Source organism: Heptranchias perlo, chromosome 34 (genome assembly GCF_035084215.1).
Source record: "Heptranchias perlo isolate sHepPer1 chromosome 34, sHepPer1.hap1, whole genome shotgun sequence".
In the NCBI taxonomy this organism is placed as follows: domain Eukaryota; kingdom Metazoa; phylum Chordata; class Chondrichthyes; order Hexanchiformes; family Hexanchidae; genus Heptranchias; species Heptranchias perlo.
The window spans coordinates 20,290,792-20,362,880 of record NC_090358.1 but is presented as its reverse complement, the minus strand read 5'-3'; the positions used below and the strand labels follow the sequence as shown (position 1 = coordinate 20,362,880).

The following is a 72,089-nucleotide window of genomic DNA, read 5'->3' as shown; positions in this document are numbered from 1 at the left end:
CAGAAAATGGTTAGAACGTGGAACTCGCTACCACAAGGAATAGTTGAGGCGAATAGTATAGATGCATTTAAGGGGAAGCTAGATAAGCTCATGAGGGAGAAAGGAATAGAAAGATATGCTGATAGATTTTGATGAAATAGGGTGGGCGGACGCTCGTGTGGAGCATAAACGCTGGTATAGACCAGTTGGGCCAAATGGCCTGTTTCTGTGTGTATACTCTGTAATTGTAATTATTAAGATTTCACTATATGAATTATTTTTGGTGTTGTTAGAATTTTTGAATGGTCTATAACATTGAAAATATTACCTTTCAGTGAATTCTGATCCAACTAATTGCCATTTTTGAACTCGCTGTCTTAGGTTCAAAATTGCTAACATTTTCACTTTGATCTTCCTGTTTTCATACTTGAGAAAAGTTTCATTCAAGCCTTTATAAGAAATACAAATAGTTTAAGTGTGAAACTGTTGTCCAATTCTTTGTACATATAAGCGCAACTTTCAGTTTGATGAAATCACCGAAACTTATTGAAATGAATGAAAACACAAAATTGATTCTTTGTAATTATAACTTCAAATTATATTTTATAGTGACATTTTAGTTATTTTTCTCTGTGGACTATATGATGTTTCTGCACTTTGTGCATTCAATGGCGTTCACTGCCACATTGTGTCATTGAGAACTGTTTCTGCAGTCTTAAGAGCAGATTTACCTGCTCCCCCACTTGACATGCTCTGCTCCTGTCTAGGCACAAGAGTGTAGGTATTTCCTATCTTGGACCATAGGGCACTCCCAGCACAGGCTTGCCTCCAGGCAGGGCCTAGCACTGGCAGAGAGGCAGGATGTTAATGTGCAACTGCAGGCCTTCAAGATTGGGAGAAGGCCATAGAACCATGTTTCACTGGATGCCCCATGAAGTGCCCAGTGAGTGATCCCCCAGGAAAATGAGGTGAAAGGCCAGGAGTTCTTCTTCTCATCTCATTAGCATACCTGCAATAGACCTGCATCTACTGCAGTACAAGCCCAGTTCTGCCCTTCTTCTCCAACAAGAGAAGCTCTGGAAATCATGGGGCAATGTAAAAGGGGCAGAGAGCTGTCAAAACAGGTGTCCAATCCTTTTTCCTGACCTTTGCAACTGGGAGAATGGGTGTTTTCAAGGGGCAAGGGTGATGAAAAGGAAGGGAATGTATCTTTGAAGAACAAGAACAAAAGCTGCCAATCAAGAACGTATAAAAGCTACCAGTCAGGAATCAACAGTAAGAAAGCAGCTATCAATAGAACAAATAGCAAGGAAAACAGAACCCAATTAAAATAGTTTCAGTTGCTGTCTTGTTTTATCAGTAACCTGTGGAAAACAGTACTAAAAGTAAGGTATAAAATTTAATAAAATGGGCAAGCTGCCGGTGGAGTTGTGACATGCACCGGCAGCTCACCCAAATAATATTAATGATGGTTGAGGCCCAATTTCGGGCCAGCCTTGGGCCTCCCAGATGCGGCGCGCGCTCCATGCGAGATGCTCATTTCAGGCTGGAAAACGGGCCTAAAGGAATTTCCACCACTCAAACTGTCAGAATGCCCCAATGTCACACTGTGCAAGCACTGTATGGACAAAACTCCAAGAATGTATTAAAGGCTACCTCCCTTCTGAATCTAACAAACAATGCAATATCTTGGAGTTCGGGGTGTGTAAAAACATAAAATATTTTTGTATGATGGACAGCAAGATCAGCAATTCACATGATGTGCCTGGACTTGCTGCTTGCAAACAAAGCTCCTCCACTGTCCGCAGAAATGGAAATGCATGAGAACTTACAGCACCCAGAGAATTATTAGGTACAAGTGAATCGCTTGTGAAGGTAACTGTGATTTCTTTTGTATTAAAACATCAAAACAAAGCAAAGCATGAAATTTTGAACTCTATCTGAGATAACTTTGATAACAAAAACAATGTAATTAACTATATACAAGGGCTTGCTATTGGCTATAGCACATCACCTGCACCTTATTTAAATAACTTTAGTATGCTCTCGTTTTTATCCCTGATTAGTATATTAAATAAACTATCAGACCTATATATGATTAATTCAAATATACTTAATATTTTAATTTTTAGTTTATTTGCCAAATAGTTATTTACTTCAAACAAAATGTTTAATCAGTACACTGAGAAATGCTTGCAATACTTCTGCTCATAAACAATATTAACAAAACATACATTCCTTTGAAGGTAACTTTGAAAGGGCTCTTCCACATTCAGAACCAAAGGTTTATGACATTTATAGAAAACCCTGCAGATCCCAGCCCAGTTTCTGTCTCTGTCTTCTTGCTTATGTTATCCTTATCTACATTTCCTGAGGCTCATTTGGTGGTCTTGCTTACTGACAAATGTGGCCTTATGATACATTTTTCTGAAGATATGTGTTCCTAAATCTTGAATGAACTTTGCCTTTAAGGTAGGTTTTAATGTCTTCCTTTGGCAATCAGTAGATAAGAAACTCAATGCTTGGGATACTTCTAACCACTTAAATTAATCTGCAGTGGTAGTTGCTGGTCTCGTGGCAGGGGGGTCATTCAAGACTAAGTTTTGGAAGCTCCCATCTGTTCTTATTAGAAAGTCATGTTTTCCGAAGCTGATGCTTGTGGAACAGATGTAACTATTACAAGGAAACATGGCTGAACAAATGGTGAGGGCACATATCCGCTTTACTGGTTTAATCTCAAAATCACCTTTAAGTGTCATGTAACAAATACATACCTTTTGCCTTTTGCCCTTTCCATTGTCATAAATAATATTCTGTCAATGACACCTGTGAAAATAGTATGAGTATTGTAGTGGTTACCAACATTGCTGTGCTATTGTTCACAGATGTCATCAGTGGTAACTCTATACACATGAAAGGTAAACTATCCCACTACATCTTTGGTTCAACTGTCCTATTCATAAGATGTGTGATTTACAGTTTTGTGTGTGTGTATATATATATATATATATAAACTCAATTGTATTCAAAAGGCAATTGCACTATTATGTTATTAAACCCTGCAGAACGATTTTACCCAAAGAAGATTTCTATATCCTTCATGCAATGTTTCTGTACCGCTTTAATTAAGAGATACCATGCCCTTGCCCTAACATACCCTTGCTGACCTTGTTTGTTTTTAACAGCCTATGTTATCTACCAAATACAGTACCTTGATTCATAATGTGCAAATGCAAACACAAAAGCAGCCAGAACCTCTTTAAAACCGTTCATACCTTTCTTACGGTGAATAAAGTGCTGATTAGACTTGTTGTCCTTTCTCTTTATCTCCTAATTATTATCAAAAATATTAATAGCTAATGTTATCATTGTATCTATCAACACTTTTTGACCTATTTGACTGTGTCAGATCTATACCTGGTCCTTTGTTCACCTTGGTACGACTTTGCACCCTGTCTACACTGAGTCATGCGTCAATATTATATATGCCATGACGCCCTCTCTGAGCTTTGTGTACTTATGCTGATAGATACGTTTTCTCGGTGAACTGATGGACCTCCTGGAGCCTTTCAAACATTTTTGTCATTAAAAACATCGAAAGGCAAACATCAGATCTGTGTGTGAATTGCTGTACCTAGATGGCTGCTCACAGCGTTATCAGCCAAAGGACGTGTCATAGTGAGTACTAAGAATGCAAGAGGTGCATTGGCTTCTGATAACAACTCACCTTTCGGATAAGTTTGCGAGAGAAAAATATCCATCTGTAAAATGCAGCACATTGATTATTGCTGTCTTGAATTAATTGACTATTACTGAATCAAGAAGTATCCAGCATTTTCACATTTTGGTTTGGGGGGGGGGCGTGGGGGAGAGAGTTCAAAATGCCACCCACGTTGATCAAGTGACTCTTATAGAAGTGCGAGGTAACTGAGCATCAATGGACACTGCTGATCTTATTTCGCTTTTATGAAAGTAAGATGAGGTCGCACTGTGCTGTTAACGTGCCTTAGCTCTGTAGTTCATCTATCAGTTCTGCAGCAATGAAAGTGATTCATTGAAAATGTATTATCACAGTAATCACTTGATTGAGGCAGCGCTCTCTCTCCCTCTATATATATATATATTTATACTTAGAAAATTGGCCGTGATCGTGCAACTTATCTGAGAACAATATTTCATTGACGTGGGAATACATTTGTTATCCTCTGCAGTTTCGCCCCCTGACTTTTCGCAACCAAGGTTGGACAGAATCAGTTCCATACGGATTCAAAACTAAGTTGCGTCGAATGGGCAACGAAATTAATTGTAATCATGGAGAGAGTGTTAAATTGTTTACCGATTGTTTACAACATAGTCCGCCGTGTAACAATCCATTCTGCCTTTCGCTATGTAAAGTTTAACAGACTATAATTATCATGAGTTTTAGAAGTAATCACATCCACAGTAGTTACAGTTTGTATTAACCGGAAATCTGAATGGAATATAATTTAACTGTACTTAAGTCCTGTCATTAATATAAAACCATAAAATGGTATGTGGTGCTTAGCCCTGTCTTTACTCAATGAAGTCATGACATCAGTTTGATTTATGCTTCCATTCCAGATCTAAATCAGCAATGACACTGGTTATATTGTTTTAACCTTAGGAGTTTGTCTTATTTCTTTATTAATATTTAATTCATGGTCTATGCGTTTTACTGTTACGGTTAAATATATGAATGAAATATTTTGCTACGAAATCAATAGATATACATTAAAATTCTATCCTTGTGATGAATATATTAATTACACAAGGGTAAGAGTGTTTTGGCACGGATCAGTGCACATTACTTGCCTGGGCTCAGAATGATTCTCTATCCGGTACCCCAAATGCATTAGCATTTTTATATGTTTGCTGTTGAGATAAAAAAAAGTATTTTAATTATGCAAAAATAAAGGAAGAAATCTAGAACTGTACAAAAGATGTGGAATAATAGCTTTATCCCACCATTGCAACCTTTTCATCAGACCTACCCCAGCCTTAATGGAGCACTGGACGGGATGGCTATTTCATTATTCTACAGATGGATCATTTTGGACACTATGCTGGTGAGGCAACCTGTGAATGTTTTGCTGTGTGAGGTCTGTGCAATGACGGAATCAGGGCTGACGATCGCCTGTTGTAGGTATAGGTAAACCCAATCAACAGTCCTGCATTATTCCCTCGAGCAAAGTTGTTGATGGGCTATTGTGCCACATTTACATTTGAAATGTAGTTAATAATAGTTCAATCAGCGAGTCTATGAAACAGACAATCATATCTGTATCCGTCTTTAAACCCGTGATTATGCGGAAATGCTCTATTTTGTTAGTCCACATTTATCTCGATAAGAAGTGGCGCCCTGTAAAATATAATTATGGCAGCCTCAATGCATTATGCAAACTAACTGCAAAAAGCAATTCGAGTATACACTGTTGAGAAGGATTTCCATTTGGTTCCTTTTGCCCTATTGCCATCTAAGCAGTGCACAATCTATTCGTTTGGTTTAACGAACATTTGTGAAATCTTCATTTTTCCCGACACTGTTCGAAAAAGGAGCTTATCTGTGTACATTTAGCATTAAGACATCTACGAGAGAAATGGGCGCTGACAGGGATACATTAAAATATATTTCCCCATTCCGAAATGAAAATAGATGGAATCTGGCTTTGAATGTCACAGATTGTACCATTTTTTTATTGCCATCATGTTTCTTGTCTGTAAAAAAATACATTTTGTTGCGTTGCTCCATTTATTGGCACTCTAGGTTTGAAATTCTAGACTACTGCTGGGTTAATTTTGAATTGATAACATTGACCTTAAATTGACAGGTATGTAGTTAAGAAAAATAAACCTAACGATTGTTCTCTTTCAAGTTATTGCTGGGTTCCATGCTGTTATGAACAACTTTAACAGTAGGAAGCTCCGGTTAATATGACCTGGGATTAGCTTCCAAAAACCCTTGCTGCGATAAATTATGGGACAAACTCTCATGGTGGATTCAATCGATGTGCATTCCTGGGGACGGCTGTATTGTGTCTGACTTCGGTAGCCGCTATCCCTGACCATAGTCACCCAGCAGATTAAATAAATATGATAGCAGAGTGAAGGAAGGGGACAGGCAAACAGCTTTGGCTCCATGATCTGTGTTTGGGAGACTTCTGATGAAGTCTACCTGTAAACGAGACCCTAAAGGACACTCGAGGGGGCTATTGAGTCTATGTAATGGTGGGACCAAGGCTGGTGGAGGGGTGGGTCTTGTTTGGCCAGGCACGGGGACATTTGTCATGGCTGACCCATGAACTTTATTTCCTGAACTAAACTGTACTGAAGTACTTGGGATCATGTAATGAAGTGGGAAAGACAAGAGCACGGACCATCCTGCCCCAGGGCCTCCACATGTTCAGTATGTATTACTGTCAGCTGTTACATGCGCTGCTATCAGAAACCGAGTCATTTCAAATCCCATTAATATTTACAGCATCTATTGAATTTCCCATTAAAGCCCTTACCGAACATACACAGTGGTTGCTTAAATATTCATCTTATTATACACGTTATGAAAATTGGTTGCTATTTGGAAATCTCGCCACAATTTCAGTTGCAATTTCAAGGTAATTTAACTGCTGGTTTCGTATAGTATTGTAAAATAAAATGGGGCAATTCCGATTTTAGTCTCCACGAACTTTGCAATATTGGAAACATAATGGTTCCTTTTTATCCCTACATAACTTCTACAGTACAATTTTCACTTGCTATTTATCCAACTCTAGTACTTGTTTTAACTTTTACAATCACGACGGAGCAAATTAGTTTCCTTGCAGGATTTACTGCGTTTCACGCGGTCAGAGATAAATAACTTCGTTTATGCTAAAGCGTTAGCACACGAAGCCCATATGCGTTTTTCACAGCAATGCAAACATTTTATTTAAAATCTATATGTAGGGAAAAAATGAAGTGGGAATGTGCTGGATATGTTGAAGTAGTTTTCTTTCCAGTTTTCAATATATGATTGGTAGAAAATAACATTCACTAGCAAACTTGTCGGCACTTCTAAAGTTGATTAATGTAAAATAGAATAAAAGAAAATCACCCATTGCACATTTTAAAATTAATAACATTCCCTTTAATCAAAAATATTTCATAATGGTTATTATTACTAAGCAGAAAGCGATACCGCAGACATTGATGGCTGCAGGAAGATTCGCTCAAGTTTTCAATTATTTATACAATTATATAGGTTTTTTTGAACATTTATTCCAATTATTAGTGCACGTGCATTCTCCAGTGATGTCTTACGTTCGTGCTATGATGTTGAGTGCGCTAAACAACTTTAGTTGTTAACGGGTTTAATCTAGTATAACAACAGAGCACCTGCCTACAGTAATGCAATCTTTAAAGGTTTCATTTTATTACAGTTTGTTCATTGTGTGAACACACATTTCTTGGGGGAAAGAAACACTAATTCATTTCCTTTGAAAGCGCGTCTATTGGGAGAAGGTAATGCGCGCTAAATTGGAAAAATGAGGTTTAAGGAAATTAATTTGATTAACTTGATAACATTTTCTTTACGAACATGTTTATTGGACGTGACATGAAGTAAGTCTTCAAGTAGTTTCCTTCCCTTCATTATTTCTTTTGACTATCTAGATACCATTGAAATTTGATTAAATACTAATACAACACACTGACCATTCATTACAAACCTTCCAAGATGCAAGTTTTGTGCACTTAAAATGAAATGTTAAACTTTTAAAAAACAATTAAAATTATTTATTTCTATTTCTCTCTCTATATATGACTCTTTCCGCTACTTCTACCATGTGTACGAAAAAATAGTTTCAATACTTGATCTTTATGGAATCGTATGCATTACATTTTAATTAATAAAATAAGTGGGTAAATTATCTAACGGGCACAGAGCTATTCTGATATTGTAGACCATATAAAGTTTTTTTTTCTTGGCCTGTGTGTATAATTTGGAATTAAATTTAAGATGTTGCTTTCTTCACAGTATTAAACGATGCATAACCTTTTTTAAAAAACAATAACTAAAAAAACGATCTATGCCGTCACTAACAGCGACATTTGCTCCTTTATAAAAAAATCAGTTGTTACTGTATTATTTCTTGGGAGAATCAAATAGCCAATGATAGGTGTTATTTATATTAATGAAAAGACAATCAAAACCCGTTCATTTATTACTAATTTTTACTTAATCTCAGGCTATCATGAGCCACATCCTTAAATAAATGACATATTTTTGAACTTAATTTGCTTGTAATTTCAAATGTATTAATACTCCACCTCAGAATGGGTTCTAACCTCCTTAAATTGTATATTTCTACGTCATTTATGTTACTGAGGTTACTTTGATTTTTTTTTCCTTTCCGTCCCGATAATTTCAGGAGCACGTTGGAGTGATATGATCTAACCATTCTTCAGATTCCTTTCCCCTTGCCTTAGTGTGCATTGCTGGTAGATTGCTTAGTTACATTAATGTGCCTTAATAGTCCTTTTAGAGATGTAAAGAGAAGCACTTTAGTGTTTTGGACCAATCTTCTGTGAGGCTGAAGGGGGGAAAAATGACAGCTCCAGAGGCTGGATTGATGACATTTTGGATGGTGAGCTTTTTCTCTCTCCTCTCTCTCCTCTCCACGGCGCTGAATGTGTCATGCTTTGTCACATCTTGTGTGTTTTTACTGAACATTTGAATAAAAGCCTCTGCCAGGTATTCCTGACATAGTGGGTGGAATTCGCTGCCATCCACAAAGAGTTTGCAGTTCTATTTGCATAAGGTCGGAGCCGAGCTTCTGATGGAAGTTCAGCGGCATCCCTGTCTCTTAGCAACAATATGCACTTTTGGTCCTTGCATTAAATTGACGGGTCCCTTTTTATTTCTTTCACATGGTGCTCAACAATGAAATGTCACCCTCAAACCTGTGTCTGTCACTAGTAGGTCAACTTTTTTCTTCCTTTAAGTCCAATTAGAAGATGAGGCTATTCACTGAGCCCAAAATGGTTCGTTTTATTTGTTAATTAATATTAATAACATTTCCAGTATTAATGGATGGTGCTGCATAAACATTTTCGAGATAAGGACCAAAGTACCGGCACCTGCACAACAATGCATTTTGGAGACGGTAATAGGCTGCTCAGATTGGAGAGCAGTTTTGGGTCATATTCTCCACCCATTTATTTGAGATAGGATTGAGCGCTGCATCGAGGACTGAATGTGCTGAGAAAATTAGTGACAACCTCTGTATGTCGATGGGAATTTCTGACATAATACAGCTGCTGAGAACTGGTGTTAATGGAGGGTCAAATTAGGACAATAGTATCCATCACTTGCCTCATAGCTCCCCTGTCATCGCGGCCACTTTTGACTGCTCTATCACCCAGATTTTGGTTTATTCAATTACTCGGGATTTTCCCCTCTGTTGAGCGCCTAGTCGCTAATTTTGTCTTTTCGCATCAATAGCACAGCTAAACTGTCCCTTTTTTTATTGTTATTAATATTACGCACGAATTTATCTCACTCGCGTACTCGGGATAAATAAGAACATACTGATAGCATAGCGCAAGCACGTCCAGAATGCAAAGATCCCGATGACTGATGCACCTGTCCAACAAGTAGCTGGTGTGTTTTTTTTTTGCAGACAACAGTATTTAAATCAAATTGTTGAGTAACAAGTACTCTTAGTAGTGAATTTAAATGGAAATATTACAATACTCATAAATAGGATTTGGCAAAAGGTTAGGATGCTTATTTTGTGAATATACCTGTTTAGGTACTCACATAGAGTGAAAGATGGATAGATAGATAGATAATTTTAGTGGTGGACATTAAGCAATAAAATTGTATTGCTCTGTATAATAGAGCAAACTTATCTTTAAATTAGGCAGATTCTCTCTATTTATATTTTGGTAATACAAAATATAATATAGCAACTGAGGTGGAATTCATTTTTATCCCTTTAGTCAGCACTTACACATTTTGTTTTTCAATCCAAAGAAAGGAAATTCACCACGTGCCGATATATAAAGAACTAAAGCAATTTTTGCTTATTATTTTAAAGCGACAATATGGTATGTTCCAATTATTTTTATGCTTACTCTGGACATTTATTAGTTTCGGTTAGATGCTATAATTTCACGAAGAATGCTATACTGATCATTTTAAACCTAAAGTTAGACATGATACCATTATAAAACAGAATAAGAAATATTTATCAGTACAACTATATGTCATTAGTAAGGAAAGTTCTGAACTTATTTTGTGTAATACTCAGAGCTGAAATCATATTACATGCCATAACACCTGTTAGACGGTACAAATATCCTCAATGTTCTTGCAGTTAACAGGGCCATTCCGTACTGAAAGAGTTAGTTGCCTATTGCCGATTTTACTCAGCCATACCCAGCTCGCTATCTGCTGTCCCTCGCATCCATTTGCGGCCTTTTTTTATCTATCATTCTATCTAATTTATTGACGTGTTTCTGTGACAAATGACCCGTTTCTCATGCAGACCTTCGCTCGAGCCCTGGCACTTCGCTGTGCCTCTGAATTTTTCAACTCAATAGCCCGCAGCCCCTTGTAATGTGTATCAAGATAAATATACCGGAAATTTAGCTTCCTGAAAACAGCAGGGTTAAAAGTCAAATGGGCTCTGTTTAATAATTCACATGTCATATTTCTTCTATTTTGTCAAGTTTGCTAAAGAAGATGAAACGATCTGATGGAGATACAGTGGAGTTGGTCAGGTGGTCAGTGCCTTATGCCTGTTTAGACACAACATTCTAATGTACTATTTTAAATCAGTTCATATTTCTTTGACCTATGTGTTGGACCAAAAGATAGACTGTTTCATTGATTCTTTGCGCTCTGGTATTTGTGATTTGCGTTAGCAATTCCTATTCAAAGACGTTTTATATAACTGTATAGCAGTGAATAATCAAAGCTGTTAATGTTTCCAGATATATGTCTCTTTACTATCACATAAGATAAATAGAAAGCATAACTCGTACTTTAGCACAGTGTAAAAACCTTGTCAAATACTTGAAAAGAGTTGCAATTCTTGTTGGATTTCCTCTTGTAAATGCTGTTAAAGATGCAATTTCTGATGCACAGTCTTCTTTCTGATTTTACTAACTTATTGAGTGTAGATCAGAGATAACAATAGATCTCAGACTGCAAATGCTCTTATTATCCTCGTGGCTTTGTGTCGGAAACATCCATTTATTACATGTGACTTTTATTATTAGTCATTACAAGAACTGGCGTGAGCTAAATGTTTTAGTTCTTCATTAGAGTATATTTTGAAATGACCTTCGAATGATGTAGAAAGGACTGGACTCTGCGCGGTTTTAGGCAAAAGGCACGGATCTACAATTCAACTTTGTCCTCTAGAACTTCCTCTGAGGCTTCCTACTAAATGTTACCTTTCGGCTCCATGCTAACAAGTCGCCGCAATAAATCTCGGCCAGAATAAACATTGTCATCAATCACCTTGAACTACTTCTATTTGTACTGGAAAGTGTTGTCTACTAACTCGTGAATTAGAGGAAAAAGTATCTTTCGATTCTGCAATAAACCATGTTTGATAAACCTTAAAAATTAAGGAAAATGTTTGAAATTGTTAGAATATAAAAACATGCACTGAATTGGGCAGTCCTAAGAGTCGATGAGACTGTAATCTGCAGTATATAATTTCACAGTTAGACCATTGGAAGGGGATTTAATACTCATCTCTCTTGCATTTAAAAGACGAAGGTTATCGTCTCCCAGTAGGAAACCAAAATAAGGCAATTCTATTCCGAAAGTTATCACCTATCCACTTATTCGGGGAAATAGTTATCATGGTTGACTACATTCCCACACAGGTAATATAGAAGGCGCTGATTTTTTTTCTTAGTATATAAACCTTATACAATCTACTGGTTTATGTTATATTTTATACTATCATTGAGTGTTCAATTGAACATAAGAGAAGGGAATTAAAATAAAATAACAAGCATTGGAACCATTTTTTCTGTAAATACAAGAAAAGAAGTGGGAAAAACAGCCAGGAGCTCTAATCATATTTATTCTAGTCTTATGTGAAATTTCAATTGCCACGCATTACGATCAGATCTAAATAAATATAACTGAATATATTTTCTTAAAGTGGGATTCATGTTATAGATTAACCGATAACGACTGCCAATTATCTGGGAATACTGTGTGAATGGTGAATACAAAGCACGAAAAAAGTTGCGTCTTTTCTCAGAATCTGACGAGATACATTCAACACGGGCAACAACTCCTGACCTAGTTAGTTAGTGAAAACAGCTCTGATTTTATTGGAGGGGAGGAAGCAAACCCGGAGAGAAGCAAAGCTTTCTGGGGGAAAAATAACTACCCGGGATCATTGAACGAGGAGGCCGCACATGAGCCACACGCAAATTGTGTACTTCTGGAATAATTTATCTTGTCCTACTGTAGTTTAAACACAAGACTGCAGCTGCGTGGAACTTTTGATTTAACTCATTTTTTTATTATTGCAATTTGTTTTAATCGCTCAGCAGGAACACCCAGTACCTCTGACCCAAAGATCTCAAAGTCTAATGGAAAAGGAGCGCACCAAACTTTCTGTTACCCAAAGGGCTTGTCACCTTCGTGTTGACTGAGCAAACCCCTTAACTTTTGCTCTGTTCAATGCACAGAAATAGAGTGTTAGGTTTCTCAGATCATACATTAGAATGCAGAAGAGTGTGTTCAGCCAACCATTCCCATGTTGTCCACCCTTCAGTCAAGCACATTTTAGTTCCAAATTCTCAGCAGGGAATATTCATAAGGATAAAGTGAGAAAGTTGTTGCTAATGTATATTATGAAGCGATTACCTAACGGCAATGCCCAGTGTACCCATGTTTTTGACCGTTTAATGTGAGGCACTGCTTTTATTTATATTTTTAAAAAACATATTGCTCGTGATGAATCATCGCTCAAACAGCAAAAATGAAAGCCACTTTCTGTGGATTCCGCTATTGATTCGGTGGCAGGTTAAGGAAAAGGAATAAAATAAGTCTCAATGTGTTCTACTTAACAAGCCTCAGAAATTCCCTTTGTTGTAAAGTTTTTTGTAACATCTGCAGAAGTGGAGTAGTGCTTTACTCCTGATGATTGTGAATTATTTGCAATTACTTCTCTTTTTCTACAGCACAACCATAGGATGACACTTTAAACACCCTTAGCGATTTGGTGATTTTTGACGAATGCAATTTACAGAAATGACAATGGCCAGTCTGCAGTTAACTCTCTGATTCTGAAATATTAAGGAGTGTGCATTTTAACATCCTATATAACTTATTTTACACGCTCTGAATACATTTTGCAGCTATAATATTAAATAATAGGCAAGACATGATGTTGTACTACAAAAGTATATATTTTATTCAGGTATCAATTTTACCACAGAAAGACTGTTGGTAGATTACACTGGGCGACATAAATAAAGTTATTTTATTGCATTGAATTTGCAACCTTTGAAGTATCTGTCTCTCCATCTTAGTAATACATATAATGCAGCACATTACAATCTCGGTGTACCAGTATTCCATTTGGAAAGGAAGCATTTCATCATTTTGACGAATGCGTATAGGGGAAAAGGCATTAGCCCAACTCATGTATTCCACTGTCATACGTTGTACATGGTAATATCCGTATTAATTTCAGGATTGATTGGAAGTGAACAGCTTGTCTAATAATGAGGGGGGGGGGTAAGGCATTGTATGTCTTGTATGTCCCTTCGCCGCTGCAAATGTTTATATTTGATTCTCACCTTCGTAAAGCTAGTTTGAACTAGGGTGGACACACTGAAAATGTGTTTTACTGGCAAGGAGGTTGCTCTGATTTTGTAATGATGCCAGTTTGTGGTGTGGTGTTATCCCTTGGACTGTTCCATGATGGAGTGTTTTAACTGAACAGCTGCGGGATTCACCATACACATGTGAAGTTTGCTAATGTGAAATATACCGGACAGGTACACTGTGTTGCAGGAAGCCCTGCGTTTGGGTACAAGCCTCAGCAGCGTGCAAGATCACATCTAATTTGTATTTTTTTTAAAATCAGCTGCCATGAAGACGTACAGTTGAGAGAGGCAGAAAGGGATGAAAGTGTATTAGTCCCCTTAAAGCAGCATAATGAAATAAGGTATGCTTTAGGTCGGAGTAATGATGGATAAAGGAAAGAGAAAGGTAGATGGGGACTGCAAACTGGGATAGAAAGAGACCAGCTGGAGAGAAAAAAATGAAGAAACGAGGAGGGGAAAGAGGATTAAAGAGGAAGGATGCGAGGTGTAGGCTGGTGAAGGGGGAAAAAGATAAAGAAAATAGATGAAATGTGAAGAGAAGGGAGGAAGAGACTGACGGGGAAAGATGAACGACGCAGGGGGTGAACGTAAAGCGGGAGAGCTAACCTACTCTCCCGTAATCAGTCCTCATTAATTTGTTTTGAGGATATCGTATTAGTCATGGAGCGTGCTTAGAGTGTGTGAGCTGATTAGAGCAGGGTAGTATTTAGAGTTTGTTTAGGGATGGGAGAGACTGCGTGATTGAGTGGAGAAAAGCTGATTACATCAAGGAATTCTATTTACCTATAATTTTAGAGCATCGGTAAGCTTTGGTCTAATCTCTGGCCGTTCAAAGCATGAAATTCCACTTGCTGTTTTCTTTGAGTTCTTCCTGACTCTCTATAACCTGTCATAAACCGTAATAGAATGCTCCTTGACAGGAGTTAAACTCTATCGACCATCAGATTCATTTCCAACTAATAGAGACGTGAGATAAAATATACATACTGTATCCATGTATATCCTTTATATGCCTGAGGCGTTTTAAATGTGATAAACTAATGACGTACATTTAAAAAAAACAGCATTCTCAGAGCAATGGGGACAGAGATTCAAATTGTGTATATTGATCACTTTTTAATGTTGGTTGCAAAAAGCTGCAACTTCACGTTTGTTTTGTGCCATTCTCGATGGTTTTTGTTATTTCTTATTGGTAGACGAGGCATCTCACTCGTATATTTTCTTCATGCAGATATCAAAGGTCTTCTGGTCAAGCCGATGGGAGGTCATTCTAATAATACCCAAGGTCACTTCTGGGAGCCAGTGAGTCTCACAGTCATTTTTCATTTGCTTGCAGCATTAAATGACAGTTGCAGGGGACTGGATGTTGCCGGCAATGGACATCACGTGATGTCATCAGCACATGCTACAGGATTATAGGACAAGCAGAAGCACGGGTCTGTGGATTAAAAGGGAGAAACAATCAAAAAAAGAGACATATGATGGCAGCAAACGCATATCTTGCAGATCGTATTCAGTGAGTACAAGCTAGAAGACACGATGGTGTTTACTTTGGTGGCAGCCCAAGACTTTCCTTGGCGTAGCTCCAGAATATCTAACGTTTGGCCATTGGTGCCACAGTGAAAAGTCAACACAGTTCAGTGGCTGGGTCTCGAGGGAAAAACAAACGCCGGGAGTGTTGCTTGAACATTTATCTAATAAAGAGTTTCAGCAGACATCCTGCAGAACATCCCTGGGACTCCCTATTCCTTCCTGCCCTGCCCAAGCCCCCAAAAAGACAATGGCAAGACTTCAGGCTCCATTGCCCTCTTCGGTGTTTGATTTACATTTCGACTGTAATTAAGCAGTTGAAGAACAAAAATGTAGACAAATTCCAGCTGAACTTTAAATCTGCTTCTCTCCTGCCTTCGTGGCCCTTCATTAGATACTTTCCTCTTGGAGCAGGAGGTCAGGGAGTATAAATATAAATTGCATTTTGCATTACTTCTAGATGAGTGAAGCTGTCAAAGCAATAATACTAGCTTTCAGTCCCACTTTCTGCCACTTCTATCCCATTTTTCGGCCAGCAGGTCATGCACAAATTAAAACTGACAGCCCAGCCGGCATGTCCAACAGACTTATATTGTTACAGCTTTCTGTCGTGGCACAGATCTCAGATCACAGCCTTAGCCTGTCTCCGTGTCCCGGGTGCCTGCTGGAGATACTGCCAGCCTTAAGGAAGCGCTGAAGCAATGAAACCAAAACGTGCGTGAACATGTGGCCATTAATGGTGACGTAGACCTCATTTGTTGCCCTGCATTTCTCAATTGCCCCACATTCATATGCCCAATAGTATTGTCTACCCTGTCACAACTGGATATAGTTTCTTCAAAGTGAAATTTCAACATTTTGACTGTAAAGATAAAATTGATAGCAAACAAGTTGATCAATTTCACTGATCTTTGAAAAGACCTTATGCATGATATAAAAATCAAACTTTATCGCAGTGACGTTTGTTTTGTAGTCTGCAAATCTTTTGTTTCTCATATTTGTGTTGAAATGTTTTATTTCAGTTTGATTGCTCAATGATGAATGGTTGCTTATTAAAACAATACCAGTCGAGAAAAAGCGCTCCGCCATTGCATAGTGTTATTTATGTATGGATTCTAATGTTCCAGTTTCCTTAACTTACTGGGTCCGTTCATGGCGTCAATCTTTCTCCCCGTACGCTTTGAACGACTGTAGAGAGACATCAGAGACATCTGTTTGATGAACAGATTTCCTTTCACCCCAGCAGTGTTGTTTTGCCAAAATAAAAAACACTGGAAGAGTCTGACACCTCGAGCTGTAGGCTACCGTTCCATTATCTCGAGGTCTGATGCAACAAACAGCAGGGAAAAAAAGTTTATTATCAAGAGTTACCTGAAATGGCCGTTTCAGTGACATTTCTATATAAAACTGACAAGGACTTTTTGCTTTATTGACTGGTTTGTGCTCCTAAAAGTATAGCACAACTTTATCAATAAAGTTTATACATTAAACTTTAAACCTATTCACAAATATTCTCCTAAATATTGAAGTGTTCATTTCCATTTTCGAAGTTACATTTTTGATTGCAGAAGTACAATCTCTAGCAGTCAGCTCGTAAATGTACCCTAAGAAATAATGAATCGATTAAATGTACTTGGGGAAAAGGCTATCGCAATGTAACATTAAGCGGTTGCATAATACTGTCACTATTTTTTTAATCTGACAAGTTTGTATAAGAGGTAGTTACTGCAAAATGAATCATGTGAAAAATGTACATATTTTAATTGAATGAGAGGTGATTACCCCTAAACTGTCAATCATCCTCTTGCCATTTTTTGCATACATTATCTTGCAGCTTCAGTTATCTGTTCGGTGCTACAGTGCTCACATACTAACCCTATAAATGATTTTCTACACTTTTCAGAGGACTGCGCATATGAAGTGTGTTGCTGTGCAAACATTAATTGTTTTGGGAGGAAAAGCAGAACTATATTTTTGTCCTTCCTTTTCTCGCCAATTGTCTCCACTGCTGAAGGCATTGGCTTCTTGTTGGGATGCGGTTCCATGAACACACGTTTCCTTTGTTACCTCGACCAAATGGCCGTGATTCAAACGTGAGCCTTGAGAGTGAGTGTTGACATGCTACTCAACCTCAGGGGCTATCGCACCAGATCAAGTTCTCACTCGGCGTCCAAACAAGCGTACTTCGAGCAAGGGTACTGCACAGTGATCAGTAATGGGAATCCTGGCCACTTTCCCTCTCCTTTATCCAGGAGCACATAGACCAATTGTATATCACTATCATAGCTGAGAATAGCTAATACCTTTATGGTCTGTATGTTTCAGGTATACCCTTCTTCTGAGTGTGCAATTTGCACCACTAGGACTGTGGTAGATGGATAAATGGATAGGTCAATACATTTTGTAATCTCACAAATAATGATATACAATGCAAAAATATATTCTTCAAACAGCACGAGTTATTTTCGAGGCCATTGGTTTACAATGACTGAATAAGTCAAATTCTGCTTTCAGTACATGGGATTTCAAGATTTTTCATCAGTGACTTGGGGATTGCGTTTTGCAATTCTATCATTTGTAATTGGGGACAATGATTTATAATGACTCAATTAGTCAAATTACAATTTTATAATAATGTTTTGGGGAAATCGCAATCCACGATTCTGTACATTTTTCTGTGGAAATCATCTACCAGTGGCCTTATAGTAGCATAAGTTTAACTAACACAGTCTCCATACCAGCATGAAAGTGTTTTTTTTGTAACAGCTATAAAAGTAGAGAGATGTATATTTACAAATTATGCATTGCTGGCTTTTGTGATTCGTAGCTCTTTAAAATTAAACATAATTTTGACTAGTTTTGGTTCTGTCCCTTTCTGTTGTATCACTTGCACATTCTTGTTGACATTACTGGAAGAACAGTCTTGGAGGAGTTGCTGAACTTTCAGAGTTAAATTAGCATGAAGCGATATATCTTCTTTCATTCGATAATGTTAGAGAAAAGTCAAAAAGTGTTAATTGTGGAGACGTGCTTAATACTGACACCAACTTACCCATTAACATTAGAAAATAAACCCAAAATAATTCAAGTTTCTAATTTCCAGAAGGACCCTAGGTTATGAACGTTATGACACATTCACATCCCGCTCATTGAACCCGTAGAGAATGAATTCTCAAATCATTTCGGGTTTGGTGGACCAATTCTTACCGTCACCTCCAAAACCCAACGTGAATTGATAGTGATTCATTGTGGCATCATGATGTTTGTGTGGTGACGCCAAGATGTCACGATGGTATGCACACGAAATAGTTTGGCTAATTTTGTAACCATTAAATTTTGTTTACTGCTATCCCAAAATTGGGCAAACAGTTAAGGAACCATCTTTCACGTTATTTTTTCTCATTTACTCTTTGGGGGGAAAGTGCAGAGAACGGCTTTTACACTCCAGTCTGGGATCTACAGTTCAGGTCTGAAACTATCAGGTGCTGGGGTTCTATGGTTGAGTCTGGAGATTGATTCAATCTGCTATTTTACGCACCGTCTGCAGCATCGCGTGAAGCACGACAGATAGTATGTTACACTCCTTGTTAACGGTCCTATTGTGGGTCTCAGTAACCCCCCCCAACAAATGTCATAAGCAATGTGTCTTTTAATAGAAATGGACAAAAAAAGATGGAAAGCGTAGGAAATGAAATCTTAATTACCATCATGCAACCACTTTCAGATCAATGAGAAGCCCTTTTGAGTACGCATCGATATGAAGCCAGCAGTATAACTGGGGATTGGGCACTGATCTGACTCAAGTGCAGTAAAGTGAGATATATGAACCCACTTCTAGTCGGTAGTCTCACACTCTTTGGACTTCAAACAGGGTGTAGTATAACTCTGATCAAGTGTAAAGATAGGTTTAAAACCTGATCCATTTGACCTCAATGGAAATGTCTGAACCTAATGTAGAATCTTTTGTTCTTTTCTTCCCAACACTTTATTTTAAGAAACAAAAATATATTGAAAACAAAAAAATTGTAAGTTGAGACAGAAAACGGGCAAATGTTTAACAATTAATGGAAAGTATTTTTTAAAAACTTTTTTCTACAAAACAGAAACAGTATATATTTGTTTTCACGCCAATATAGTACTGATGTGTACAGTGTGGACTTACTGTATGGTGCATTGATGGGATACTTCAGGTCTGAGGTGGACTGGAGGCAACATAGTTAGAAAGGTATGCACAGGGTTTATCCCGCCCCTCATTATATGGGGGCTATCCCACCCCTTGATACACAGCGTCTTCCTGCCCTCTCCAAGGGAATATGGAAGCTCTCAGCCACGCTGTTACATTAAAATTAATTGCCCAGCATGCACAGACCTCTCCCCTAGTTGAAGAGAGTGTAATGTGCTGCAATGCACAGCCCACAGTAAAATTCAGTTCTGCTGCTGAGCATCACACTGGACAGACACTGGCTAAAGCAGTATCGGTGGTAGAATGGAAGCCATAATTCTTTGAATGTGGGAAAAGCAATGATAGTGAGCATTATTCTTTTATTTGAACCAGCGACTTGTGAAATGTTGCTATTAGATTCCATTTGACCCAATAAAAAGTTTACTCAAATAAAACTAAGAAAAAAAAGAAATAACTTGTATTCATGTTCTCACGATGTCCCAAAGTGCTTCAAAGTCAATTGATTATTTGTTGAAGTGTGATCACTGTTGTTGTGGAGACCGATGCCACAGCCAATTTTTGAACAGCAATATCCCAGGAACAGCAAATGAGACAAATAACCAGTTAATCTTTTTTTGATTGAGGGATGAATGCTGGCAAGGTCGCCATAAAAACTCCCTGCTCTTCTTCAAATGTTGAAAGGGATCTTTTACATCCACATGATTAGGCAAACAGGGCCTCAATTTAACGTCTAATCTGAAAGACTGCATATCCAACAAAATTGCATTCCTCAATACTGCATCGGTGTATCAGCCTAAATTATGTACTCAGTTCCTGGAGTAGGGCTTGAACTCATAAACATCTGACACAGGGGCAAGAGTGCTACCACCGAGTCAAGCTTTATGGGGCTGGGGAGTGTAAGGTAACCATCTCAAAGTTCTAATCTGTCATCGCAATAATGATCTGAAAACACTTTATTAGATGCTTAATTAAACCTCGTAATTGACATCATCTCATCCAACACTGCGCTGTTACTTCTTCCGATCTATACAACTAAACATTTTATGTCAGTTGAAGAGTGTATCAGCTTACACTACATTTCCAACTTGATAACTGATTTTCGCTCATACTTGTCTGCATCATATTCAGTAACCACAAAGCGCGTCCTTGAATATTAATTAGTCTCCTCGATAACTTATAAAGGTGTCGCTGGATTTTAGCATAAACAAAGAGCAAATGCCACCTTTGCGTCTAGAAGAACATAATTGTTATCTCAGCTACTTAAGGTGCAGTTACGCTGCCACTTTTGCATCACAAACCAAAAGCTTTGCCTCCGCGGTATGACCGAAGAGTTGGGTCAGTGGTCTGACTCCCCGGCACACCACAGGTGGAAGGTATCTCAGGCTGCTCGGATTTTGCACTGGATGCAGCATAACTTCATCCCAGTGCAAAGCTGCATTTTAAAAGTGCTAGTCAATCTATTAGATCTTTTGAGCACTTATAGACGTGTTTAATGTTAGGACAAAGCAGATGCACTCCCCTAACATTATAAAATAAATGATCTAGGGAGCAGAGTTCTAGTTGTGTGTCCAAGAATACATGCACAGAACTCCTTTGTGGTTGACCCCAGTGAAACCTGCGGTGGCACAGTCGGTATTATAACTCCTGTGTGCCAGCTGCGCATTGCGCTCTACAGATACCGGTCTGAGACTGGTAGCTTCACTGTCGGCGTACAGTTAGACAGCCAATTGCATTGAACTGAAGCAGCTTTGAAGGTGCATTGTTGCAAAAGTGGCCGCATCATTCTGGAGTCATGTCCCTATCTGTCTTTCCAGTGTACTGAAGCTTATATGTTTGCATACATAACAACGGTCACTGCACTTCAGAAGTAATTCTTTGTGTGAAGTGCTTCGAGATGTTGTGATGCAACAATTAGCTATAGAAATGTAAGTGCTCTTATTCTATAAAGCCATAAGATAAACTATCCTCTCCAGGAACCTGTCTCAGTTCACAGGGATTGCAGTATAACTTTCACCAAGAGAGATACCGCATTTTAAATGTACTCAATCAGTCCCATGGATCTTTGGAAAATTAATGCTTCTCAAAGTTTTAAAGGCTGTGAGAATACAAACTCGCCCACAAAAAAATCCTGCAAAGGGCAAGGCTATGCACATGCGTAGAGCTCCTTCGCTATCGACCTCAGTATAACGCCAATCTGCTAGCTGCACTTGTCGCTGCACAATTAATACTCTTGAGTAGAAATCCAGCCTTAAAAACGCTTTTGCTCTTTATTGTATTTTCACAAAAGATTATGTGTCTTTTTTAATGAAATATTTGGTGAACATAAAATGACTTCTTGTACATCAGGTAGCATCATTAAATCGGCACAGGAAGACTGGAAGAATTACACTGTAGTACCTACATGTATGCGATTTCCCCACGTGCTTGTCGAAACCCGTACACGTGTGTAGGTGTATCAATTAAACTCAAATGTCACTCGCAAGTTGGAACTTCGCCAAATAACCAAAATTAGCCATTTCTATCCCTCCGGCAGTTTTATATTAGCATTTGCTTTCTAATCAAATTACCAACTTAACGTGAAGGGCTGAGGTAGTAAAACCTTGTCCGCTCTCAGAGGTATTCCGGGCAATTAGTTTAAAAAACATAAACTTTTAAAAAAAATTATGGCGCCCAGTGTCTCTATATGTCACATCTTCGAACATCAACGACATGTTTATCTTGTGCATTTTGATTCTTTAACGTTTCTAATTCCATCTCTGCCAAAAGCACGTCTTCTTCCTGTTACTATGGGGGAGGGACGTCGCCCACTTTCCCGCTTCAATTTGTATTTTAATCGCATCAACCCTTGCATGAAATTCTGTTACAAACTAGAATTGGACCATCGTTGTCTTTAACCTTACAAACTCTTGACAATACCCAAACTCGTTTCAGCCAGGATGGATGTCAGTTGACTGCACTGACATTTCAATCAAAGTCCTGCAACTGGTGAATATTCATTATACATTTAAGGCTGTTGTTAGTTTGCGTTGGCACTTGCCGTTACTGTTCAAACCGCTCCAATTTCTGAATTGCTCCAATTTTTATCTAACAACCTGCAAGAACTGAAATTACTCACTTATAAATACGTTACGCTAGTAGGCTGATCATAATTTGGTTCATGAAACTGTTACAACTATTTTCAGCTGAAACCTCCATGCTGAGACTAATACATCTGGTAGTGGTAAGAATGGCATGTTGCTTGGGTATATTTATCGTCCATGCGGCATAAATTATGCATTCTGTTTAATAGTTATACTTAAATTACAAGGGCCACATCATTATTTGTTAATCTGGGATCTCCGATCCTCCAGCACAGTTACTGACGAAATATGTGATGCCTTTTCCAAGAATTTTGTTAATTTCCCCCAGATTTCATGTTCAACCACTGTCGCCAAGGTGAACTGAATATGATCAAACTCCTCCAGTAAAACAAACCGAAACTGGAAAACTATGACCAAAAGTGATGGCCCAACGAAAGATCTTACAGGTCACCGGATGATTTTGAAGCTCAGGTTTGGGACGCTACTGGGTCATTATTAGCGAAGACGTCCGCTCTCTTCGGGTACTCTATCTCCAAAGAGGGGGAGGGAACACGGCCACCATACACTCATTCTAGTTCAAAACAAAAGTTGAGGCAGATAGCACAGCCTGTTACTAATCGGGATCAGTAGGGATGTTAACCTGCCTGGTTCTGTTACAATGGATAGGTTTAATTTTAAGATTAAAAAGGCACACTTTTCAGAGCATTTTGGAGAAAACAAATTTGATGCCTTTCAATTTTATAGGATAACCCTAGGTGACATTTTCTTCTGTCAGTTGGTTGGTTTTGGGGCTAATTGTGTTAAATAACCAAATAAACCAGGGATGTAATGAAGTAGAAACATCAAGGTATATGTTACACTTTTGATTGAACGTGTCCTATTAAGCTTTCTGTCTGCTGTGGTGAGGAATTTACTTTTCATTTGTTGAGCTGAGGGCGAATAAATTTATATATTGTTGCCCTTATTTCTTGTTGTTGTTGGAGATATGTTAATTCTATTTTTCTGCTCCTTCTCATCTTCTCGCCTTGATCTTTCTCTGTGGCATTTATTGCGCTTTTAATTATTTTACCTCGATTTATATCTCCTATATTTATTAGTCTATGTGCCGCACTCCCTGCTTTCCTTCCCTTTATTTATTTTTTGATTATCCCCATTCTACACTGTATAGGAATTATTAAACCGCCGCAGACTTTCTGTTTACTTCAGAGAAAGATGATGCATTTTGCGTATTGCTTGCTAATCAAATCAATTTTAATATGACCAAAGTATAGATCAGACGGACCGTGTCTTCATTTACGGTTGGAGTTATATTGTAGCCGGTATAATACCCAATTAGTGCAAGACCAGATCCTCGAGATGATCTAGTACCGCTTGTGTTAAAACCAAATCGCTCTCAAATCGCAGTAAGCAGAATATTTTGTGTCCAATCGATGCAAAATCTGCAGTTAACTGGTCCAACATTGGAGTTAAGCAAATCTGAAAAATGCTATTATATCTAAATGAGATGCGCTCCTGGCACTGTAAGGTTGGGAATGAGACATCGGAACAAGTCGATTGACTATCATGAAAATACAAAAAATACGTAATTCCTAAAACTAATGTCCTTATAATTTGTTGTCTTCTTTAACAGATTAATGAGCTGGAATTTAAGTGGAGAGTTATTTCTCCGCTCCCCTGAGAAATCCCAAGTTTATTACCTTTGGAACAAATTGAATTCAAACAATAAAAATTATTCGCTAAAAAAATACATTAATTATCAATTCTGACATTTGTGTCATATTATGCGTTGGCTCTAAACTTCCAGAACAGTTGCCACTTAAGAACAAGAGTCGATATTTGGAGGCTCTTAGGGATGTAATTAGCACAATAAAAGTTATCATCTGATTCACCTGAAAAGAGAATGCCAATCCCACTGGACCATTTCAGGGTAATTCAACAGCACTGATCTGAAACACATACATAGGTACAAATAAAAGGGTGGATTTCAAAAGATGTGCCATGTGTCGATTGGAGAACATTTCAATTAATATTTAACTGTTAGCATCCATGAGAGGACATAGAATGCTCATATATATCGTGATATTGTATGTAACCTACAAAAACACCTTTGCAATACTCCATTGAATGTGCTAGCAGTGTGGACAATTCAATAGAAAATTAGAAGGGTTAAAGTATTATAATAAAACCATTGCGTGCTAGTCTTACAATAGAGAACATTTTCTATTCGAGGTGAATTCAAGTGAACTAATATAACCGAGGTTACATTAGATAAATACGCCCCGTTTGCTTTAGACTGAGAGGTTTGATTGGCTATGATTTTTATAGTAAAATGAGACAGACTGATTTGTTCCCCCACTCCTCCCTCTAATCATGCTGTTTATTCTCTGAACTCCAAAGCTGTGTTTTTGAGCATGATGTTTTATTGAAATATAAAGTGTACCTGATAAGAATAAGTTGTATAAATGGTTGAGTGCAGACTATCCTACACTGTCAAACACGTGCAGTGGAAATGCTTTTCTTGTTGAATGTGGAGCCTCTTGCTGATTAATAGCGAACCGCTAAAGGCAGCCAGGCGTGAGACTATTAGAAAAAAATTAAACAGCTTGTGGTAGAGGTTCGCCACAGACAACACAACTAGGATACTGGGCAATAATTTAATGGTAATGTCAGCTACAAAAACTGGTCATCAATCAGAGCCAGGCTTTATCTCTAGCCCTTCTATCTTACTTTTCTCAGATTCGCACTTTCTCTCCTCTGCCAAGTGTTCCCCTCCCCTCCATTTTTGCTTATTGGGTAAATTCTTTGTCACTTCTGTTTCTATTCTTCTTGTTTATTGTGTAACACTTTATAACACATTTTTTTCGTTCAGCTGTTTTCATTTCCTCGGCTTTCAATAGTTTCTTATTGCGTTCTTACTGTTTACATTAATTTTAATATCTAATGCTCAATTGTCTTACTTTCTTATCCTTGGTTTATATCTGTCTCAAATTTCCTTATTTAAACTATATTATTCCACTCCCTTTTCATTACCTTATCCTTTTTTCTTCAACCTATTTTCATTTGTATTTCTTTAAAAGAAATCTGTCTGTTTCAACTAAGGCTTGCAACATAAGGCTGGGATGTAAATCTATTTACAGTTTTATTGATTTTCAAACAATAAACCCACTGAAAAGGAGTTATACTGAGGTCTTCACTCTTGTACCTATTAAATCCACACCTCAGTTACAGTATCATCAAACCACACTAAATGTCACAGAGATACTTTGGTGTAAATCGAATTTTTTCCAACTTATTTGACTTGTGACCTACTGCTAATTAAAAAAATGAATCTCGATTTTTCCCCTTTTCCCAAAACGCATCGTTAGTTTATTTCGTGAAGAAACCGCCCACATACATTCTGCGAAGCATGATTAAATCCTTCACATCTGCAAACACGCCCCATAATTTTTTTACGTTATGTCATTATAATTGTGATAACAATATTCTAGATACCCATCACAAATAGTGATGTTCGTGAGATTAACTAATGCAGAAAAAATTGCATACCTTTAAAATGATAATTTCATATGAAACTTTTAATGCCCAAAATGCCATATCTTTAAAATTATATTTTATATGAAACTTTTATTTGCAGAATGGTAAATGGTAAAACAAATGCCAAACGCTTGCAATGTTTCCTTTTGTATTCTGCAGTTTTAAACTTTGCCTTTTTTGGCAAAAATATTGCCAACGATTATTATACAAGCAATTATTTTCGATAAAATTGGCGAATGTTGGTATCTGGCTTGATAGCTTCAAACACACAGGCATCGTAAAATTTACAGATTTTTAATTATCTTTGCTTTCATTATAGTGTAATATTAATATTGCAACTTGGCAGAGGACATTCACTTTTAACATTCTTATTTTAACTATTTAGGTGTTTTACTTCTGTATCAAACTTTCCTTCGAAATGATGCCTACAGGTGACGTCATGGATTTAGCGCACTTGAAAACAAACTTAAATTTCCTTAAACGTCACCGGCCATCGGAACTGCACTGGGTATCCGTGCTGTGGCAATCTGTACATGCATTTCTTTTTCTCAGTGTGTAGACCAGTGGAAATTGAAAATAAAAAATACACGAATGGGAAAATCGAGCAAACATTCTCATAAGCAACACGTGCTTAAAAAGAAAACTTTGCTTTGGGCTTTTATTTTTGTCCGCCACTTAATTTGATTCCCAATCTCCGCTAACTCGGGCTTTGATGATAGAGAGGCAACAAGACAGAGAGCAATCTCCTCTTTTCACATAGAGACCCGTCATCCCAGCGATCAGAGACGTGTCAGAACACTGCTTTCCAAATTCACTCACCCTACAAGACATCTCTGTGCATCAAAATGCAGCCCAGTTACAGACCTCAATTTTTTGATTATGAATCCACTGATCTTGTTTTGAAATGCGAATCAGTAAGCCTATAAGCCATCAAACGTGTGAAATTTGAAAGATCTCAAGAAGCAATCTCCGGCTGCCTGACCCCTGACAGCCTCTCTCTCTCTCTCTGTCCCTGCCAGTATTTCATTCGCTACAAAAAATCTTTTAGATTTGTCTCTATACTGAATATCCATAGAGCGTCCTTCCTATGTGGGGCAAATCTTTAGCATGTCGCAATTGTAGGATTTGTGAGCAGTATCATCAAATAAAATACACAGAAATTAGAGGAGACGTCACCACTTAATTGAAAGTAGAGGAGAGTACCTGTAAAGTGACGCATTAGTCATTTGATTTCATTTTAATCGTGTTTGGTTAAATAAGGTGCGAAGCCATTACTTGATAGAAGGGACGTTTCGTCCGACAGGTCAAATGTTTCAGTCGCAGAAAGTCCATCCGTCAATGTTATACAGTAACAATTGTAAAGAATCTTACAACACCAGGTTATAGTCCAACAATTTCCAATACAGTAACAAGTGATATTTCAAACATAATGCTCACCTGCCAACTATAGATATACAATGTAGAATCGTAAGCAATCCTATATATAGGGCTATTTATGACTGAATGAAAGAAAACGATGAAAAGTTTTAAATAAAATTTAAATGCAAGTTGGCCCCAATGGCCACTCTCTGTGCTGTAGACTATGTAACTATGTAATTTAAACATTTATCTAATGTAACCTACTTCGCTAAAAGTTTGGGAAACTTTCCCTTATCACCAAACGCACCTGCTGCAGAGCCTCTTCCACTACAACTGAATCCCAAAATCTGTGTTATAACAACCTGATATTTTTTTCTTTACATTTTTGATCAATAAAACTCTGCACCAAATGCTACTGAATCCATGTAAATCCTTCCTTAAGGGAACAAAAAAGATGAAACAGTAAAATAGAAAATCGATCGCAAAGTACTGAAAGTAAGCTTGTGTCTGTGTTTATTTGTCACTGTTTAGATAATTATTATAAGACCTTTTAAAATGCTGGAATTTTTTTTCTGTAATGCCAATAAGCTATACTCGGTTTTTCAATGTGTCAGCTTGTCGGGCTACATTTAACACGCTAGTACTTGTTTTTTGCCTTGATGATGAAAGAAAGTTCTACTAAGTAATGAGTGATTCCCAGCTTTGTTTCTGTTGGATGTCATAGCTCCCTTTTGCTTCCCTGATTATTGGTTCCTCAAATTTTGTACAAATGCATTTCTTCATCTAATTCAATCCCAACCGTTATGTCCCTTTCACAATGCACTTGTCAATTTCACGTCGGTCTGAGAGGTGCATCCAACTCACTGGTCTCTTATAACTATCAATAACTGTCATTAGATCAAAATAAATAGACTGATACAGTGTATGTAACATCCAACAGCAGGAAACTGAGTGTCGATTTCTTCACTGTAGTTTGTAACTTTTTGGGTATAGTTGGTTTGTGGCTGTATAGTTTTTGGGTGCAATCACCGCCTTCCCACCACTGCACCCCCCACCCCTCCCCAACACACACACACAGAGTTTTGGACCGTAGACTATGTTATTAGATCGAATGGCAAGTCTTTATGGAAAGTGTTTTGCATAATTACATGCCATAGCCAGAATACTAACCCCGAAATTTTATGGGTCACAAAACTTTAACAATTGCCACATTATTGTCCAAGACACGAAGTACGCCACGATCGGCTCGAGGAGAAAGTAGATTTAGCTAAATCTAAGAATGTGAGGCCGAAATTTTCTCAGAACCCAAAGAAGAGAGATTATTTCAATCTGACAACTTGTTTACTTATAGCTACCGAGTTCAACGAACTTCAGGGTTCTCAGATTGAGAACTTCATCGTGATCCGATATAGAAATCCATCAAAGAAATAGACCGAAAGGCTCCCTTTTCAAATCTGATTTTTTTTTTTACAATCGTTACCTTTGTGCCACAGTAATTAAGATATTCTTATCTGGGGAGACAGTTTCTCTGGTAACTGAATAATGTTGTGTCTTTGATGTAAACTTTTGACAGTTATCGCATCAAGGTTGGACAATTTGCGCAAAAAAACGCTTTTAAAATTCTACGAAAATTATAATGTGTGATCCAAATCTTAATAGACACTGATCCTTGGTATAAATTACTCTTAGTTCTAAGTGCTTTTTTTGTGTGTTGTAGCATTATAAACAGTATGAATTGATTGATTTTTAGACAATAATTTCGATTCTTGGAATCTTATGACTTTTCCATACATTTTTTAAGCTCATGGTCTGGGAATCAGCGCTACAGTGTAACAAGTAATTTGTGTTACATCCACTATAAATTATAGAGAGGCCTGTCGGGTTTACAAAATATATTGATATTTATTTATTTATGTTAGAATTACTACGATAGTTTTATATTGCATAACATCGGAGCAAATCCTGTATGCTTTAAATTGCAAGAGCTGGTTTCTTAGACTGTGATCATCTTTCATATTTTTAAAAAATATTTGATATGTACGTTTCCGTTTTTAATCCCCGCTTCTAGTCATAACGGTCATTATTGCTCGAGAAAATAATGAACTTTTGGTGGAGTCTAAAGTAATATCGGATCAGTACATCTTGTCTCAATTCACTTGAAGGCGACATTTTCCGTGGAAAAGTCTCCCAAATTCATTGCGTGCAGGTTTGCCTGTTGGGGGAATGGGGTGAAGGCGCGGGGTGGGGGAGCTGGGGAATGGATAATAAACCATAAATCGTTGCGGCGGTAGCTTCAATATACATTTCTGTTTATTCCTGACAAAGCGATGTTAGAATAAAAGAATTCTGATCGATGTGGGGGGTTTTTTTCGGTTAGGAAAGGCCCTGGCGAAATACTTCCTTCTTCCACGCAAACCTTAAATGTAATTAATTTTGGGGGATTATAGCTGCTCCATTTGAAACTTTTCCTCTCCAGCGGAGTACGCTGAGTTTCGAGCACCTGTAGCACTGCCATCTGTGGAGGGTTCTTGTAAAAATGTTTGAACTGATAACAATGTGAATTTTTGATTAGGTTCGAATTTCGCTTAAAATCAGCAGGACGTGTTTGTAATATCTATTTTGACAGCTATTCCACAATGTTGACATTTAAGAGTGGCTGATATATTTTTGGACCATTGGAGAGGTGGGGGGGAACATTAACAGTAGCGTGTGAAATAAAATGCCAGGAGCATCTTAAGTTGTTAAATCGCTTAAATATTTAGTTCGATTTCATTGCACATAGACATTCGTTTGATTAATGAATTGGTTTCTGAAACTATGGCGCAAAGTTTGCTACATATGTGCAAGTTCGAAATGAATGAAGTTTGTTTTAAAAACACAGAGCATCAAATACAAAAAAGCCTTCAACTCGTGAAGAAATTTAGATTTGTAACCAATGAATATTAGTTGTAAAATAAACAATAAATAACTTTCATTTTTATATGCACCGCTGTGGGATCATTGAAAAGGCTTAATACATAGAAATGTTGCTCTAGTAATGATACATTCAGGATTGGAACTTGTTCAACAGGTGCTTTGCAGAAACTCGTCATGTTCTAAGCATCTCTGACGTATGCCAGCTGCAAGCTTCTAAGACATTTCAAGTCTATTAAACAAAGAATTTCTATTATATTGCAGCCGTCGATTGTGCAAAAATAAATGTTAATGTCTGTTAATTGAACATAGTTTAAAACTTATGCTCTTTGATAATGCCAATTCCATAGCCTCGGCGCAACATTCAAATACAGTTAAAATAAACGATTGCATAGAATGATTTGGTGGGGGTTCTCTTAGCAGACATTGACTATTTCACAGCTTCTCGTCTTCTGTGAATACTATTTCACTGAACTCCGAAGTATTACGTTTGTACAGCACGTTATACAAAGACAAGTTATCAGACTGTGTTGAGAAACTTCACGCAATAAATCAAACAGCACAGCGCACATAGGTTCGTAGAATGCAATTAGGTGTGCTTAGGAGTTTATAGGAGAATATTTTAATAGGAGAGTATTTTAACAATAATTAACATAATAAATGTTCTAAATAACATCTTTGCGTTAATTGTAGATATTTTAGTGTGACTATTACATCAGTTGACCATAAAATAGAGAGAGAAAAAATTCCCTGACCTGCATGATAACTTTCTTGTTTTAATTATCAGTGTGCAAAATGATTTCCCATGCCGTCATCCAATTGACCTTACCGCCAAGGCCTTTTTATAAAATATATCAATAGGACAAATGACTTAAGGTAACCTAAAAAAAACTTACAAGTCTCCCCTAAATCATAATCACAAATTTATAATCTTCAAATGAAATGAAAGGCACCAAAAGTTGCGAACTGGTTCTCGAAAGACTTTATTCCATTATAAGTAGCAGAATAATGTACATTTCACGTGAAACGTACATCATTTGACAAGATAACAGTTATGTCATAAATGTAATTATTTGTTAAACTGTTGAATCGTTTTAAAGCATGTGGTCAAACCATTCCCTTTATTGTAATGAAAAACATGTTCTGGATATATAGATATATTTGATTTTTGCGTTTAAGACTTGTAACGATTCATTTAAATATAGCGCCAGTATTGAATTATAGTACTTAAAATAAGTAAGTAATACAATGATTAAATATCTTCTATCAGCACTTTACCTTTTTGCACATTAGTGATGTAAAATTATCTAGAATGAGACATAATTTCACGGAGAAAATATGTAACACCCCGTTTCTCCATTTTCTTGAAATCTGTAAAGAAAACAACGTCTTTTATAACCTGAAATCAGCTTTTAAAAAGAAACAAAATGAAAAGACCAAATTCTTTTGCCCTGGACGTTATTATATTGATGCAGTGACGATGACAACCTGACAATTGTAAAGATTATAAGGAAACAGGAAATTAGAAAAATCACAGAGGACTATACGCTCAGAACACAGACCATAGAGGATCACAAGTAGATAGATTATTAATTTAATGACAACGGCCCTCGTCCTTAGAACATAACTGCAATTTATTTCAACGCAGCAAATAGAACTTTTGATTTGCATATGAGAAATAATTTTCTTGTAAACAATATTTTTTTCGCGTTAACAAGCATTTAAATCAATTTTGCACAATAAGTTTCCCGTATTTGTTACTTTTTCACTAACTTTTTTTTCAATAAAGCATATATTTTAATTTTAATGATCAAAAGTAATTAGTCAGTACCATGGGATCCAAATTGCACAGCTTTCACTCAAAGTTGATATTTTTTTCATATTAAAGTGTAAAAGATTTGTCTGTGAATTAGTTGCTTTTCTCACTTTTTCCACAAAAGAGACAATTCTTTTGATTATTCCTTATTATTATCTCAATGTGAAATGTTCAGAAGTTTAATGGTAGGTTGTAATCGTGTTTATTGTCTGATATCGGTTTGGGACGGTTAGATTGGTGCTGACTGTTATTTCAGCTCTTTTCAACTATAATCTATCATTTCCCTAAACGTCGTGGAGAAAACATAGTTTCATTGATTAGCCTTTTCGTCTTTTCCTGGTTTATTTATCAGGATCTTGGACGAATCCGTGGTACGACTTCACTTATTACATTTAAGAGATTTTAATGCTGAAATGTCACTTTTAATTTCACAAGACAAACAACATTCTCAGCGTATAATATTAAACGAAACAGGTACAGCAATGAATGCGTTTCAGTTCATTTTGCACCGGCAAATCAGAAGAAAAATGTAGATATCGCCTTCTCGCTTTTAATTTATAATACCAAATCTATATTTTAAATTAAAAAAATAAAAGCCTGACAATTTTAATTTCTAAAATATGCATGCAATTCAGCAAAGGCATTTTGATAAGACGCCGTGGGTAGGTATAATTTAATTTTGCAACCGGTGCGGTTTTAAATGATACCAGAAGATGCAATTTATTTTTTAAATTATAGGTACGTTGGTTTTCGTTGCCAAGAATTAAATTTTGGAATTTGATATTACCTTCGATACGTATCACCTAGACAAAGAACTGAGCTTTATAGCACATAAATTTGTTTGGGGACCAGCGCCTCCTAGTACCTGGCTGGGTATTAACTCTAATAGATTCTCCCAAAGATCCATCACAATATGATATAAAATAAAACAAATAACATGGTCATAAGACTGGGGCTTTAAAGAAAGTGTATGTACGACAATTTTATATCTGTCAGTGTCAGTCTAATGTAAAATGCCAACTTCGTAATGTTACTGCAAAATAAAACGCAGGGGTGGCTTTATATGATGATAAAAACGAATTCATATTGAAATCAAACGATTCTTCAATGCGAGAAATTATACTCATAGCTAAAGTGTTTTACATTTATTGATGATCATTAATGCCCGATTGACGTAGTTGATCAAAATAAATATTAAACAAATACTAGCTATACAGATGAAATGGCGTTCCTTATCATATGGCTTTATTTTGCTGTTTCAAGTATTCCAAATATATTAAACTCAGATTGAATAGATTCAGAACATTTTTATGAACAGAATCGTATTTAACTACACTTAACTACTGCAGGCTCCAATTATTTGACAATCTTATAGTCACATAACTTTCACCTGCACGACATTTCTCATATTCTCCCGTATAAGACTTCATATCAAATATAACAAACAAAAACGTGTAAATCGTTTCATTTGCAAACAGGGTGCCAACAGCGAGATAAACAGCCAGGTATTTAAATATTTTTTTGATTGGGGGGGGGGGGAGAGAAAATTAATGTATTGTTATTATTTCGCTACTAATTATATACTTACGTATTTGATAAACTTTTAGTAATAAAAATGATTTCACAATTAATCAACCAACACGTTATATTTTTAAATGCAGGGATTGTTTTATAGTTTAATTTGTTTTTCTCTAACACGTTATAGCTGAGATAATTGCCTATCTTAAAAGGAAATAATGTAAACGCAATCATTACTCCTAAAGGCAGGGCGGTGATATTAAATAGACGAGCACAATTTCTAATCTCTGGTATTTGTTCAAACAAAGCAAAGTTAAAATCATAATCTGACTAAGTTCAGAGACTACATACTCCGTCAGATACTCCGCAATCGAACAAAAAGATGGCTCGCAAACAGGATCAAATTAAGGGAACCCATTTGAGCAAAATATCGCTTTCTACGCAAATATTTGTTCCAACTATTGCTAAAAAAAATATTTAGAACTTTTATTATCTGCGGAACTCTTTACTGCAGCGATCACTGATTGGAATTACAATATTTAAATAATGTGGCGTTGAGCACAATTTTATTTTACAAAGATGTACTAAATATATGTGAGATTTTAATCGCAATTTATGGACCCCAAACAAATTCAGTAATGTAAGATTCTTTTGTGCTTGATTGTACTGCACCATCTTGAAAGTACAGCGGGAAAACCACAGATATTAGCGCCACCCCGCTGTCATTCGTGGGATGTGCACACCAAAAGCAGGGAGCAGATCAAACAGTCTCTCAAACATGACACACACATCGTTACCCTTTGTAACTTTTCATTAAATTATTGAACCTTTTATTAGACACCAACAGCAGCATCCTTTTTGACGTGCTGATCCCGCACCGCCAGATTAAAATACTTCTTTGCTCGAAGATTTAGTAGTTTAACTGTTAATGGAAAAGTTCTATAATGCCAATGAATTCCATTAGCAACCCATATTAAACGATATAAAATGAATGTGTTCTCTAAAAAAATTATAAATCTATTTCTTAAAGTATAAAGTTTATTAAAGCATGAATTCAATCTCTTCCCCAATACAAATTGAAGGATGATAGGTGCAAAAATATTTGATAAATATACCAACATTTTATTCTTCACATATGACTATTGCAGTGCGTCGCAGTTTTTATGGTTACTTTTATACAATGAGTGTAAGGGTGAGTTCTACTGCTGTTAAACTTCCTGCCACAAAATGCAAAGCAAGACTGAGGAGTTTGTATTACAACTGTGTCATAGTGTTACACCGATGCAAAACATGTAGCCAGAGGGGCTGCTAATGATTACAGTATAAAACCCGGCTCCAACAGAACAGGCAGCCTAGAAACTGGCCATTATTAATTCAGTGGTCAGGCACTTATCCAACTCTCCCTGGACTATAAAACAAGAAACACATAGCACTCCAACATAAAGATTTTTAAAATATGATGCTTTATGTCTCAGCGCTAATTATAAACTTTTTTCTCTTCTTTTCAAGCCAGGTTCCACTCTTTATACAGCTGATTTCCTCTCCGGTACCATGCTACAAGCCGATTAGTAGCAAATTATCCCTACGTTTTTGCTATTACATTACAAATTTATTTTATGTGACGCGCCGTCAGACCTTTCCAGCCGCATTTCACTGAATGAGTAATTGTGGAGATCCAGATGGAATAGATTTTCTACATTTGACAAGACATTTGTCATTTTTAAAGTACCAGATACAGAATATAAGTCAGGCCGTTTTTGTGCATCAAGTTTCCTAACAATGCAGATGATATTTAATACAGTAGAATCAAGCGATTTTTTTTGACAATGCAAAATTAAAAAGGTGGAACTAAATTCACTGCAAAATTGACACTTATTAAAGTTGGAGACTTATTAAATCTAACCGGACATGGCTATACAGGTTGTAAATCATCGCACATCGTTTTATTGAAAAGGACCATTTGAATTCATTTCTGAATTTTGGAGAGTGTGGAAACATTTATAATTATGAACAGAGGGCGGAACTACTTTTTGGGCATCTTTTTAGGTGTTATTTATCTCAGAAGGAATGACAATTTGCTATAGTTCTTTATTATACTGATAAAACCATTGATGATGCACTTTGCTGTATTAATGCAAATTTTACTGCAGCCAGTGAGAGTAAACCTGAATGGATTTGGCTTCGGAATACTTTCTAGGTACGCCCTGCAATATATTTCTAATTCGTAAAGTATTTAATTAAATAATCTAGTGAATATGAACTAACTGGACCACTGCAAATATGTATAAGGGTCACTGCCTCTAAATAGGTTGCAACAGCATATAACGTCAAGTCACTGGGTCCATTTCGGAAGACATATTTATAAAATACATCGCTGATACAAATCAGTTCTCCACCTATCGACAGCAGGTTCAGAAACTGCAGGATTTAGAACTTTTGCATTACTGTTTCTTTTTGCTATATCAAATGTGTTGCAAATGTCCCTACTGCCCCCAATTTTTATTATGTTTGCGATGAGTAATAAGCATAGTACTATCATATCTGGTTCTAAAATGAACATGCAAGCATGTTTCTTTATTAATATATTGAACAATATACTGTAATAATGTGAAATATTAATCGTGTATTACAGTAGCACCCCGATCTTAGTGATTTGTTCCATTTCCATTCAAATGAATGCAGTGTGTTCGATATTTTAATAAGTCTTGGTTTATGTTTGATTATCCTGATATTGTAATAAATGCAATTGTTCAGAGTCACGTGCTGGGCCGGGATTCCAACCTCAGATCTGATTTAATCTACTCACTCTGAGTTTGCTTTAATCGTCGGATCTTCGGGGAGAAAGAAAAAACTGAAATTTAAAAAAAAACACGGGCCTTATTAAAAAAACACAAAGCACTGAGGTGTGTGTGTGTGTGTCTGTTGAGTGTCACACTGGAAAGGGATCGGAGGGTAGGTGTTGGGTCAATCCAAAAGACATCGAGAAGAGATAGAACCGACATTCCAGATATATATACAATATGTGTTTCAATATATAAATATATAATTGCACAGGAAAAAATATAATACACGCAGTATCTAAGATCAATATATGCTGGGATATTAAATATATCTCCACCCTCATTGATTATGTTGCAACTATATAGGCCAGTCTACTTGGCTAGCTGTTCAGCACGGTCAATTTATTAAAGCAAACAACCTGCCCTGACTATTTCCCTGATATATCTACAATAATCTAATACCCAGTAAATGAAATTGTTTTAAAATGCTTAGCAGATACATGTTATACCACCAACTTTAAATCCAACGCAGTTAAATGATTTTTAAATTTAAAAAAAAACGAATTATAAAACTTAAAAATACTGGCTGAAATAATGTATTAATACTTGCAATAAATAGTCCCAGTTATCCGCGTCCACGGAATGGCGGCAGTTGATAATCTGCCACAAAGCAGCCATTTTTTAATCGCTTGGAAGTCGTGCCTGGGTGAAGTATTGATACAATAAAATGATCTGCCTAACAATTGAATCAGATTTTTTATTGCTAAATAAATGACTCCAAATAAACACAGAAATAGCACGCTACTCGAGCCTTATACATGTCAAACTAAAACTACCATAAGTAATACTGGGGATTAAATGTATTAATGTTTTAAATATTACCCTATAGTATTACATTTAAATCGACTTGTAGCCGGAAAGGGCCATGCTATGATTTCAATGACTGTGTGTGTTTCTTTCCTATTATCCGATATAATGTAATGGTAAAAATTTGAAATAAGTATCGGTTAAGTGTACCAAATTAATTGGGTACTTCATTGTAACATAATCCTGTTTTTATAATTCGGAAGAATAGGAGATATCATTTCAGTCTCATTTGGCTGTTGCATTTAACGTACAATTTTCAATTAGTAAGCGGAAGTATGAAACTTATTTAATTGTGATTCTACCATCAAGGCACCAGCAGATACACTTCCACACTTACACGGCTTGTCACACTTGCAAATAAATATTCTATATATTTTGACAAAGATTTTTCTGAAGATTATTTTCTGTGCAATCTGCAAAAGAAAAATCCGCGAAGACTTCAGTGTGACATTTTTATATGTTTTACAGATTCTGCATGTTATTGGAAAGGGGTAAACAGATTTGGTTGAAGAATTTGCCATCAATATATAAAATGTGTGAGTCACTCTGTAAATAAATTATTGCTGGCCACCGATTTAATAACCAAATTTGCAGGGATGCTACAAGGATTAACTACTTGCTATATCGCCATATGACGCCTTATTCTGTCTCCCCCTTGATGATATTAGAAGTTTAGATTTTCTCCTGGATCTGATGTACAGATTATTTTCATATTGGTTTCTGGACAATTAATAGAAATTTTCATCAAACCATATTACCGAGATGGACAAACGAATCAGACCAATCCATCCACAGTTTTTTTTCAAAGGAAAACAAGTCCTCCAGTCTATTGTTATGTTTTAAAGGTTATGCTTTTTGTAATAATAAATACATTTGTCTCGATCAAACAGGACATTATTTAGGCCAATGCACGTTAGCACAACCGAGTTATCCTTACTGTTCAAATGTGTCATGCAGCCATTTACACAAGAAGTGCATTTAATGCAGTCCATTGCACTAGCAAGTCGCTGAAATGCGTTTTATGTCATGTTTGTTACAAGCATTTCTACGTTTAAATTCGTTTCGGCGATCAATGCCTTTGAAATTGTTTACCGTTCAAGTATATTCTGTATAAGTTATGTTTTTGACATGGCTAAATATTCCTTTCATAATGCGAACATGCATTGTGCGCTATCTGTGTCGCTGAAATGTCCCAATATATTTCCGTTTAAATAAACCAAACTCTTTAGGTTGTGGGAGAGGAAAACGTCAAGGTAGTATTTAGCAAGGATTCCAATTTTCTTATTTCTTGAATACTTTGCGGTGCTATGCTTTATAGTAATAGGACAGTAAATTGCCAGTGACCCTGAATTATCGCTGGGTCTGCTTGAAAAGCTTTGCTCCCAAACCCAGACAAAGGTTTCATGCACACAAATACAACCTATTTAAAGACGAGTCACAATACTCGGCAGATTGAATTCCTCATATATATATATAAGGTCTCATAGGGGTTGCAACTTCCATTTAAATTTAATTTCTGTAGAAAGTTTGTTTCGCACAAGCACGTTTATACTCCTAATATGAATGTTGACAAGGTAAATAAAATAGGCTCTTGCTCCTTTCTAGTTCATATGGAAGATTCGCCAAATTCGTGCGAGTTGAAAGTTTTTTTGTTTAGCTTTAAAGCAATAAGAAACAAAAAATGGATACATTTGGATTTTTTTATAAATATAAAAACTTGGATTGGCCGAATTTTAAAAAGGCGGTGGAAATAGGATGAAACAATAGATGTGCATAGAACGAGGGAACTTTGCAAATCTTAGTTACTGTTTTCCAATAGAAAAGTGTCAGAATGCGCCAAAGGGCTTAAAGGCTTAACGCTGGCAGTAAGTTCATCATCAGAGCGTGCTATTCTTTCAGGCTTTTTAACCATCCTTTGAGACGATTCAAACCACTCTCTCCCCGGCTTGATCCCAAAAGAAAAAACCAAAGGACCAGAGGTCGAAGTTTAACAGTATTCTCTTGACTTCCAGGTGTTCTACATGCCGTATTCAAGCATCAGCACTGCTATGCCGCACCTAGTTTTTTAAAATAAATAGATTGGAACGTACATTGATGAAGACGAGTGCCGTGTGAACGATCTATGTAAATGTCTATGTAAACAAATACATATCTAACTTTATAGGTACTGTACCACTCACTGTAATGGACAGGCGCGCAGAATAAACTGGCATTTTACATTATGGTGCGATGGAGGTTTCAGTCATGCAATCGTTTATCTAAAGGTTGTGCTGATGATACCACGAACAAAAAAAAAATACATTGGTGTCATTAAGTTTTTCTTAATAGGAAACTACCAGTCTGCAGTAATAGTCCCGCAGCAAATATACTGGTTGCAACATTATCTATACAAGAGGAATATTAATCAAATCAATCAGTGTTGACAAATTAGAAATATTTGAAGGAACGCGTTAATTTACAACTTTGTTATTAGTTAAAAATCACCAGCATTGTAGTGGCAATTAATAACACTCTGAGTGGAACACTCAAAGACGAACGAATCCTCCTGTACCGGTAGTGATAAGCACAGCTGTCCCACAATGATGGCGAATGATAGAAAGATTCGAAAAAGGGGTGGGGGAAGGGGGAAGAGTCGACTGAGAGAAAGTGATAATAATGAAACGTTCGCAGGTAGGAAAAGACGGAGAAGAAAGCAGCAAAGATGAAGAGAGAGAGAGAAAAAGTGGGAAAGAAAAACAAATAAATGCTAATTTCAATACCGCACGACCCAACGGATGGTCGACATGTTTTTGGTTGAAAGTACCGCGTATTACAATAGGTTCCCAACGTACAGAACGAACGGACAGTCGCTGCGAATAACTGAATGATAAGGTTTAAAATAAAACTAAAACCCACAAAAGAAAGACTCACTTACAAGCATTACACACATAAATTCACCAGAGTACGGGAATGACCAGTGTAACAGTCATTGTTTAATGGAATCCTGATATTTCCATTTAGAGTCTGAGAGTTTTGCGGGTCAGAGGCTTTTAATGTTAAACTTTCTCTCTCTCTCCGCTCATTCCTTCTCGCGCATGCACAAAATGTACAGGCCCTTCCCCCAACCCCAATTGCTGACAGTTCGACATAAACTTCAGTTAAAATATTCTTTTTCGTGTGTGTGTGTGTGTGTGTCGCTGTCCACCTCATTTACAAACATCCTTTTAAAATGACCATTTATTTATTTATTTTCCTTCTCCCTCTCTCTCACCCCCTTCTTTCTTCGTCCCATTTCTACCCACTTGGCTCAAATCACAGCAGGTCCTAACTACTTGAAATTCACCAAAATAATGACCGTTTCAAAACGATAAATCATCGTCTCCCTGTAAACCTTGAAGGAGCTTTTTTAGAAAATAGCTTGCTTACTGTGTATGTGTGTGCACAGCTCCGTTTCCTTTCCGATCGCTTCCACGGTCCCTCCTGTGAACAGCCAGTTCCGCACTTTACATTGGAATCTTTTTTTTTAAGTTATACTTTTTTCAGTTGCAACTTTTTTCTACTTTATTTTTTTTTGTTGTTGTTGTTGAGCGCACACTTGGTTTACTAAGTCGTAGCGTGCCGCACAAAAGGAGCTACGGAATGAGATTTATGGCTTTCCAAATGAAAAGATTCATTCGACATAAGAGGTTAACACAAAGTTCGTATGACCGTGACTTGCATTGGCAAAAAGCAGCGCCGACTCAGCACAAAGGCAGTTCAAAGGAACCTTTAAAACACACGCAGACACACACACACACAGACACACGCACACACGCATACATACATACACCAGCCGAAACTGCGGTTTTCATATTCCTGCTATAGTTTGCAAGCCCAGGCTTCCTTTTGTTCGTCGCTGGAGTTGTTTTTTTCTGTGTCTCTCTCCCTCAATCTGAACTTTGCCACTTTGGTGTCGACTAGCCCACGTCTATTACACAGGGCAACAGAAAAAAAAAACCAAGGCACTGAGAGATAGAGAGGAAGGGTAGGGTGTGCTGGGAGGACGAAATATTGTTAGGGGGAAAATGGACAGAACTAGAATAAAAAAGGAGGGAATAAACAAAAGGGGATGAAGAGATAAAGAAAAATAAATGAGGAAAAAAGGGAATGGGTTGGTGTGACTCTGTGAGTAATAAAAGAAAATAGAAAAGTATGGAAATAAGACTCGTGTTTTGTGATGGGGAAAAGCTTTTAAAATAAGCACAGAGCAGATGCATCTGTGTTAGTTGTCAATCTGTAGGGTCGTGCAATGGGAATGCTAATGAGACAAAATTAACCCGTCCTTTCGTTACATTGGAAGGGATCGATGGTTGACCCAGGGCTCCCAGGACGTCTTATTTATGCTGCATAGCAATGATATAATCAGCCTCATCTTTAGCACTGAACTACTCACAAACCAACAACTTTTGTTAAGAACCAAGGTTGTATTTCCCGAGCATTCACATCATCTCGTATATCAATTACAAACAGATATAAAATGATTGTTTGATTGCAAACCCCATCAAAACCCGAGTGTCTATTTAATTATTAACTCTGTGTTATTTTACTTAAATGTTATGTAAAACTACTGAAACTTAGAGGAACAGTTCTTATCTGCTAGCTCGTGTTGATGAAAAGTCCTGTGTGCTCAGATACGAGTTGCGGAGTTTGCGACGATAGTGTAGAATTGGAACTATGCTCTACACTAAAGTTACAAAACTGGCATTAATTAGTAATGTGCTCGAGTTAGTGCACTTGGCTCTGTGTTGACACCGGTTCCTGTAAAAACGATTGCTGGTGTTTAATAGCAATCAATCCACAATAGAGTGCTCCTCCCCAACAGAAAAATGAAAATAGAAGTGCCTGTGGAAATAACAACAAAGAAAATGGCAAACATTTCTAATAACGTGTGCATGGGTTGTTTAAATTATTGTTTGTTGAGTATAGCAGACTTACGACCTTCGAATTGTATTCATGTTTGGGGAGTTGTGCAAGATTCTACACGTGTGTATGTTTCTTATTCACACTTTTCCACACCTTGAGAAACTAAACTTGAATTTTTGAGATAAGAGCATAATCCGGTCCCAGAGGGCAAACCAGGGATGTCCCATCATAAAGCTGAAGCAAAATGCGCTATTATAGTATTTCTTTCTTTTGCCCTTTATCTGTGATCAAATATTAGCGTCTGAGCAATTTACATAGTCCTCAAATTTTTAATAATCCAGTTGTGAGTATAGTGTCAGAATACAATTATGGAGATTTTTGTCTCCGCCTTTTCCGTTGTGGATGGTGAGGATTGACGTAATGTATATTACACCGAACCTTCCGAGACCTTAGGACTGTGTATAACAGGTGGGTAATATAGGACGCGTTTTAATAAAGCTCAAGATTAGTAATTATGAGAAACAGACCAAAACAAGTAACGCGGTTAACTTCTGTCTGGATGTAGGTATTAAGATAATATACCCTTTCCCCACTTTGAATCATTCCTGTTCTTGTCGTGTTTAACTTGTGGTTGAAACTCGAAGTAGGTCCTTAAGTGACAATTCTGTGAATAACGGGTAGATGGCACAATTTTCTAACATTTAGAGAGCACACACGCTGAGCACTAAGTCCATTTAGAAGCACTTTCTTTGTGTGCACAGAGATAACTTGACAGACAAGCAGAACATAGACATCTCAATGAAGCCTGTAAAAGTTTGCACAAAGGAATTCGCAAATCACGCGTTTATGAAGAAAAATTGGAGAAGTAAAGACTGTAGAGAAGGGAAACATTTATTCCGTGGGGTTGTCAATAAATTAATTCCCCTCCGAAGAAATGTCAATTTGAACTGAAAATAAATAGTGTAGAATCTTTGAGTTTTAGAGTCTGTGTAGAATTATCTGGCAGAGCTGAAGGCGATTCCCTGATGGTAAATCCATCATTAGCATTTATTTCCTGTAAGGCGGCAGCTACAGTAAATTTATCTCGTTTTTGTAACTCTTTAATAGACATTTATTAAATGCTTTTAGAGAGAGCGTGGGGCGCCTGATTACATAAACTTAGAAATGGAGCATTAAAGACGCAAGTTAGTAGTAATCTGGTTATCATACATAAAACAAAGTACTTCATCGCTTCAAACTAATATTCAAGGAAGGGAAATGAATCCCAATTTAGTTTTTTTTTGGCACGGCAAGATAATCGCTTTCAATCACACACCTTAGCTGGGATAGTGTGATAAAACGCATGGATTCATGGCTCCCAATGTTTCTTTCCGAAAGCGATTCACATTTCTCAGTTATCCATGTATAAAAAAAATCTTACTGCAAACTTCAGCATGGGCTGCACAGAAAGCAAAATACGTGTGTGTGTGTTAACAATGTAATCAGTAACAGTTCTCTTGTCGTCAAGAGATTTATGCCATCTTCTCTGAAAAGGTAAAACTGCTTAAGATGGACAACCTCCTGGAGGGGGGGGAACAAACAAAAAAAACTTGTGTAATACGTATTTAAACCTAACTAGTGGTGTGTTACTACTCGCTGTAACGCGAAACAGTGGGTTTCATGGAGAATTGCACTTTATTTAAAATCCAGGCAGCTCTGCTTGTTCATGTTTCCCTGCCTCTTGTAATGTCAGTATTTTACAAAACGCTCTAAAGTCAACATATATTACGACTGTGTGTGTGTGTGTGTGCAGTTTCATGATTACACGATTCTTTTATTGATTATGCTTCCATTTTACAAGTGTAAGGTAAGTGGCAGAATGCGACGCCATTCCAGTTGACACTTCCTATTTTTTAAAAAAAACCTTCCTTGAGGAGTGAATTGTGTGTCTGTGTGTGTGTTAAGTTGCCCGGTGCCATATCACTAAGCGCTGGCACTTTTACGCAAACTCGCTCTCAAACTTTCTGCAGAAGAAAATAAATAAATGTGACATTCGGCTAAGCAAGAGCTCATTAGTTCGCTGTACGCTCCTAATACGGGGACATAAGTGCAAATTATAGAGTTCAAACCCAGCACACGCGTTGTCAACTAAAATCAGCCCCCTAGAACCATGATACAAATTGCTGCAAAATTGCATTCCAGGTTGTGAGTATCATGACAATCAGTATTGCGTTGAACACTACATTAAAATGAATTTTGCGTTGGAATATATATAATTCCAATTTTGCAAGATATCACATCTATTCTCTTTAACATTGTCCTTTGTTTTTACTTAAAACGCCACGGGCTTTTAAAGGTCTGATCTGTAAAGAATATCCTAGCGATGCTTTTTAAATACATTTCTATTGAATGAGCCTATACAGCCACACATTTCGAGTAAACTTTTTTTTCACCAACTCGAATCCTGTTACAACCAACGCCCAGCTTTAACTGCTTTAAAATTACTGAGTAATTAGATTTAGTTGCGTTTCACCATTAATTAGGCAACAACGCAGTAGGGAGGCTTTGAAATTCGAGAAAATGGGGGGAAAATCATCTGAGGCAAGTTTCAGCCCAGCTTAAATAAATAAATGCTCGCAGGGGTTTAGGATTCTGAGCGTGTCTGTGTCTCAAACGCTGTAAATGCATTTCACTTAAGTCGATGGCACAGCGAATCCAAACTTTGTTAAATCTTTTCTTTTTAGCTTTGTCTTCGCACCATTAAGTTGAACAGCACCGGACTGAACTTAACCCTTTCGGTCTTTGCGATAAAAAAAGATTTTAAAAGAAGTGGGGAGCATGTTATGTGGAGCGCAGTAATGCAAATAGATTATTAAAGAGACAACTATCTGTGCAAATATACATTATTATTTTTGTTGCTGTGTGCCTCTGCGCCCTATTAAAGACGATTGAATTGAGGCTGGCGATTTGTTGTTTTTGCATATTTAAATGTCAAACCACAATAGGATCGCGTGAAACGCCGGGCCTTTTTTACCTCGAGGACTGCAAGGGATCAAATCTGGTCGTCTCCAGCAAAACAACTGCACTTCCACCGCCAGACCCGAGGTTCCTCATTTTCCCCCCTTGGATCGCTCTCGTTTGCGATTGCAAATAAATAAATAAATAACCCGATACATATATCCTGCAGCTAATAGTTTTATTGGAGCCGCTCTGTACACAAATGGCAAAGGGGGGCTGAAATGTGTTTCCTATTACTACTCGCCTGGAGACGGCAGCATATTACACGCCGCCATGTTGGGTTGCTAACAGGACACTAAGCTCAGCCGGCTGAAGGCATACTTTCACACGCTCGGTCTCCGATTACAAATACACCCCCCCACCCCCACCCCCCAAAATAAAAACCATTAAATACACACAGAGGAAGAATGCACCAAACTTTATGCTACAATGCAAACCCATCCGTTTTAAAAGCAGCCTTTTGGAAATCGCACTGGATTTGATGCAGTGCAGGTGGTGTAATATTGAGTTGTATCCTCTTAATAGGGCTTTTTGTTGTTGTTTAAAGATCGCCAAGCCGCGCTGTAAAACATGATCTGATATCTACGTCCTCCCCCCCCCCCCCCTCTCCGAATTGTCCAGGTTTGATCATTAGCGGTTAAAGGCAAATCACTTGGGTTACTGAGTATGCCGAGTGAAGTCACATTGCACAGTCCTCCCTGCACTCGCTGCAAAAAAAAAGTGTGTGTGAGAGAGAGAGAGAGAGGGGGCGGCACGCCGGAGCCGTACAAGCTTGCAGATCATGTTTGGCTGGTTTATTTTAACCCCCAGCACAGAAATGCGAAGTAAGATCAGATTTTTTTAAAAGCCGCAGGAAAAAAATGGACACTTCAGGCGAGCGTCACCATATTTCAACGGCCTCAGATCTCGCCAGTTAAAGGACAAGCTCGTCAATTTCAATCCCTTTTGTCAGTTTCACCCCCGGGTTAATTTTATTGTTCTAACGCAGCTAGAATAGGGGAAACTTTTGTGTGTGTGTGCGTGAGGAGGGGGGGGTAGGGAGGGGGAGGGAATATTATTATTTATAAACTAACCTAAACTAAATGTAGAACAGATAATCCTGCAACCTGAAATGGGGGAACTTTACTGTACAGAGATACAGTTACGTAGTATGTATAGATAATATTACGCATAATAGTTGATTATGATCAAGGCTTCCTTTTAACAATATTTAAATTAAGAAGATAGGGAATAAAACAGGGGGAGCCTTTGATTCAAAGCCATAAATTATAATTTAATACCAAGAACAATTTACAACAAAAACGCTGTATACAATAGCTAACACAAACAGGAGTCTGGCGTAGTAACTCCACACACATATTACTTGCAATAAAAAACATCTGAAAAGGCTCGATCTATAAGTTAGAACAGCGTAGCAATACCCTGAAGTAAAAAACGTGGGTCAGCTGCAAACGTGTTAATAATCACAATCATACATCATTTCTGGTCCAGATCTGTCTCTATAACAGGTAAAGATCACTGTTCCATCAACTATACAAAATGATTCTTTTTTTTTGTGCAACCACAACGTGATGTAGTATGTGGCTGGACAGCCACACAAAAAAAAGTTTTTTTTTCCTTTTGAAAAAAGGGACAAAATGCAAGTTTTCACACTGCAGTGTAGGTAGCAGTACTACCAGAAAAGCTTGGAACAAATGGCTTGGCCAACCCAAACCAGCTCGCTCTGTTATTATTTTTGTTTTTTTTTGTGTTTTGTTTTTAATACAAGGGTATATGGGAGCACTGAAGGCAAACATTCGCCCAAATGTATATCCTCTATACAATCAAACATTTACATGTATGTAACAAATGTAAAATGTGTTAGCGACCTGTGGCCATGCTCTCACAGTCTATTCCCATATATAAAAATTCAAATGAATTCATATTTATATACATAAAATCAGGCTCACTTTTAGTGCTACACATCAAACGTCAGTCACATCATCCTCAGTTTGAAGATCTTCCAATAACAAAAATTGGCAACCACATTTTTCCAGACATACTTTTTTTTGAATAAATCTCATTTAATATATTTTATTTACAATCAACACTGTTCCTAGTAGCAATTGCTTGTTTAAGTGTGTTCTGTGCGTGAACTTTAGACACAATAAGCTTCAAAACAAAATCCTGACCATTAAAACACATAATGATCCATGCTTCCTAACACCTGTCTAATGTACATTGGTTGCACAGGCACTTAAGTTAGAACTAAATAAGGGTCGGTGGTCAATATCCCCTTGGCATTTTGAATTTAAAAGGGGAGGGGGTACGGCGTGTCGTATTGGGGTTGTTTGACTGTATCTTTAAGGTGTCATTGCTAAACCCAAAAGACAAGGAGCAGCATGAGTCCACGGTTTATCCTTTCATTGAAAGAGCATGTGGTTTGTCCACTACTACAGACAGTGGTAGTAAACTATACAGGTATATTGAGTAAATAAGACAAATAATCCACGAATTGTAATGACTCCAGTAAACTGCGATGTTTGACCATTGTAATGAGATTTTTTTTTTCCTTGGGTGAACATACAGTTGTAACAGCGAAAAAGTTCCATATATCAAATAATATTATAATCTCCGAATACTTTCATTTTTTTCTTGAATATAACACACAAGACTGACCAAACAATCCAATCATAACTCTTACAGTACAGAAATGTTGCACTTTAAAAAAAAACCTTCAGCTTGTATACACGACTGTAAACTCTAGATACTTAATTAACCACATGTCAAATAGTAAGTGCCGACATAGAGTTCCATGCTGAATCCAAGAAAAGAAATTGTGGCATTACTTTTCCTTTAAAAGGGCAATGGGTTGATAATTGTTACAAATGGGTTGGAAATATACAAACAGGCGTTTTTGGAGCCTCGTAGGACTCTATACTGCAACAGGAACTAAATGGAGCCACATTCAGATCACCAAAATGTTCTTAAATTTAATGAATCAAAATTGTACTGTGTCTTGGACACATAAAAGATTTCTGCTTTCAGAAATATATCCACAATGTACTCCCCCCCACCCCCACATGTCAATATTAACGAGTTTTCAACAATGGATTTTTAAATTACAAGTGTGTATCATTTAATATAGGTCTGCAGTCAATTTCCCCCAAATTAAACGTCTTATGAGTTAACACTATAAGTGCGCTTCCAGCATTAAGTTTCAATCCTGTCAAAAAAAACCTTTTTGTCTAACATTTTAGTGGATTCAGTTTTAATTCTTGCAGAACATATTTACGTGATACACCGTATCTGATAAGAAGCAATGGTTATATCAAAATTATTAGTAGAGAATCACAGAGGAGACTGGTTTGAAACCAGGAAAAATACAAAACAGCTATAGATACATAGACACAGGACAATTTATAATAATTTGGAAAATGTTATTTTTCTTTCCTCCTAATTTTGAAATTCTTGTTTAAATGCACTTATCTTTATATCGATATTTCTCAAAAGTTTACAAAATAAACCAAAATAAAAGACTAATTTCCTTTTGTTACAAAATGATAAGTAGCAAGTTGTTCTGAACGACACAGGAGAGTTTTTGAATGCGTTTTTTAAGTTCGTGTACAGTCATTGAAATCCACAGTCCTTTTTTTTCTCTTCCCTCTCTTCATTTTTTTGTGTCAAATAGGTAAACTTGTAACAGCCTTTTATTTCCTTCCTTACAGAAGGAATTTGCAAAATAATGTCACTTGCCTTTTTTCCTCCTATTTATTGAATCGACATGTAAGGCCAGTTGAAGCTGCTCCCGGATAGTAACATATCACGGATCAAGGTTTCTATGGGGGTTTTACCTACCAAACGGACGAAGAATAATTGCTCGATGACAGAAGATGAGACGGTGCGAAGAGAAGGGAGACGAAGTAAAAGCTTCCCAAAGCGGGTCGGCTGGTTCGGATACTGGCTGCGAACATATTCCTCCAAAGCACACTGCGATTTCTCCTGTAAGCTTTCTATATGGGCCACATCAGACAAGCCACAAGCATCTTCATTAAGGAAAGAGGGCACAAAGGAAGGAGCGAAAAAAAGAAATATATTAGAAAAAAGTGTAGGATTAAATAAATTACACCCATACTTGCATAGGACCTTTAATTAGGGAGCATAGGTTATGACCTGACCTAGCCATTGCATCTTGCAATGCTGCAACCCCAGCCCAACAGACGCATATTATTATAGGCATCAAAGAAAACACAAAGCACAGATACAGCAACCATTCACAACCACATTTTACATAATACTTTTTGCTTTTGTAAACTCAAACCAGATTTAGCTATCACTGGCGAGCAGCGTATACATTTATACGTATATTTTTTTTTCAACAGCGTGTAACACCAAAGTGCTCACAAAACAGTGAGTTTGCTTCGCTGCACACAAGGCCTGACATTTTACAAATAGTAATAAATTAACTGCTATGGTAATGTCATCGATTGCTCTTGGTTGAGTAGGATCAAGTAGACTGAACAAACAAAATAAACCGCATAACATTTAAAAGTGTTTCCAAGTCGGTTAGTAATTCAAGTATAAAAAAAAGACTAAGAAAAATACTACTTCATAAAAGCTGGCATGTGATAACTTAAAGCAAATACACACAACGTCACCCCCACTTAAGCTCACTCGCCTGGATTTTTTTTCTCTCTAACTAAATGTTCACTTCTAATTTGATTAGTTTGGTTAAAAAAAGACATTTTGGAAAGCATCGTTTTTATGTGTGAAGTAATAATATAAAAAAGGAAGTTTGGGTCACGACCCAAGCACTGGAAGGGGTCCAGAGAGTCCTCTGGATACCCAGATCACCCTAACACAACAAGGAAAGGATTGTGAACCGCTTTCCCACATAAACTGAAATTTTCTGTTTCCTGATATCAATCCCTGAAAGCTTTATACCGACCCCAGATGAGTGATTGCGCTACTGTTATAACTTAAATGTAGCAATTTTTGCACACAATATGAAGGGCATTCGACTCAACCTGTAATGTTTGAAAAATGAAAAATATAACTACATTTTAATCTCCATCCAGGTTTTCATTTGTATATGTTTTAAAAATATTGGGATACGCTTGCATGAAAAACGTTGGAAAATATGCAGTTACTGTCTTTGAGATAAAATCACTACAAATGGTTAAATGTATTTTACTAAGTGATTTAATCATATTTTAAAACTTATATTATGCTAAAACATGAAGACTTTCCAGCTGTTTCTATATTAATATAGATGTTATATAAAGGGTACATGTCACTGCACTGAGCACACTGAGATCAGTGCTGAATATACTGCATGTTCATTCTGATCTGATATCATGGCTGTTCTGATTACAGATCAGCCATATTTTTGGAATGAATATTTGCCTACCTGAGGTGAAGAGGACGATGGCCTTTAAGCAGCTGTACTCTGCCGAGTCGACGTGCAAAGCCTTGAGTTTCTCGACCTGCTCCTGGAAGATCCTTATGTGATCCATGAAGGCAACGACCCTATCTGCAGACATAGGGGACGCGTGGAGCCCGGCGGCGGCCAAGAGAGGAGCCACATGGAGAGGCATGGAGCACTGGGCAGCGTTCAGAACAAACAACTCACTCCAGGTCAGCCTAAGCAGGGCTACCTGGTCTGTGATCTGCAGATCCGGGAAGAAAGGAATATTCCTCGCCCATTCCACGGCGCTGAAGAGCAGCCGAGCGGCCAGTTCACAAATGTTCTCAATGCCCATGATATTGTTCGGTTGCATGCACTGGCTGCCGTAGCGGGAGGTCGGGTAGGGCTCGGCCCGCAGTAACAGGGAGATATATCCCGATAAATAGGAATGGCAGTTGAGTGGGTCTCCGTTTGTCAAGGCGAACTGGCCAGGAGTCGGTTGTGTAGGTGGCATTCTTCCCCTTTGGACTGCTGCAGTGCGAAAAGAACAGACTACAGATATTGAAACCTGAATCTTACCACATTTTCAGACAGTTTACATAAAATACACATTCATAGCCATTTACAAACATCAATAGCTAGTGCGCACACTATAAAATTATTTTTTTTAAATCTCACCGATCTTACAACATAAAGCTGCATGTTTTAAACCTTGTCTGCATATTTTAAGTCGAGCACTGCCATGCAATTTCGCTATGTCATTTCCCTAAAGCGTGTAAAAACTGATTGAATATTTTACAACAATAGCTGATTTATTTTCCTATCTGGACTTTACTCTGCAAACTGCTCCAACTTGCACAGTACGTTATTAGCGCCCTCCTCTCTTTTCATGTGAGGTTTCATGTGTAACATAACACATTTTTCAAATTAGATTACAATCAAAGCACGCTTTCTACGGTTAATCTACAACTTACTATTTTCGAACACCCCTCTCTCTCTCACACACACACACACACAGTTCTCACACACACAAACTGAAAGTAAAAAAAAATTACAAGAACACTTAAAAGACTTTCTCAGCCACAAGCACCCTACAAAGTACAGAGACAGACAATAACAATTGATTTTAACTGGCATGCATGAAACATATTTTAACTTTATAGAATTAAGTCAGAGCTGTTCAGCTTTTTTTGCTGGGTGGGTCGGGGGTGGGGGGAGTTGGGGGGGGATTAAGAGTAGTTCAAACATTTGAAATAAATGAATTCTCAATACCTTCCCGTCTCATGCCGACTTTGAGGCATTTTTTCAGGCGACAGTACTGACACTGATTGCGGTGGTGTTGGTCTATGGGGCAGTTCCTGTTGGCACGACATGTGTACGTCAAGTTTCTGCGCACACTTCTCTTAAAGAAACTCTTGCAGCCTTCGCAGGTGAACTGGCCGTAGTGTTTGCCGCTCGATTTGTCCCCGCAAACCACACACTCGATATGCTGCTGCTGCTTCTCCCCTGGTTGCTGGTTCTGCTGGTTGGACTGGGCCGGGGTGCCCGGGGCCCCCGGCTGGCCTGGGGTCTGCGGGGTAAGGGGTGCTCCAGAAGGCTGTTGCGGTCCTTGCTGAGGCGGGGGTGGCTGTGTGCCCTGCGCTCCGGCCACGTCGTCCTGCGGGTCTCGCCACGTACTAACTACCATTGCCATATCTCGGGCAGAGTGTTATCAGACAACAAAAAAAATGTCTTGTCTTTGAATCGGCAGATCAGGAAAATGAAGGAAGAAGAGTCGATTAGCTGACAACAACAAAAAAAAATAGAGAGAGAGAGAGAGGAGAGAGAGAGAGAGAGAGAGTGTAGCAGTTCAAACCCGATCGGCAGAGAAGAGGCGAGTGTCGGGGGGCCAGGACCAGGGCAGCACGCAGTCAGCCATTCAGGAAACCCATAAAAAAAAAGGAAGAAGGGGGACGAAAGGTTAAAGATTAAAAACAAAAAAGGATCGACTCTTGAAGGCAGATGCACGATCCGGAGTAGAAGTGCCCGACCATCAACTGATCATAAATTCTTCGCCGTACTGGTAGTGGTAGAACTGCACACACACAACACGAAGAGAGTCAACAACTCGCCAGCAAAAAAAAAAGAGACTACAAAAAAAAAGGAGTCGACGTCGTGAAAAAAAAGGAGCTATAGAACCTCTCTCATGCGAGAGGAGGCAAAAAAAAGGAAGAGAGAGAGAATCAAACTGATCAAATATGCAAAAGGGGGTTGGAAGTGAATCCGATTTGAACGAGCGGGCTTGCGGAGTAATTTTTCTGAAAGGGGAAATCTGCGCGGATGGCTGTATATAGTGAACTTTGACACGACTATTGAAACTGACACGTTTCTATGGAGATGCTTTCCTTATATGGCGCTGCCGAGTGACGGAGCCAAGCGGCGGCTGCTGGCGACTGACAATCAAAGGCGACTGGTCAGAGCTTTAGGTTCGAGGGGCTGGGACATCTGGCCCGCCCCCTGCACCGCATTGGATAGGCACCTTACTTATTATCCAGCACGTCCTGGCCGGGAACAAATTTACATTACATCCATGCGCAGAGGTCTACTTCGAAAAATAAGTTTTTTATTTCTTTCCCCCCACCCCCCCCCACTCCCCTCTCCAACTCCACACACTTTTTCATTTTTAAAAAATTCTGGAAGGATGGATGGGGGCGGGGGGGAACAGCTGAACATTTTAAATGTAGCTACCACAAATGAACCGAAAATATACTTTAAAAAATAATCTAATAAAAAATATTAAACAAAAAGACTCAGGAAAGCTCATGCAATAACAAACATTGAACAGTCCCAATTAAAATTATTTATAAACGCGTCCTTTATGGAGGTGGAATCTTGATGTGTGAAGAGTTTTCATGACATTAATAAAGAAACCACTGTATAGCTTGCAAGAGTATATCTATCATGCATATATATCTATATTTTTTGCAAGCCTCTATAGTAAGCATATTCCTGAAAACCACAGCTCTATCAATATCAGAAAACCATACTATTAGCAGGTCAGTTTTGTTAACCACAGAAGTTGATGTTGAAGATGCAACATTGGCGGCGATGCTTTTGCATCAATTGGGGCATCCTAACGGGAGCTATTGGAAATGTAGTGATGATTATTAGATATTTTATTATAGTATCCAAACAAAATTAAGGGAAACAATGTCAGAAATCGGCTACGGCTGGTTTATGGAGAATAATTGTTCCTTCACGTTCCAGAAGGTATAAAGCCTTAGAAAAGCTATGAATGCTTGAGAGGGTCTCATTCATCTGATGAACCATTATTAATACGGATAAATATCACGTTTACTTTGAAATTCTTAAAAGTGGAAACAGCTTTGAAGTGTGCGTATAGCTAGTTAGCTAGATTCATAGAAACATACATAAACAGACAGATATATACACAGAGGCACGCAGATGAATGGGTCATTTCGCATCAAAATGCCCAAAACTATGTAGAAAGGCGCCGATTTTTTGGAGCGGAGCTGTCCCGGTCAGACTTTTCCCCTCTGTCCCACTGTAATAATGGATTCGAATTTACAGTGTCTTTACTCTGAAAGAAAGACAACTCTATTTACACCACATTATATTTAGTGGTCACCCGGGGTTGGATGGGGTTAGTCTATTGGCAGTGCAACCAGAATTAACTAAGAAATTGACGTTTCAACAGAACAGAATTGACAAATGTTATTATGTTCGTGAGAAATATACAGACTCAGGTAAATTCAATGGGCTTGGAGGGTCTGATCTGGTCGCATTGTAAGTTATATTTAATTGCTGTAATGGATACTTTGCGAAATTCTTCTAGTAAGCTGAATAAGTACATTTAATTGGACTAATGTATGTGGAGAAAAATAACAAGAAATATATTAATGTAGGAAACTGCAAAGTATTAAGAATTCGCTTGCGCTGAGTTGTAAATGCATATTTCACAGTATTTAACATTATATATATTCGCTTTAGAATACATTTTAAAGAAATCTTATACATTTGGTAAGTAAGCTTTGAAAATCAAAAGTACGTGTTACCGTGAATGTTCAGATATTTACGTGCTAAAACGATGATTGCAAGGTTTCCCAGTTGATATATAAAATATGAAATTATAAACGTTCGAGATATAGCACACGAACATTGCATTAAACAGGTGTTCGCTTTGCGGTGCAGTGGGCAGTACTTTAAATACCGTTACTTTGAAGAAGATAACATTTTTCCTCTCTGCCGTGTTGACTTTCTTTCAGAAATCTACTTGAACGTATATAATATGTGGGTGCAATCTCTTAGCAGTGTCCTTACAAGTAAATTAAGTGATAAAAACTATAACACATCATAATGTGGTTACTTGGGGGTAAATACACTCATTTTCGCCTTGATGTCCATTTCAGAATGCAATCACACAGAAACCACATTCACTCAAATCAGCAAAGAATGGACAAAATCTTCAATATAGCATCTGGAACAATATATGTTGTAATTTACAAAATGCATGCATATTTTCAAATTTAACAGTTTAAATAGGGTCAGACAAAAGATTAATATGAAGTATTTACCTTGAGCAGATATTCAACAGACTAAAATGCAACATGCGGTTAATTTTGAGAAATATGAAGTGAATGTATTTGTTAGTAATTAAACCAACGTGTCATGATATCAGTGTTATCTGGAGAAGGGCGCATCGTGCTAACAACCTTTTTAGAAGCACACAAAGAAGTTTGGAATTCAAATAGTGTTTTCAGGAGCAGAATGGAATCACTGTTATCTTATGACAATTGGACAGGTTACACTTTGTAATAATTTCAAAAGTAACTTTGGGTTGCCTCGAAACAAATCAGCGAGGCAGTCAGAAACCAATCACTCGCAACTTAAATACTTTTTAAAGGGGGAAGTATAGGATTTGGTAAATTAATATTGATTGTACTGGATGCCAACCATAGCATGGCTAGAGAAACCTATTTATAACACGAACTGGATGCCACTTACTTCCCAGTTGTTCTCTGATAACCAGTTAGATCTATTGAATTTGAGTTCCCTGTGAATTTGCCCTGTTTTTTTTCTCACTACATTGCAACACAATGAATAGGGAAAGTGGTTCCCATTGTGTCCCGGTGATCTCAAAGTCAATGCAGTTTTTAAGCGGTGACTTGTGGCACTTTGATAACCGCCGGGAGCTGTCAGTGCAGCGGGCTTCTGAAAAATTTACAGTGCTAAATCGCAGCATATGCTGGAGAATTTGTCAAAATCTTGTACAGTATCTGGCTGCCACCTAGCGTATGGAGTGTCGCTGTAGAACTCCAGAGGAGAAAAGCCATTCAAAGGGATTGCGGCGCCTCCTCGCTCACAACGCGTCCTTTATACCCCGAAAAAAAAACTTCTGCACCTTTAATGTGATTAATTCTTTAGGATCTTTCTCTAATTGACTCGGACGTTGCTGAGCGGGACTGCGTGATCTCCGTCGCTTTGTTTTTTTCCAGATCTGCCTGGACGCTTGCTTGACTTAGATGGCTGGTATTTGTCTTATTTCCAAAACAACCGATTGCTAACAGATTTGTTTTTTTTTTCTCTAAAGCGGTTCATCTAACGCAGTATAGCCAAATCGAAGCCGGCTGCTTCGCCCCCCAATAAATAAATATATATGTTATTTTTCTAATCAGCAGATGGGTATGTGGATCTAGATAAAAGTGGTGAGTACCAATTTCTAATACACCGTTCAAAATAAATCTGTTGATTGTAGCAACGGTTACTCTCTCATTTGCGGCGATTCAGACAGTGTTTTTTAAAAAAAGTTTTTTAAATGAGCTCGCCAGGGATATCTAGTGTTGTAAATCAAAGCACTACTAGACAGCAATTTAGCAATGAAAGAAAAACAAATCTAATTCATTGAAACACAGGGGCAAAGGAGCTTTGAGTTTCTACGTACAGAACGGGCAACCGCTTTAAAAAGGTTCTAAGTCCTTTGGCTTTATTTATAAGTCGGCAAATTTGTATTATTTCTAGTCGTTCTATTGTATAATCCTAATATTACACAGCCCTGCGATACTGCAACCCATTCACGGTTCGATTGAATTTCCGACCGGTGATCGCTATTACATTTGAAGACATACACACAACTACCCGGAACCGTGAGCGCTGTACACTAGATTATCAAAATAATCAGAACACGAACCCAAGCTTGATTTGGTGTTTTTTTTTCCCTCCCTTCTAAATGAATCAAAGCAAAACTTTAATTGTTTTAACGGATATTCAATATGCTCCAAAGTAGAACATGTGTTGAAATTCAAAACCTGCTTGGTGTCAAAATAATATAGATTAATTAATAAATACAGGTGTTTAAGAACGATTATTTTGATCAAGAAAAGCGTATCTTCCCTCGATTAAGTAAAAAAATATATTTATTAAAAACATACCAAACATCATTGCTTGAAATTGTCTTTGTTCATTGTCCGAAATTATTTGCATCGTGATGGGTTCGAGTCTCCTCTGGACACAGGAAGTTGTGAATCTTGGCGGAACTGAGTTGGAAAGTACTGAGTGAGATGAATCTCTCTTTTTTTCTGGCAGGTGAACTGAAGGAGGGCTCGTCTCCTCCTCACCTGATCTATTTGTCTATTGAAGAGAATCATTCATTTCATCGAACCGTCAGCTGTTTGCTCGACCGATAGTGTAAACTGATAAAAGGCTAGCCTTTGGCGAGAGCGAGAGGCTTACATAAATATTCAGAAACAAGGGAAGTACTTTCGATTTGCAATTTAACTTTCGCCCAATCTTTCGGTTAACTTTATGGGGCTATCGATATCGCCGAGCTAGTGAAAAGTGCAGTGGAATGCGAGCCGCGCCTTACAAACACTCCAAGCGACGAGCAGCAGTGCCCTGTGCAATTTCGCTCTTTTGCTGTGGTCAGTTCTAGTGCTTTTAGTAAAATTCCCAATATTTTTATTCAGGGCAGTGCTGGAAGACCAAAAACACTGAAAATATTTTAGAATGCATGCATCAGTTGCAAACCAGAAATAAAATTGCGTCTGAGTTAGTTTAGCAAGGGCAGGGGAGAGAAATAATTAAATTACAGCCTTTCATTCCCCCTTCGTAAATAATAACTGATTTGTCTGGTTACTGGAGTTTAGAGAACTTTTTGTCAAAATTAATTTATTTGTGTTTTATTTCTTGTATAAAGTTGTTTCAGGCTCATAGTTCAAAGGTGACCAATTCCCCAACGCTTAAACTCCCCCCCCCCCCAAAAAAAAAACAGTCTGCAGAAGAGCTAATATTTCTTTGAGGTTTTAAGGTGAACTGTTGATATATAATGTGGTTTGTACCCAGTGAAAAATTATCTTCGCGTTTTCGAAAGGGTATCTGTAACTTGTGGAGAATCCCCCCAGCCTCAGGCCTTTGTCTTGGCAGAGTTGAGAGGGGATTGTGTGTGAATCGTGTGAAAAGGACGGCCAGGGTCGCTTCAGATCGATTTTTATTTGTCCCCTCTGTCTTTTCGGATCAGCGCCCTTCAATGGACACATAGGCGCTCTTTCAAGAGAAAAATCTTGTGCAACATTTCTGGCCTGATTGCAGCTAAATACTGCTCACCCTCCGGATTCTGGGGTAGGAATCTGCCGCAATTAAATCATGTTTTAAATTACATGTGCACTTCCAAATCTTGCCAGTATTAGCCGCTCCACCACTTTTCCACACAACCATTTCTAATGGCACAATAGATATAAGAACCTAAACAAGACATAGACATTTCTACTGACACTATATCAATAAAATACATCGTCTGTCCAGCGGCGATTTCTTCAATTTTTTGTGTGTTTTATAGAGCAAATCTACATGTAAAATGGCCAAACGAGGGAGAACAATTTAAAATGCATTTGAACAGAAACCTTACCTACCCTTATCACCTATATACAACCCTCATTTTTAATTGTGAATGATGTGAGCACTGGTTATTTTCTAGGTGTTTAATGTCAGCAGACAAAACCCAGTCAGATATCCATGTGTAGAAACTCAATTTCTCAAAGAGTTGACGTGGTTACATTGTGAGGAGGCTGCTTAATAACTGAAGCAATTTCAACGCAAAGCCATAATTTGTTCAATTAGAAAAACCGATTCGTTTCAGTTATTATCATTTTAAATATCATACCTATAAATACTTTTTAAAGTGAACAGTGGTAAGTCTTGGAGAGTATGCTCAACATGTAAGGAAATAATATTGTGACCTGTTTGCGAAGGATAGAAGAAACATAATCAAATGTAATATAAAAGCCCTGGTCTTGACAATAAAACAAAGTTGATAGTGCTGCATTACATTTCAAAATAAAATATCGCTTTGATTTCTAAATTCACTTTCAGGAAGCGATCCCAGTCGTAGTTGTGAGAATTCTACTGCACCTGTACGTTTCAATACTGAAAAATTAATAACCTTAGGAAAAAATATAACTTTAAAAGACGACATATAAGAGTGTATGGCACTGTTGGAGATAAACACTACGTAACTCATGGATTGCCGGACATACTATTTGAATGCATGGCACCACAGAAATTCATCAATACTTGTGCTGGATAAAGCTATTAAGTAGTTATGTACAGTGTAGCCTTAATAAGATTCTCTCAGTTTTATGAATGGAAAGTTGATAATAACAAGACAACCATCTTATTAAGAAGCGTGTCGCATTAAAATGATACTGGGCGTGAGAGCCAGAGGTTGAGGCAAGAAGAAATTGATCTTAACAGAAGAGCAGAAAGGGAAAGAACGAAAGAGGCTTCAAAGGTGCAGCAGAGAGAGCAGGAGACAGTAGTTGTCTACAGACTACAACACGCCGCCTATTGGGTCCTGTATCGATTGGGAGAGAAGCTGAAGGTGTCACCACACTAAATATTTACTGATCACACACAAATAACACGGGCATAACGATTTTTTCGCTGGTGAGCACGGGGCAAAGGGGTAAATCATTGTGTACAGAGAGAGAGGTTTTAAAGGCATGTTTCAAATGTGGGAATAACAGGGTAAAAAAAGAAGTGCGAAAATAGGTAGTGAGTGATTTGGAAGGCGATTCCTGAGAGTGGGCAATGGTGTAGGTGCAATGCTAAGGATAAAAAAAGGCTGTAATATAAAATTATGGAAAATGATAGAGGGAGAGAGCGAGGAGAAGAGATCTGTGGAAGCTTCAGTGAACTAAATATCATCTGGAATTTGACTTGTGTTAATACAAAAAGAAAAGGATAAGGTGCAGATAGATGCACGTATAATGCATGGTAGCTATCCCTATATGAATACAGTACATCCATACATTCCAGTGCATGTACACACAGATAAATACTAGGTATCACAACATTGATGTAAATAGATATACTTAAAAACTGCAGGGATGCGGAAGCAAAGCTGCATGTTAACATTTTAAACAAATTAAGCTTTCGTCTATATTTAGCTGTAAAGCTGCATAGAAGCGAAAAGGCAAACTACATCCCGAGGTATCTGGGAAAGTCTAATTAGCGATTTGCAGAGTGTCATCTCCTGTTTTGCACTCCCTGGAGAGAAACTGAGAGCTGCAGGTGGAGAGGATGATAGTGAGAGAGAGAGAGAGAGAGAGAGAAATGCTTTCACCCTCACCTTCCAGCAAAAATCCCGCACTCCAAACCTAAGATGGGCGATTCTGACCCAGGGTCTCTCGGTGCTGCCCTGATTAACCCGTACCGGCCCAAGATATAGCAAAGGTTAACCAGGCTAAAGAACATGTAAGAAAATAAATCTGATCGAGTTTGAAGGCTAGGCGGAAAGATTTAGAGTAAATGAGAATGCAGTTAGATACCGACTGATGCTTCGTTGGCTACAGAGCAGAGAATAAGAATTGTTCCCTTGTGATAAACTTCTATCAGAAAATATAGGATTAAATAACAAAATAACTGGATACAGATCTGGCCCATTATAATTTCAGTAGTAGCTTATCGTGTTTGAATTCTTGTGAAATCCCTAATTATTAAAGCTGTTGATTTTTAGCTGGATCACTGCATTTACAAGAAATTCCCCTTGTCCTTTCCTACTGATTGCACGTTTATATATAGATTAAAAGTTAAGGATCCGCACATTTTGCGACGCTCTCCTCCAACATACAATTGACAATTAGAAACATGTGTAGATTTCTTAATTCAAGTCCATTTTGAATGTTTTGTTTCCCCGATCAAACTTGCGACGCACTTTGCATTCACTTACGACACTCCTTAAGTGATGTTGAAAAGTAGCAAGGAACTGTGATCGATACCCAGACACAAAAAACAAACAATAAACACGAGCTGTCAACAATGCGTGTCAGAAAGATGATTTGCGGCGGAAAAAAGTGAAAGTTTGGTTAACAAAGTGATGGATATTGTGAGGAAACAGAATTTAATAGAGGCATTTGTGTAGTGGATGTATGCCCAGGCTGCTCCTGCCTCGACAATTGGAACATATTTATTTAGAGTTGCGAGAATAAAGAAAATAAACTTTTTAAAAAACTACGAAATTCCTTGTTTTTTAACTTTCGTAGTTGCTTCCAAACTGCTGCAGACACGATTTGTGTTACCGATGTAAACCAATTTGTCACTGTCCGCTTTAATTATTGGGGAAACGCCAGGGTTCTGCAGCCTTTCCTCTTAATATATTGTTAAAGGTTTTACTCGCGTCCCCGGACAGTCTTTCACGACACAACTTCACACATCTCTTGATTTCGGCGATCCCTCGCACAACTTTTCCTAAATGCAAGTTTGTTCTAAATGAGGTTCGAATTTTCAATAAAGTTTTACAGCAAATTATTAGTCTCTTCCACCCCTTCCCCATTCTCAACAAAACCGCCGTATTGCAGAATGCTTTGCATCACCGCGCCCCCCCCTCCCATTTATCAGTCAGTCAATGGGAGTTTCTCCTCTTTGAAACTAGTTCCAATTCATGTTTATGATAATTAAGTATTTTATTGTTTATTTTGAAATATGATTAAACCATGCTTATTTTGCTCTATGTTAAAGATGAATAGAAACACCAGTCCCTTGCTTTTAATTCAGTTTTACTAATCATTGATGGTTCTGGGACAGTATCATGTTTTTTTCAACCGAAGTACCATGTTGTTTATTCAAGGTGTAGGGAGAATGCAGTGCCCATTTTCACCAGTTGTGAGTCTTATCTTTCTCTCTGAACAGTCAGATCCGTACACTTTTTAAACTTTCATTAATCAGCGACTTGGATGATGCTTTAACTTTTACGTTTCTTTTATTGTTTTTACATTTCTCCCATAAACACTTTGTTGTTCATTTAAAGGTGCAGGTTACACTCGCTTTTTTTTCCACCCCTTCTCTATCTGTCTCTGTGCCCCCAGGGCCAATCTGAGAACATGCAGCCAGTAGATTGCTTTCAGAGGCAGGCTCTGCGATGATGGATTGCCATGTCAATTTAACCGGCGAAGGATTAATTTGTTTCAATGATTTCTCTTTAGGCAGAACGCCAGCATTTTTCTATCTCTTCCTTTCCCCTTCCCTCTCCTCTTTACAACCAAAGTAGATGTAGTTTGTAAGGGTGATAATAGTACGAGATAAGTTTGACTCTGCCGTGGCGTGACATTGCAATAGGGTTACACAGTGATTTTCTATCTCCTTAAAATGACTGCTAGCTATCTGATCAGAACTTTACAATCAAATTTATTATGTCTATGGTTGCTTGTTTATAATTCACCACAAAACAGTCTTTGTATACTGCATTTTCTTAACACTATTAAAATGCCAAATGCAAAATCAGTCATTTCAGTTTTGTATATAATTTTTAATGTTCAAAATATTTTCGAATATGTACCAGAGGGGTTCTATATACATCTTACTACACAGTATGAGCAACCCGGAACAATATTCTGATACACGCACATTTTTATCAAGCCCCAGTTTTGCTCTTTAAGAGATAATGGCCTAGATGTTCTGTTACCTTACATGATTGGCTAGTAGCAAGTCCCCCCCACCTCATCTTACCCCAATGCATTTAACTTGATTCCATTGCACATAATTGTTTTGCTTTACAATTATTGGCTGAAATCGTGTTTCTTCCTAATTATGTCAGTTAATGAGTTTTTATTATAGATGCTCCTAAAGGTTGAAAAAACTGATCAATACGACTTTATAATGCATATAGATAAGTTTTGTCTATGCATTTTCTATCATGTGCAGGTCGGGTCGCTTAGTCTGAAGAGACCCCTCCCTTTTGATTGGTTTAACTGATCGGCATTTATATCACACAAAGCATTTCCATGTAAGATATGAAAGTATTGATCAATTCCAATGAAATAGATTTGGTATTCGATTTTATTTATGCTCTCATTGGAAATGTACAGGCAGAGCAGCCTAGTCTGGAAGCTCCATTCTGCCCTTCTAGATGACAATTTAGATGCTAGTGTATCACATGGCACAAATAGCTGTAGACTCCTATCGAAAACTTGGTGAAGAAGATTAATAGGACTCGTCAGAGCTATGAAAGCACAGCTTTGCAGTAAATTTATGCTCCAGGAAGATAAATTGCTGATGAAGATTTTAGTTATCAAACATCTCCAGTCCTCGGATACTAGATTTAATTAGTTTTTTTTTCTCTCCAAAATCTGAAATTATGTTGTGCACGAATCAGCTTCGTAAGATAATTAAAACATTTATGTTTCAAACGTAGCTACTTTTGACTTTTTTTCGGGCAAACCTTGCATTTATGTCTAATGGATAAACAGCTTCCCCCTTCCTACGTTGCTTTATTTGAAATATTATGCTTACCCTTTAATTCTAAGCGAGCATTATTCAAATCGCTGATTTATGATCAATAGCAGCCGACAGAAACGTGTGTACTATTTAACTACCTCCTTCTCCAGTGATGGAAATAGCTGTAAGGAGAAAGTATAACATATCCTTCATGCCAGGAGTTTAGGGACCACAATAAAAGCCGGCGGTAAAGTGTGTAATAGAATAATAACTTTGCATATGCATTGTAAGAATCGATGCCTTCACAAAAGTAGCTGTCACCTTACGCACAGCTCCTCCATCACAACCGTTCACCAGGGTACCTGTCTCAGAAATTCCAGTTCAGGTCTCGATCAAATTTCCTGTACTTTGAGCACTTTGATATTGCAAGACAATTAGAATGACCAGAGATCGCCGTGTGAAATTAAAAGGGGACGGGGACGGGGGAGGATGGTTGGACGCTGCAGGCGTAAGACAGTTGGCTAATGTATGACTTGGGAAGAGAAAAAAACATTCCTTTAATGTAGTTGTGTTGTGAGTTTAGCTAACAGTATTGATTCGCTGACAGGCAGTGAATTGGATTTGAAAATCTGTTAGAAACTGCTGCTGTAAGATCCGTTTGTTCGGCTTTTCAACTTAGAATCAAACTCCATAACTGTTGATTTAGCAAGTGAATGGACCAGAAAAAACAACGTGCAAAGTTAAACTACAGCTGCATTTAACATTTGATTTCACCTCAGAACATTTTTTGCGCCTTTTGCATATTTCGATTGTGCATATCTAGAAGGAATTGTATCTCATCTGTTTGGAATAGTGATTAAATAAGAAATGTGATATACTGTGCGAATGCGGAGCTTTATTTCTTAATAGAAAGCCTTGAATAAATGTAATTTGTATTGCTGTGACTTTGGCACAAAATACTATACAGCAGAGAAGGATTACTTAACAGTGCCCTTATTCATTATACACAAATCTGGGACTTCATTGCGAATTGGACATTGAATGCAGTTTTTTTTTTCAAATATGTTGATTCAAATATCATTTTGACTATGCCTCATTTAAACCTGGATCATGCATCTTTTTCTTTGCCAATTAACTGTAACATTCGTGACTCTATTATGACCACAGCTAGGAAAACGCGAATGCATGTGATAAGGGGGAATGTTTTAGCGTTATTAAAATATTAAAAGTTGGAAGCGTATCCTTTAGAGAACAGGCTTCATTTGCAGTGAGCAGTGTTCGACCAGTTCCTTTAACCCACGGTGTGCTCTATCTTAATTTTGAAATGAAAATGTAAAATGTTACCAGATGCATATAAAATAACAATCTTCTGTTTAAAAAAATGACAGATTTCAAACCATTGTTATAGTTGGTCTTATAAAGTCAATCTTCTGCCAATTTACAACGCATTTAAAATAAATACCCAAGAATAACAAATGTGGATGTATTGGTTGCGAACTGTAAAATGTACTGTTAAATTGTTGAATTCAAATTATGTGTCCCTCAGTCACGTTTTTATACATATATCTTTGTAGCACGTGCAAAGCAATAGCTCCAGACTTAGATCTATGAGGGTGCCCAATACACCCGAGAAAAGTGTCCCACGTGTGTTTTGTGTAGCTTTATCGTAATAAAGGTAAAATTATCTTCACAATTATGCTATAATGAACCAGAAAATTGTGGGATGATGGAATCTACTTTAAAATAAACACTGGGCTTTCAAACTAATCACATTTCTTTATTTCTTTTCAGGATTGTGTGCTCGAGTCCCCGGAGAAGATTAGCCATTCTAAAACTGCACAACGCTTAGTTAAAATGTCAACTGTATTTTCCTAGAAAACGCACAATTTTTATCCTATTTAATCAAATCTGACGGTAGTCTGGTTATTTCAGAAGCTAAACAACGTATATCCACCATTCTAATAGTCGACTTCCTGTCCAATCCCAGACTCTCTGACCAACCTGAGTCAATTTGGATACAGTAATGCAATTGGTTATACTCCATAAACTGACCCATTTTTCTCACATAAAACATTAGAGGATATCACACCTGTGAAAATTCCTTTCCATTCTTATCCAAGCAAGGTGGGGGCAATGTCAATCTCTCACTAGAGGTAGAAGATTCAATATGTTCTCCTCTTAAATTGTAGAACTTCAGTTAGGAAATTTCACTCATGGGATCTTCTAATTATTATCCAATTATTTTTTTTACACGCAGTAACTGTTATAGCAATGCTGAATTTAAACTGGTTTAACATGTCCATATTCATAGACCAATCTACAAACCTAATATATCTCAGGCCATATCTCAGTGCATGCATCTGTAAAACCAATGACAGTTAACTTTCCAAATGAATTTCCCATATGCAATAGTGTGTGAAATAACAGGTTTGTTTATAATTAGCATGCGATGGGGGGATTATTGTTTAACTTATAGTCAAATATTCATTTATTTAGAAAAGTAAAAAGCAACAATTCTGAAATAATTATATTACTTGCAAAGCTGCATCCTTGTGTCCAATAGTCTGCAATGTTGTTTGGCATGAGTTTTGAAAATAGCTGACAGTGCAGCACTTCCTGCAAAGAAGGTAATGTTTCAATTTCAAAAAATAATCCTTTCTAGCCAATGTTATAGGAACATAGGAACATAGGAACAGGAGTAGGCCATTCAGCCCCTCGTGCCTGCTCCGCCATTTGATAAGATCATGGCTGATCTGTGATCTAACTCCATATACCTGCCTTTGGCCCATATCCCTTAATACCTTTGGTTGCCAAAAAGCTATCTATCTCACATTTAAATTTAGCAATTGAGCTAGTATCAATTGCCGTTTGCGGAAGAGAGTTCCAAACTTCTACCACCCTTTGTGTGTAGAAATGTTCTCTAATCTTGTTCCTGAAAGGTCTGGCTCTAATTTTTAGACTGTGCCCCCTACTCCTAGAATCCCCAACCAGTGGAAATAGTTTCTCTCTATCCACCCTATCCGTTCCCCTAATATCTTCTAAACTTCGATCGGATCATTCCTTAACCTTCTAAACGCTAGAGAATACAACCCCAATTTGTGTAATCTCTCCTCGTAACTTAACCCTTGAAGTCCGTGTATCATTCTAACAGCAAAGTGTGGAATAACAAGTCATATATTATTAGAACCCATGAGCAAAGTTGTGAGTGAATTGCACTGGTAATCCTTCCCAATGAAATATAAACACACACATATGTATATATATATATATACATAATATACACATATGTACACATATACATACATATATACATACACACATATATATATATATATATGAACAGTATTGTAAACACTAGCTATGTAGAACAGCACTGCTCTTAACCAAATTGAAAGATCCTGAGCTCTATTGTTGTGCAATATTTGTACAGTACAGTAGAGCCTGAGACCAGTAGCATGTGTTTAGAACAGAGTCTATTCTACATGGCCGTTGATCACAATATTGTAACCCTTTGATTTAAGTTGCATATCTTATGCTGTGCAGTTCTGAACACTTATGAAGACCAGCCCATCAGTAATCAGTTTGCTCTTCATGAGCATTTCTGCCAGAATTCCATTAGGAACAAAGCTAAGTGAAGAGATATCAGTTGATATTTCATTGAAAAAACATTTTCGCTCATGGTATAATCAGTAATTAAAATGATAGTTTAAGCACACCTCATTTCTACTGAGATTTCGTATGCAAAGGATACTTTCAACATTTCAAAAGCTATTTAGAAACCCATCTGACTAGGCTCTTCAATATAAACTAACAAAAATGATTTATCTTGAATAGTTATATAGAACACAGGAGTAACTTTATTACAAATCAGTTTGAGCCAGTATCTTTCTCTGTCTATAGATCAGTCAAAATCTGTTTAAATCCTTAGTGAACACACAATAAAAAAATTCAATACACCCTCGGATATATTTTGGCATATTCCAGAATGTAAATAGATGCCATCACTATTGGAGAAAGAAGCAGTAAATATCAAAGAAAATGTTTGGGGTTTTAAACACAAACCACATTTTGAATGTTCAGCATTGACTTCAATCCAGCTGGGTCTGCTTGTTCATTTTACCAGATGCTCCAGTATATATTTCTGGGGCTTCTCGTTATCCCCCAGTTTGTTTAACATATGGTCTTTGATGCCATTCATCTTTTTTTGTACTCTTTGTACATCTTGGAATCATCAAATGACATGTCACAGGCATATTGGTTTTTGCATATACTTTTGACCTTAGTCCCAGTTCCTTTTCTTGTTTTAGACTTATAGACATTTACAGTGTCCATCAGCCCACTGTACTAGCCATCACATTCACCGTGGGCAAGACCTCAGAAAAAAGCCCCTGGGAAATGTTCAGAAACATATTTTCCAGTTACTTTGTGATCATGAATCACAAAATATTAGCTACTGGATCACTTTTCCATTTCAGGCACCAGTGTCAGTTCCAAGCACTTCAAGGTCAATGTGTTGAGATGGAGAATATAACTTCCCCTAGTCATCCCATCATGTGCCTCAGCCCCAATTTAGAAGAGCACTCCCTATTACATCAGTGTGACATTTTCCCACTTTCCACAATAGCCATCACGTGGCCTCTCTAAAAGAGATTGGCAATTTCATACAATTCTACTAAATTTGGGATAGTTTTATGTTGTGGGTCCATGCCCACTAGGAATCAGGCTCAAATGCTTTTCACATAGGACTTTTACAACAATAACAACAACTTGCATTTATATAGTGCCTTTATCATAGTAAAACATCCTAAGGCACGTCACAGGAGTGTTATCAGATAAAATTAGACACCGAGCCACATAAAGAGATATTAGGACAGGCGACCAAAATCTTGGTCAAAGAGCTAGGTTTTAAGGATCACCTTAAAGGAGGAGAGAGAGGTGGAGGGGCGAAGAGGTTTAGAAAGGGAAAAACAGAGCTCGGGGCCTAGATAGCTGAAGGTACGGTCGCCAATGGTGGGGCGAATGAAATTGGGGATGCATAACAGGCCAGAATTGGAGGAACGCAGAGTTTTTGGAGAAATTGATAGCAAATTGATGAGCAGAACTTTTATCTCATCGGTCTGGGCTGGATTTGAAACTAAATGAAAGCTATTATCCAATGTAATTTCAATCCCTTCCCTGAATTATTATTTATTATTAACGATTAAACCTCCTAACTTAAAGAAGAACATTGTAACATTAGGAATAAAATATTAATTATTAGTTTTCAAAATAATGTTGCAATAGAAATTATTATTCATAATGACTGAAATCACAATTTACTACCAAAACATGATTGCAGCTCATAGACCAGCACATACTTGATCAGTGCCAGGTTTATTGGGTGCAGTAAGGTAGTGGTTGACACAAGACAAAAGTACTTTTTTTTTCAACTGTGAAGAGTAACAGTTCTTCGTGAAGTTTGTTGTGATTGCAAAATAGAAAGTCCCTTCTAACTGAAAGATAATAATTCTAACGGAAAAATACATAGCATTTTGTGCATTATTTTAATTTCAAATGTTGAAAGCTTTTGCTGTATTTTAATTGCAAATGACAAGTACACAGAATAGATCCAGAAATGCAAAACATAGATCGCAACAGAAACCTTAATCTGGAAATCAAGACTTCAGAATGTTTCAGAACAATCTACCGTAGGTTTAAAAAAGAGAAATAGATTATTATAAGTAAACAAACAAAATGCAGCCTATAATCACCATTTCTCCCCATGATGACAAATGAGGATTCTTTTCTTATCAAAATTAGGTCACAACTAGTAGTTATAATTAAAAAACTTCAACTCCACTACGCTTAACCTTACAATATGCTGGAGATGGCAAATTATCATTGTATGTTAAAATCTATATTGTCACATTAAGGATTGTCACAGAAAATTGCCAGATTAAAAAAAGCACAAGGCATTAGTTACAGTATTCCTTTTTTAGGTTGTCAGATTACTGCTGTAGTCTTCAAACAGCAAAGATAGAGAATAAACATCAGTTAACCATCATGCCTTTAAGCAATTAAATTTTCATATGCAATTGTCTATACACGACTGAGATATTTCAAAAAAACAATGTGATAATATATTGAGTCTGAAGGGTTTGTTTGGCAAATGTTCCAGACAATTTGAGTTCTAACACAAACAAACTAATTTGATTGTTTAAGGGTATTAGATGCTGGCTTATTTAAACCTCCTGTAGTTCTTTCACATTATGAGCACTGGATTCCTTTGTAGCTTAGAACTTTCAAGCTATGTTGGATGGATACTGTATTGTGAAACTGCAATCAAAATATTTAGTTAACAAAGACTTAGCAGGATGTTAACAGGTTTCCAGTACCTTGCATTTGCAAAATGGTCACATTTTTAGTGCGCAGCAAGCCCCATAAAACTGAAGAACTAATCAGGCCAAAGGGTGAAGTTAAAGTATCAGCACAAAGCTGGAAACATAATAGGATAAAACTATGAGCATAATAAATATGACTTTTTGTTCCATGCTCACTGTCCCAGAAAATTGGAAGCTACGGGAATAAGTTCTCCAGACTCCTAGCTAGCCAGCAACAACCCTGTGTATTAGAAGTTAATGTGAAATCGCATCATTATCAAACACCTTTACAGAAATCATAGTTCATATGTGGTAAAGGCAGATAAACATGCACTAAATGGATGTTCCACCACGTAAGTAGCATTGGGTTACAGTGCTATTTTATTCACAATATTTCAAATTGTGCATTTTTTTGCTGTTAGTTTCAAGGTGTCTTTTTAGAATCTGTCATTTTGTTGCAGCAATGATTTTACTTCGCTGCATTGTACTGCAACAGTTAAAGTTCCATGAATGACCAAGTTTTTATACAAATGGAAACACATGACCTGAATTCTTACTGGTAAAGGGAATTCGTCTTCATAACTATAATGGACAAAATGGTTTAGATAATATGTTTTAAGCCACAACTAAATCATTTGTGGTTTCCTTAGTTCTTAACTATATATCTTAGCACTCAATGTGCAGATCACAGACTTCGTTACATTAGAAATGTCCCATTTGGCTCAAATTATACATAAATCTTTATTTATGGTAAAAGAGTTGACGTTTTTATTGCACTAATTGTCAGGTTTTTGGGTTTTTTTCCTTTAATATGATATAAGGAAATATTCGTCTCTCGGTTTAATGTTTATTTTTTGCTCAAGTTCAATCACAGAACACTGGACACAATGAAAGTTATCGAGCAATAGAAATATTTTCACATGTATTCAAAGAGATGAAAGGTTGTTTCAGCTTGTAGATGGATCTAATTTGAAGCAGCTTCATTATAATGAGGACTTCAGGGATACAGAAGCAGTGGCCACTGGTGGCAACCAATCTAGAATTTATGCCTGTTAGTACTACCAGTCAAATTCTTGAAAAGCCATAGGTTGCAGCCAACATTACAGTATACAAAATAATCAATATTTCATGCAAAATATGAATACGATTATGCTGGAATATGTATAAGTAAATGATGCCTCTTGCACTTATCTGGAATCAGAAAATTAATTCATTAGATATTCTGCAGATATTGCTTTAGACTAACATTACTTGGAATTTTTGAAGTGTTTATTTTTGCTGTTTTAAACTGAAGCAAATAAGTTCTTTGGACCTTTCATGACTTTAAGGTTGCCAACCCTCCAGGATTGCTCTGGAGTCTCCAGGAATTAAGGATTCATCTCAGGACACTAATGTGAGAAACCAGGGAGAAAAATCATTGGGGCGTCAAAAAAAATTGTGTGTGTATTTTTCATTTTCATTTTATTAGTTATAAAAATATTGGAGAAGGATTTTAAAAAGTCTGCTTAACTGGGCGGGGCGGTTGGAGGCGGGAGGCCATGTGACCAACCCTCCAGGAATATGTCCAACCAGAGTTGGCAACCCTACCATGCATTTGTTTGTCATTGCATCTGTAGTTCAGCTATTAGGTTGATGGGGAAGATATTAATCCAGGAATAAGAACAGCAAAAAAAATGTGTTAATGTTATTTTATTTGTTTTTAAAATACTTTTGGATGGCTGGCCGGCTAACACCAAGCAATGCAGAATTCTGTAAATGCTGTTTGAAAAATTGATCAAGAAACACAAATAAATAAATGGGAAAAAAAAGTGCATGTGCCAGTAGTCAATGTCAAGCAGCATTTGGGATCAATTAACCAAATGGAATGTTAAAATTTCTTGTTTACACATTCCTTCCCTTGATCTGTGGTTATAGTCACAAAACAGTCCAAGGTCTGAGGACAGAGACCAGCAAAGTCACAATTCAGTAAATCATCCCTAAATTTAGAATGGCCAGTAAAAAGGAAATGAAGCATTAGCTTCTAACAGTATTTAAGTTTTACCTAAAACGAGTCCTGTGTAATAAATGTGATACTGAGGGAAAAAGGTGCAAATACTAGAGCACCAGTTAAATTACATTTCTTAATAAAACTTAAATATGAAGGTTGTGTGTTGAACGTCCTTCAAACTCAAATTGATCCGAGGCAGAAGGGATGAATGTCTCCGTTCTCTTGGAGTCCTAAGTGAAATGACTTTGGTCAGTATCAATCTATATGAACTGGCTGCAAGTCTGCAGCACAAACTGGTGCTCAGATCTGACACAATTGCTTCAACTTGGTAATTAGAGAGGCCATG

General features: G+C 37.4%; 1 protein-coding gene and 1 long non-coding RNA gene across 7 annotated transcripts; both read right to left on the bottom strand.

Annotated features, from left to right (window-relative positions):
- Nucleotides 1-13,406: 13,406 nt before the first annotated feature.
- On the bottom strand, nt 13,407-41,444 carry LOC137301871 (uncharacterized). 2 transcript variants are annotated; one of them, XR_010958373.1, is made up of 4 exons: nt 40,834-41,444; nt 24,531-24,587; nt 16,520-16,702; nt 13,407-15,286 (listed from the first exon to the last, which is right to left on the bottom strand). It is a non-coding gene; the product is annotated as an uncharacterized lncRNA (long non-coding RNA). The 2 variants fall into 2 exon arrangements; XR_010958372.1 differs by lacking the exon at nt 24,531-24,587 and having other exon boundaries at nt 40,834-41,434.
- A 5,109-nt stretch (nt 41,445-46,553) lies between these two features.
- On the bottom strand, nt 46,554-57,327 carry LOC137301870 (COUP transcription factor 2). Of its 5 annotated transcripts, XM_067971571.1 has the most exons (4): nt 57,121-57,185; nt 51,965-52,428; nt 50,696-51,244; nt 46,554-49,331 (listed from the first exon to the last, which is right to left on the bottom strand). In XM_067971571.1, exons 2-4 carry the CDS (start codon nt 52,383-52,385, stop codon nt 49,057-49,059), a joined length of 1,245 nt encoding a protein of 414 aa, XP_067827672.1. In that variant the 5' UTR covers nt 52,386-52,428; nt 57,121-57,185; the 3' UTR covers nt 46,554-49,056. The 5 variants fall into 5 exon arrangements, with proteins under 5 accessions (XP_067827672.1, XP_067827674.1, XP_067827675.1 ...); XM_067971573.1 differs by lacking the exon at nt 51,965-52,428 and having other exon boundaries at nt 57,121-57,327; XM_067971574.1 differs by lacking the exon at nt 51,965-52,428 and having other exon boundaries at nt 50,696-51,223; nt 57,121-57,327.
- Between the last annotated feature and the right edge of the window lie 14,762 nt (nt 57,328-72,089).

Excerpts from the sequence above, each read along its gene's own strand:
- LOC137301870 (XM_067971571.1), bottom strand. The coding sequence starts at position 52,385 with ATGGCAATGGTAGTTAGTACGTGGCGAGACCCGCAGGACGACGTGGCC. Across the intron at positions 51,245-51,964 it reads AGTCGGCATGAGACGGGAAG|TCTGTTCTTTTCGCACTGCA; the intron begins GTATTGAGAATT and ends CAATATCTGTAG. Across the intron at positions 49,332-50,695 it reads CATCGTCCTCTTCACCTCAG|ATGCTTGTGGCTTGTCTGAT; the intron begins GTAGGCAAATAT and ends TCCTTAATGAAG.